Source organism: Pelecanus crispus, chromosome 3, assembly GCF_030463565.1.
Source record: "Pelecanus crispus isolate bPelCri1 chromosome 3, bPelCri1.pri, whole genome shotgun sequence".
Classification (NCBI taxonomy): domain Eukaryota; kingdom Metazoa; phylum Chordata; class Aves; order Pelecaniformes; family Pelecanidae; genus Pelecanus; species Pelecanus crispus.
Window position 1 is genome coordinate 31,486,156 of NC_134645.1, and position 70,846 is coordinate 31,557,001.

Consider the following 70,846-nt stretch of genomic DNA (forward strand, 5'->3'; position numbering starts at 1 on the left):
AACATGGTTGCTTTCCTGGGGGAGGATTTGTTCCCTTCTGTAGCAGCTTTTTTCCTGCCTTCCTAGGTAAGTGCTGGTGTAACATGTATCTGATGTTCTTACCTTTGAATACATTGAAAGTCCCACCTTAAGACCAACTTTTATGGATAGCAGAAAGTAATACTCTGTGGTGTTAAGCAAGAATTCCACTAACTTAATAAGCTAAATACATTTCCAACTTCAATGCTTGATGGAGTTATCTTTCCACTAAAGTTCTGGTTTGGAAATGTCTGTAACAGCCATGATTAGATTTCCTCGAGTCTGGTTAGATTAAGAGTTTGTGTATTTTAAAAAGACCACTTTTTACTGCTGTATTTGACTTCCTGCACGAAAGTGTCTCTTTGTTTGTTTCATTGAGGTTCTGGGTTTTTTGGTTGGTGTGTTTGTGGGTTTTTTTTTTTTTTTGCAGTACCCCCCCGGCTCCATATGAGTAGGTGGAGATGGTTTTGCCTATCAGGAAGAAATTATATTCTTCCTGCTGTAACTCTTCTCAGACCTTGATTTACCTACTGCTGGATAAAAGTTCAGAAGGTTCAATACATTGTATTTGTTTGTAGAAGTGTCTAAACCCCAATTCTCTGATTCTTAGTTGTCATCTCTCTAAAATTGGGTTGGCAACACCTACTGATACAAAGTTTGTGGTCTTCAGCAGTCCAGAGCTTCATCCCATCTTATCATTTCCCTAAGATGTGATAGGTATGTGATATATATAACACAGATATGATAGTGTTATTTTAGGGCCTTAGAACACTTTTATATTCCAGACTCTAAACTGATGTTTATGTTTAGGTCTTGAAGTAAACTAGCTTTTTCTGAGAAGTCACAGGACTGTGGCTGCAAGATCTGATAGCCTTGAACGCTCTGTATTAGGTCTGTGTGTGATAATCAAGTGGGAATGGGTGGGACTGTAAATAGCCAAGAAGGAGAGGGAAATTTTCACACCTGTTTCTAGACTCAGTGGTTAAGTGCTGGTTAATAGTTAATGAAGACACTATTCTCAAAAGTGATGTTTAAAATAGAGATCTAGAAATCTGATGTATGGTATTTCATAAGGTACTCCTAAATAAAAAAGGAGCCAGAATTTGGTGCTGTCTCATATCATTACTGCTATGTGGTTGTGAACCTCTAATTTTTATGTAGTGACACAAAAAGGTGAAAGTTTGTGATAGAAGTTAGTGACTGTTTTGGAAAGGAATCTATTTGTTCTTGTTCTCAGATGTTTATTTAAAAAAAAAGTTGCACTACAGGGGGAAGACTGAGGGCAGAGGGAATGTAAGATAGATGTATTTTTGTACACAGCTCGCCTTCCTTCTGTATGAAAACCTTTCATGCATTTAGTGGTGTTTTATACTTGGCTTTTCAGATCAATTAGGTTTATTACCGTCTGCTCTCCTGAAATGTAAAGCACCAAGTTGCTTCTTTCAAGTGAAGATGTTCCATTGCAGAACTTATTTTGAATTCTAATTTTTTTTTCCTAAGGCAAATTATCAGTATTTTTCCCACCCCCCCCTCCATCTGTAGACATAGAGAAATAAAACCAGCAGTTATCTCCACAGAGGAAAATGGAAAAGGCAGTGATGTAAAGAATTGCCAAGTACCAGAATTTGTTTGCAGGCATTGATTTTTTTTTTTTTTTTTTTTTTTTTTTTTTTAATGTCAGGGTTCTAGCTTTAGAGAATGGAGTAGCCTTTTCTTATTCTTTTATATTTGACATCTGTAACTTCAAAATTGTTCCTAAAATAGGAAGAATTCATTCACTTCTGAGACCAGAAATCAGAATCTGCTGGGAAGAAAAGGACAAAAATTGAGAAATAAATTGGTTGTGCACCTTTAAGAGGACTCATTTAAGCAATTATTTCTGTTATATAGCTTCAAAAGGGAAAAGACATAGTGGTGAAGTTCTATCTGTGTTTTGCAAGGGGTTCTGCTGCTCAGTTCGTGTGAGATATTACTTTAATCCCTCTTTGTCTCTGGTTCCTCTGAAAGATTAAGAATGCCTTCTCATCACTGCAAAAAGCTTTATCAGCCACAAAAGACTCAGGGTGATGCAAAAAAAAAAAAATTCCATTGAGACAAAAATGCGGGGGTGGACCTTAGTTCCCTTGAGACTGCACAAGAATTCCTGGAACTCAAGAGATACAAATGTATTTACATACAAACTGACCCCAACAATGCAGGCTTGGTTGCAAAAAGAGCTTAAGAACTGCTGGAAAATAAAGCTCTTGTTAGAGGTCCTCGGTTTGGGGAAGTTGAAAGGTTAGCAGGCGTGCTCTGAGCAGAGATGAGATCCTGCAAGGCAGCGATGGCCGTAGTCCAAAAGCGAGCGGGACTGCTCGGGCCCAGCTGGAGCAGAGCTGCAACCCAAGCTGGTGAAATCGCACTGAGCGAGGGATGCCGTGCAGACAGCCCGGAAAACATTACCTGGGCCAGGCCTTTCCCCGCTGCAGAGGAAGATCTGACATCGCTTACCTGAACACCTTGGGGAGGGGCGCGTCCACGTACTCTTGTGCAATGTGCAGCTAGGAATGAAGCAACAGTAGGTGGATCCTGTTAAGAAGGATGGCATATTTACCGGGAAGCCGGTATCAGCGGGACAGGCAAAAGTCGGTTTTGCATTGGACGTGGAGTGGATACAAGTAGGGGGCAAGTCAGGGGCTGGGAGGAATTTCAGAGCTGCGCGGGGGGTTTCTTTTTTCACCTGCCTCCAGGGCCTGGCGCTCCCTGGGCCCCAAGCAGGCTGCAGCTGCGAGGGGCAGACAGCTGGGCTGCTGACACAGCCAGAGCCCCTTGCTCAGCCCTGGAGGCCTTGCGAGCGGGACGCCGGGCCCCTTGCAGCTGCCGGGGCAGGCCGCACAGGCAAGGTGAAGCCGTCGGTTTCCCTCCTTGCACCTCTTTTTGTGCTGTTGAAACAGTCGTGAGTCAGTCTTCGCGTGCAGTTGTCACGTTGGTACCTTTGACCCGGCAGCTGGGCGGCTGAGCGTAGCTTTGTCTGCTCGTGTTTCCGTTCACCTTTTCTCTGTACTGCGCTCCCTCTGCACTGATCGTCTGCAGTGGTTTGAACGATGGCTGCAAAGGGGGATTATCTTTCATTTAAGAAGATGGAAACTCATCGCTTAAATTTCATCTATCGTTCGTCCTATCCTCAAAGCTCCAGACATTCAGTTATTAAACACAGGGAGAGCATGAGCGTCCTTCTTAAAGTCTTAAAATCCAATCAGGAAGGTATTTTGAAGACTGAAGTTTGGACTACATCTAGCAAGGGGAAAGAGCTGTCACTCAGCGCAGATCTGTTTATAAATACCGCTCTCCAGAAGACAACTGACAATTGTAATGGGGCTAATTCTTCTAGCCGCATTGGCATAACACCATCAGGGCTGTCTGGCACTGCACAGGATATTTCTTCCATGAAAGAAAACTGATCCTAAGCAAGACGGTTTTAGTGTGAGTTATGTTCCTTAAAGTGCTATTACAGCAAGTAAAACAAGTGGCACCATTTCTCAGTGTTTTAAAATAAGCTACCCTGAAATCAATATGGATTTATTCCTTGTCTCTTCCCACAGTGTCCAGAAGGATCTTTCCATTCCTCTTTCAGATAAAAATGTATCTTCATTTAATGCATATTATGTATTGCACCTGCTGTAAAACACAATGTACCTGTGATTGACCGTCTCGAACCGATCAATCCCTGCCCACAGGCAATTCTTGCTGACTCAGTGGTGATGAATAGCGCCCCTTATGGATCCAGAGCTATTGGTGATGCTAGACTTAACACATTCTACTTTTCACTAAATGATGGTTTAACCTCCCTTTCTGTATGAAAGTGTGATTTCTATTCATATTTGGTTTTCATTCATAATGCGAGTAATGCCTGACATTTTTGGTTCATGTACATGAAGTCTTGTCTTATTTGTGTAAGATGTCCAAAGGCTGCATACAGCAGCTTGGATTTTTCAGGGCTTTATGGTTTGTAGTTTAAAATCAGAAGTCAAATTTGGTTGTAGTGGGAGTTAGTTTAGCTGGAGCTGTATGAGAAGATGATGACCTTACTCGTGTTTTTTCCATACCAGAAGCAAATGCTTTCCAAAGCACTTCAGCTGGGGGGGCAGAGGGTAAGTTCTGTTTATTTTCAGTGGCATCTCCATGGTTCTGAACCTCTTATCCAGAGCTTCATGGGCTGTAACCAGCTAATTAAAAAGCAGGGTTTAGGTCAGCTACTTCTGGTTTCCGTGTGGGATAAATGCGTGTTTTGGAGCAACTTAAGGAGGAATGGCTTTTAGGACAGCAGTTTCTTTGAGCAGAGACTTTGGGGCAATTTTGGTCCAGAAATGGAAGCTTCACCAAGAAATGGCTCTGGAGCAAAACAAAATGTTTTGAGCATCAAAGTGTCACCGGATTCTGGGTTCTCCTGAAGACCATAGCTACTATTTCAAAGAGCCTTATCCCCAAGAAACAGCTCAGCCAGCCCAACAGCAGCACATTTGGCCTTGTTAGAGGAAACTTACTGTCTGAACAGCAGGTACTCAGCTGGCTCACTTAAATAAGAACAAGTATAACAGAGCAGGGAGTCCTTTCTTACTGCTTATTGCTATTGCAATAATCTGATGCGCATTTGCTTGTTAACAGAAATGTTAAAACTATGTCTGATTATCTGACTGACTTTTGCACTGCTGACTGTAGTACCGTACCAAATTGCCCATTAGCCAATAGCAGAGTGTATCGGAAAGGAGCCTGGATTCACTGAAGGCAGTTATCAAACCCGAATCTCAGGCTCGTGGGAGAGTTGCTCCCTGCAGGAGGAGATGTAGAGACTGTCGCTAGCCCACAAACGCTTCATTAGTATTAAACCATGCACTGCAGGCAGTAGGAGTGGCTGCGCTTTGCTAAAAACAAATTATTATTTTGAAAAAGGGGAGGGGAATTGATGGGAGGCTTTGCAGCTGGCACATAGCTGAGTTTTATATTCTTTCATGTTGTCATAGTATTTCACTGAATGTTTGTATCTAAGTGTAGATGAGTAGGTGATGACCAACAGCTGCTGATAGCTGTGGCCTTAAGGTTTGAGAAGTGTGACATTGGAATTCAGAATAACCTTTGCTATATAACAGGCATTTAATTATAATTTCTAAGCTTCTAAAGTCTGCACCTTTTATGTCCAGATTTTTTTCCTCTTTCAGGCAGTAGCTAATCAAACCCATTTTTGTGCTGGATTTAGTGTCTCGGTGCCTATCTTCTATACTAAGTAAAACTGACAGTGTGGACAGATTGCATTTGTAGTAGGCTGAAGTGCACTTACTTGGTGTACAGAGCAGGGCAAGGATGTGCTTGCTTCCTGCCTGTGTTCATTATCATTTTTTCAGATGGCTGAGAACTGTCAGGCATATTTAAAGACAGAAAGGTTCTACAGGCGGTTGTGTTTTTGTCCAGCTCTCACTGGTGACTGAGCCGGGATGAGCTGCTGTAACGTAAGATCGCTAACAGAGTCCTGATGTGCCTCCTTTCATCGAGGCTGGGCCCCTTCAAGCAGATCTGCTCCAGAAGGGAGAGAGAGAAAACGCTTCAAGCCTTCTACACGCATCTGAAAATCGGTTTGGCAGGTATCGTATAGCAAACTTCCTTCCCGCTTACTTTATCTGCGTTGTGACTGAGCAATCCCTGGGGAAGTATTCAGTTATAGCAGTATATGGCAGTGCTCCCTAGCACCACAGCAGATGTCTGCATGTGCATTAAAGATGAGAGAGGATGATCTCCAGCTCGGAAATGTAAGGCCACACAGGGGACAGAAGGAAGGCAAAAACAAATGGCCAGAGATCAAGACTTGTGCAAGAGGGAGCACAGCGGTGCCTGTAAAAAGCTGTTATTGAAGAGGCGAGCTGATTCCTCCTGAATAAGCAACCTTTTGTAATACACTGAACCTGAAACAAGTTTGGGGATGGTCGTCTTTGAGAAGAGGCTATTTTAGACTAAGTGAATGATTCTGTATTTTCTTCCTGTCTATTCAAAACACGCTGGTCTGAACCACACAGTATTTTGCAAATGAGAACACAATTTTTTGACTACTGAAAGCATTTACAAGTAAACGTAGAACTAGCGCTCACTACTAATCTGGAAGCAGTTAGCTGACTTAAAGAATTCAGGTACAGCTTGAAGGTCTAAGGCAGCACTGCAGTTCAACCTTACAGGGAGAGCTGCGAGCTACTGTGCCTGCCTCTGCTGGCACCCAGGTGCAGAAGCACAGAAGGCAGAGGACAGGTAGCAAGAGGTCTCATCTCTGCTCAGAAAACTGATCCAAGCTGTTTCACAGCTACTCTGCCCTAATGATTTTCTGTCATGGCGTTATCAGGTGGCTTTGAGCGCTAAGATTCAAATGTACCCAGCAGAAGCGTTGACTTGCCTTCTGTGAAACAAACTAGTTGGTGTTCTTGAGTCTAAAGCCCTGTGGGATGGAGCAGGGCTCTGCTGGAGTGACTGTTATTTAACAGCTTCCATTTCACTTCATGTTGTGAAATAATACTGATCCATGCATGTGTTATTGGTGGATTACATTTCTCTGTGCTTGCAGGGGTAGGGAAGTATATCAGAAGCGACTGGAGAACAAAACCATGCTGAAATCAGTCATCTGGATAGAGTCTAAGAGTGTTTGAAGCTCAACTGCACACACACTAGGGACTGTTGCTGGCAAAAACATACAGCCCTTCAAATTCAATTTTCTTTGAGCAGTTTGCCTTCAATCTGACCTTTTTAACAGATGCAGTACAGACTCGATAGGTTCTGAATTGACGCTTCTCTTTGCTGTGACCAAGCAAAATCTCAGTTATTAAAAAAATTTAAAAGAAACACACATGTATTTAAAATTTTAATGCAATTGAATTAATGAAATTTTATTATTTAGTAAGAGGTATTTACAATACCCTGCAGAAGCAGTGCAAAGCCACACTGTCTTGAGCCTATCCAGGGCTATGATTTTAGTTAAGAGTACAAATTCAGTGCAGAGGTAGCTTGGGCTGTGATTACTCCGACCCAACCCCTCCTTCTGGCCCAAGCCACAGGCACCTTGTGTGTTTCAGCTGCTCCTCACACATTGCTGTCGCAGGAGCCTGGCGCAGGGGAGCTGAGCTTCCTCACAGCCAGGAAGCTGCTTAACAGCCCAGGCTCGAAGAGAAAGGCAGCCAGCAGTAGCCAGCTGGCTAGTTTAAAGGTACTGTAGATCATCAATGCTGATTAACCAATACACTGATGCAAGTTAGGTCTTGCTAGGCTGTTCCCCATTGTTTATGTGGGGAACCTCACACCTACACCAACTCAAGTTTTGCTGCTGCCATGAAAAAAAAAGCCTTTCATAATAATTAAACTGTTACTAGTTTTTCAGTTTCAAAGCAAGAGTCAGGAATACTACAGAACAGATTTTAGAAGTCCGTGCCTGGAAGAGAAGATAACCAAGTAATCTTCATGCTACTTTCTTAGCCTAGCTGAACAAAAAATCCCAATCCAAAATCAGCAGGCCCCCCCCAGCAGTATCTCGTTGAGATATACTGCATTTTTCTTGCTGTCCTCCCTCACATCTGGTCAAGAATAAGATCTAATTACATGGATTACAGTAGGCTTAGTAAGGCCTGTACATGTGCTAAGCTATAAGCAATTACCCTGCTGTTTGTGAGGAGAGTCATTCTCCTTTCTTTCTCCAAAGTTGCTCTTTCTCTACTTTCCCAACAAATTGCAGGATATCTTCAGCAAGAAGTTCAGGTTCCTCCAAAGCTGCAAAGTGGCCACCTCGAGGCATGAAATGGAAGGAAACTATGTTGGTGTATTTCTTCTGGGCCCAAGCCTGGGGTGTGTGCATGACTTCATTAGGGAAGGAGGCAATGCCAGTAGGTACTTGTACTGTAAGCCTGCAAGAGGAGGGAGAATAATTTTAGTCTTTCAAATACTTGACAAGAAATGGAAGGTCCCAAGGAAATGTTGTTCTTAAACAGTTGGGCACACTGTTGTTAGGCAATTAAAATTTGACTTCCAGATCCCTGTTCGGGGCGGGGGGGGGGGGGGGGAGTTTTTTTGCATACACTGATATTAAGGCAATTTTGCAAGGGAGCCAGGGCATGAGAGTTAGAAGCAAGGAAATTGAGAAGAGAGCCCTAGGAGGTGGTGGGTATCAAGTTTCCTCATGCTGCATTCAGGGCTCAAGAGTCATGTAGTGAGGGGAAAGCACATAGTCTGACAAGGGCTGGAGAGATTTACAGTGAAGATTACAGCTAGAACATGTTAAGCCTGGCAGGACAACTGGAGGGTAGGCAGGGGAAGAATTATCTTGAACTGCTGCAATGGGGGAGGAGAGGCGAGGAATAATAGAGGGTAAATCTAGAATAGTTCAGAGGAAACATTTCTGAATGTGAGACTGTACCCTGTAAAGTAGCTCTGGCTTTTAACTGGCACAAATGCACTCTACAGAACGCTTTGCACATTAGCAAGTGTAAGGAAGCAACTGGATTTGAGGGGAAGACCACCTTACAAAGTGTAACGATCCACACTTGTTATAAACAGAGCAACATTTTCTAGGTTTAAATATCCCATACACATAGCTGCATTGTCAGAAGTGGCAGGCTTTAAAATTCAGATACAAAAATTATCAGGCACATAACCACTGGAAGCCTGAAAACAGGGTGCCTAATTTTACATAGGTCTTTGAGACTCCTTCTTCTAGGCACACAGAAGCTCATATAGCTCATCTCATGTAGGCAGAACTGGAGCAGGATACTGCCCACAGTGTAGCCACAACAGCTTCAAGAACAGAGTCAGCTTCCTGGGAGCATCATTTCACAGCTAAATAAATACCATGGCAGTGAGCTGTGATTGTGAACACCTCAGGGCAGGTTTAAGCCTTCGCTAATACTCAAGCTGACACAAGTATACGCAATGAAGCTGCTGTCTTAAGTGTCTGCACAGCAGGAACAGCAGTCTTAATAACTTTCAAATTATGCAGTTTGTCAGTATACTGAAGTTGTTTCCAAAGGTAGGACTTAAATCTTTTGCAGAAGTGGGCAAACTGGCTCCAGAAAAGTACCAGAACTACAAAACAAATCAACTATAAACAAAACTGACTGCATGACTCAGTCACAGGCTAATTCAATAACTAAAGTAAAATTTGGAAGTACTTGCATGAGCTTTTCCCTAGTTGCGTACACCATGAACGGGAGGTCCTCAAGCAGTGCCTCCAGTCAGATGTCCTTACAGAGGGTTCACGATTCTTACCCGATTACTGTGTTTTCCAAGCGCTCCACAGTACATCAACTAACAGACCTGTCTTGCAGAGGAAGGAACACTGTGATACAGCGTTGATTTTCCTCAACATTCAGAAACTTGCAGCAGCCATAAGACATCAGCAACCTGTCTGCAGCCATAAAATTAAGTTTAGGGCACAATACTGAAATAAAAAAACCCACTTACCTTTCATGTTTTTGTGTGCCTATCCCCTTCTGCAAATTTTCTTTGTAGAAACGCATAGAGGAGACTATACAGCCTGACACCCAGTAGATCATGATATTGGTGAGCAGATCATCCAGGTTAAACTTCCTGAATAGGTAAGCCCAGAGATTGCTTAGTTAGAACTGAATACCATTTTGCATTACTTTAGCAGGGACTTGACTATGGTTTGGTTTTAAGAAAAAAAAGTTACAGGAAAAAATAGTTCACTTGGTTAAGAAAAGAGTTAAAAGGTGAAGTGAGTTACTCCCCCTCTGTCTGTCAGTGACCAATTAAGCATGTTAAAGGCTTTCAGACACAAACTGGAAGTGACTTTTAAACTTCTACACAGAAGACAGACTCTAACAAGCACCTTATGCTCCAGCACAGCTCTCTATATTGTCCATAGACTGGGAGGGTAGGAGCAGAAGAGGGCACGGAACAGCTTGTGCCATTTAGTGTTCATAATTTGAAATGCCACCACGAGCCTTCAATAGAGCCATCACACGAACACGTGCTGTTTACAGTGCATATTTCATGTCAAATTATTAGCTGTATGCAGTGCAAACATTCTATTCAAATCCATTGTCACTGGACCTTTTTATAACATGCCCCTTTGCTCCACTCCTGTCCGGTGTCTCAGCAATTTTCAAAGGGGACTTCATCTCAGATTTCTGCTGCACACTAAGAATGATCCTTTATTAGCAAGTGGTAGATAGATGAAGCAACACTGATCAATTTAAAGCAAATTCATAGAGAGTTAAGTATTTAGTATTAAAATGAATCATGAGTTCTGTATCCCAGCATCTTAATGAAGGTTAAACTTCTGTTTTCTGTCCTAATGAGATTTGTCCACCTAAGTCAGTTTTTAATCCCCAGAAGCTGCAGGGTGTATCTCTTTTCTAGATCAAAGTGGGAAGGGAACATCAGCCTTCACAGCCCGTTTGCTTCGTTGCATGCTGGAGTACAGCAGTGCACCATCTGTGGTCACTACAGGCTCCCTATGAGATGTGAGGCAGTCAATTCAGACAAACTTCTTTAGCTGTGACTCTGGGCTTAGTCACCTCATCCAAAATGGCGTAAGAAGAAACACTTACCTCTCTATTCCTCCATCCTCTAAATTATGGAATTCTATATCAGTCCATGTAGAAAACTTCTCCAAGATGTATGCGGCCAGTCCTACAGGAGAGTCATTCAAACCACAGCCTGAAAAGGAGGAGGAAAATTTAACTACAATTGCGATATCCGACTACTGAACTCAGACTGTTATAGAAGCAGCCCATTATAATACAGGGTAGATAACTTTACTAAGCTGTTCCAGCAGCTGTGTTCTCAAATAAATAAATAAAGTAGTAGAACAAGTTGGAGCCATTTATTGTTGAATCATAAACTGATAGTATCTGCAAACCAACAGGCTCTGCATTAGCTCACACTGTATGTTTTTTGACCTGATGTAACAGTATTGGATTTCTGCTGGCTTTTTTTTTTTTTTTTCTTCTTGTAAGCTAATAAGATTAAGCTCTATGTGCCAAGTAGGGTTTGCTTCCATTAATGTGGAAGTTGTCATGTATTAAACAGCATTACAGGGCCAAACGCCACATGCCTACACATGACCAGGAGAATTTGCACCATTATCTAACAGCAAAAACATTTTAAGGATTTATTAGAAAGTCATTAAGGAAGAGCAAGGCTTTACTAAAAGGTCCATCTTCTGAACTAGCAATAGCCAACTGCCTTCATGTAGAATGAGGCTTAATATACTTTTTATAGTTTGTTTTGCTTGGACAGAAAAAACCACGCCTGCACCTGGAACTTTGCTAATACCTCCTAGTGCTGTGAAATACAAGAACTATAAACTGTCCCAGCTGCTCAGAAAAACCTTAGAAAAAGCTTTTCCTGAGGAACAGCGATCTATTTGAAGTTCCACCCATGCAACCCAACCTTCCTGAAAGATGCCTAGCACTACAGCTAGCACAATTTCATCAGTAATTGCTATTTAAACATGATAGTTGAGTTTCAGTTATCAAACAACAAGCACTGATAACTGAAATACCAAGTGCTTGAAAAAGTTATATTGAGCATGCTTTCCAGTTCTGCAGAACTAGACAAGCAATAGCCTGTTCTCATATACTTACTGTGAACAAAGAGTGCATCAGTTTACATACAGGAAAAATTGACATCAATCCTAACAGTACTTTGAATACAGGCGCTTCTTATTTCAGTCAGCTGAAAATGAACCCACGCTCCATGCAGGTTTCCCAGAGAATAAGCGTAAAATCAAATCCATGCAAGCCACTTTGATCAAAAGCCAGCTCTGAAGCAATCAAGAGTACAGTATTAGCAAGCACAGTATATATCAAGAGCCACAGACAACTTCCTTGCTTAGGACAGCTCACAAGGTAGCCCTGTACGACCAGAAGTCTCAGGAAGACTGTGGTAGCCTCCTCGGCTGTGCTTCTTCCAGCTACCTTACGCTCCCTTCTTCAGAGTTTCTTTGTCCCTGTGGGAACCTGCCACCTGCCATGCTTCTCTCTTCTTTGTCCTCAAAATTGCAGGAATGCTCCAGCTCCCAAAACATGAACTTGCTGCTGGTTCCCAGTCTGCGCAGTCCGCTCTGACAGACCACGTTACTGGTGGGGACAAGAATCAGCCAGAAAACCGCAGCAGGAGGAGCATGACTAGGCATCTTTCAGCTACCAGCTTCCTCATTTTTTCTTAAAGCACAAAAGGAATTAGAGACTAGTAATTTTTAGAAACCAAAACTCAAAGGAAGCAAAATTATTTAAAATCCATAAAATTATCATTTTGCCTACACATTTTAAGAATATACCTACTTCTGTAGGTAAGCTTATGGAAAACCATTGCAAAACAGATTCCTTGGCTATGTTTTTAATAAAATCCACAAATGAATTGCTGCTGCACTAAACTAAGATATATTCAGTATTCTTCACTCAGTTGTCCAATTCAGTTGCAAAAGATGTTTTTAAAAAAGAAACACTTAATACTCAGATACTTAAAGCAGTTAAGCAATCTGAGCGGCTAGGTCATCTAGAAACAACATTCATAGGTACACTTTTTTTTTTCCCCTTGAAAGTCTGCAAGTGATTCAGAACAATGAGTGAGAACTAAATTTGATTTTATTTTTCAGGTATTACTTATCCCTATAAATAAGCTACATTGTGTGCTGAGACAGCTAAAAGCTTCTTGTAGTTTACATCATTTGAATGTGATCCATTCTCTGTGAATAAACTATCTTTTGCTCTCAGCATAGCTGCATTTGAAATAGCATTACAGTCCCCAGCGATAGCAGAAGTGGAAAAGTATTAAATAAACTATTTTATGTATGAAAACTGAAAATGAGGTCAGTGGCACTTAGAGCATGCTCAGTTTTGATGTGCAGATTTACCGCTTCCGCATGCAAAGGTAAGTGTAATACTATATACCCATATGTAACCTTTTCTGACTTGGATACAGAAAAGGATCCCACCTTTTAAAACGTCTAGCCTTCCTACTTCAATTTCCCTGAAAAAAACCTGATTCTCTGCATATTTTAAGCAGTACATTTTGTTTCTATGAAAGTACAACTAAAATGAACAGACGAAGTATTCTGAGCTCAGAAGGGTTTTTTGTTTGTTTTACCAACAGTATCAGGCTTTGTAGCCTGCATGTGAGCGTAGCCAGACTCCAACAAGATCCTGTAGAGCATTTTTTTCAAGAAGGGAAACATCCGCCTAACATCTTCATCCTGGAAACCGAAGAGCCCTGGAAGATAGCGGCCCAGCAGAAAGGAGAGCAGGTGAGTGAATCCCATGTTTGTAACTGAGACTAGATTTAAATGGAGACCTTTCATATGGCTAAAAATAAAAACAGAAAAAGCCCCCACAAATTAACAAAAATGAAGTGTGATTCAAAGTTGTGACATTTAAAATGTTATTAACAAACACGGATGTACGTAAATTCTGACCTGCTAATTATATAATGACCTTAGCTGTACTTTGTAGTGTGGCTTTTCACACAAAAATGACAAGTCAAAGGGGCAACTGTCAGTAACCAGCACACACTCCTGGACACTGAGCCACAAATCCTCTTTTTTTACAAGTACTTATCCCATTCCAGACCCCAGTGGGGCCATTACAAAACTACTGCATGGCTGTTTGAAAGAACAGGTATACACTATAAACTAAGGTATGTAATTCTGGATCACTGCTTAACACTGGGCACTGTAGAGAGAAACTGCAGAGTGCTCAGATGAGGACTTGGACAGGAACTCTCCAGTGCACAAGTAATAACTATTTAAAGAATAAAACAGCTTTGCATGCCAATCATACAGCACTGTACCAAAGAGGTACTCACTTGGGAGCTATCTGGGCCAGGTTGGTGCAGATGAGCCAGCCCCAGTCACCACCTTGTGCGTAGAACTCATTGAATCCCAGTCTGAGCATCAATTCATAAAAAACAGAAGCGGCACTTACAGAATTAAAGTCTGCATTTAAAAAAAAAAAAAAAAAAAAGAATACTGTTGCATTAATTCCAGCTCCACTTCTGACTGTGCAGTGTTTATTCTCCCCATAAAGGCAATGTTCAAGTTCCTAAAAAGCTACAAGTCCATTTTTCCTTGTCTGTCTGACAGACTATGTGGAAACCCTTGTCCAGGGAAGGTCTAGAGAGCAAGCAGAAACCATAAGGAGAAAATCCATCCTTCACTGCAGAGTAGTGTTCTCCTAACCCCACCAGCTGCCCACACACTTGCCCGACTGAGGGGTTGCCAGACTCCCTTTAAACTGCAGTCATACTCCATCTGAGCCCTCTCAGAGGCACTCAGCATTGCCCAGGCAGTGTTTCCATTTTGTCTGCTGTGCGCACAGTCTCATCTTAATGGTAGTTGGAAACCTTAAGTTTCTACTAGTAATGCACTTCTTCACTAAATGCTGACCATGTAAATCACAACCAGGGAAGCAGAGAAAAGCAAACCCAACCTTCCCCCCATCATTCACCTGCACACGTAATTAAACACTAAACTCAGTATCACTTTAAATACTACCTCACCGCAATTTGTTGCAGCTTGTGTTTGTATAATTCAGAGCACAAGCTGAATAAACAGATATTTGGCTGCAATCTACCATGTAGATAGATGGATTGATTTGCTGTTGCTTCTCACCTACCTGTATAATGCTGTTGAATATAGATTCGAAACACCCAAAAGGAACAGTAACAAATTCAGTTTACTCTTCCTGCTCACCCACACACAATTCATTGACTCAGTTACAATTCATGAGTTGTCGCTTCATAACTTTTTATAGCCCTTTGTAAATTATCGATATATTGCTCCTGAAACTAATCAACGGTGTCACCTGAAGTTACCCTCTTATCTCCCTCTTCCCACATGACACACAGGATCTTTGTTTCTAGACTGGGAAAACAAGAAGAGCCAGGAGTTACTGTTCTGCTAATAGGGGCTATCTCACCGTAAGACTAGGCTTGTGTCGGTTCAGTTTCTTCTCATACATCATACCTTTTTTGTGGGGTGCTTCTGAGAAACCATAACCAGGGATAGATGGGCAAATGACTTCAAAAATGTGTTCATCACTGAGGCCATGGCTGGCAGGATCCGTCAGGAGAGGGATGATTTTGTAAAACTCGTAAAACGAGCCAGGCCAACCATGAACCATTAATAATGGTTTTGCAGACTGGCCTTCAGGCAAACGAGGAGGCTTTACGTGAACAAAATGGATATCAATGCCTGTAAAAATAAAATAATTAATTAACATGCCCAAATTTACCATGACACTGAAACTAATCACAGAACAGATTATGAATAAATCTTTTCTGAAGTCTTTTTTTTGGTGAGCATGCAAACACACTCTACTTCTCTGGATCCATTTATCCAAGGACCTTAAAGTACTTTATAACGGGCAATTAAGCAGCACAGCAGCCAAATGAGGTCGGCATATTTCTGTTTTAAAATAAATTGGCAAATTAAGACATACAAGTGAAGCAATCTACTAAACGGTAACACAATGACTCACACAGATTAAAGGCAGAAGAGATGATTACAGCATTTAGTCCGAGTGCCCTTAAGTTTTACCCAAATGTCCCTAAATGGCACTAGACAGGCTTCAGCCTACCACAGATTTTTCTTCCTGAAAGGCATGCAATTGCAACTTGAAGGCATCAGCAGATAGGGAATCCGTCATAACTAGCAGCTGTTTGTTTGAGAGCGATAATCACTTTCCTTGTTTTGTGCATGCCTGACTTTCTATTTGAACATGTCTGGCTTCTGTCTCCAGCCATTGATCCTAATGTTACAGCAAAAGGAATTTAAAAAGCCTTCAGTAACTATTCTCTGTCTGTGGAGGCCTCCTGTAATCAAGTCACACATCTTAACTGCTGATAAACCAATCATGCTGGATCAAGTATTTGAAAACGTGCCTTGCTAAAAGAGAGTTAAAGTGTTCAATTTTGTAGTTCTTTTCTACCTTTTGTCCAAAGGTTTCAGTATCTCTTTAAGTGAGTAAACCAAAACAGGAAACTCTGTTCTAGTACCAGTCTCCTCGCTGTTCAGTAAAAAGGTAAAAATCGCAGTCCTACTTCCTTTATGATCCTTACAATAGGTAAGCAGTAGGCTTCACACAGCATTGCACTAGTTTACTCCAGGTGAACTGCTTTTCCTCAAACCCATTCAGGGCTTTGCTTTCCAGGAAACAATAATTTGCTCTTAGTAGAGCCTGGATGCCTCACTTCTTGATGCATTTAAGCGCCTTTTGCTCACATCAACTCCAGCTCACCAGCAAGCCCACCCCATTTCACTGACTGAGATTTCCCCATCCTTAACAATTCTGTGGATTTCTGTATTCTCTGAAAAACTTTCAAGTGATGACAGAAGCTAGGAATCTGATATACAGCATGTTTGATCTTGTCTTTTCATGGCTCATCTCTGTAATCATTCCTAATGTTGAAATTTCTCTTCCTATTGCTATACATAGTGCATTGTCCTTAGCTTCTCTTCCCTTTCTTATCTCAGATGATACATCTTTTTATTTTCTTTTTTAAGGGAAGACTTTTTGCTTTTATCTTTTTCAGCACTAACCATGTTTTATACACTTAAATGAAATCTTTATGTTCTAACCACTACTAACAACCGTTTATTGTCGCAAACCCATTTTAAATATTAACGGTGAACTGCCCCATTTGAAATAATGTACAATTATGGGTGCATATAAAAACTTAATAGCACAATCTCAAGCTTGAATTTTGCCATCATGTGAGACAATTGCCTGCTGTGCTCTAAATCTACAACTGCACCCCCAAATGACCCAAGCACAACCCTAATTCAAGCATTTAAAACGTCCAGTTTGACCAAGCTCCAGCACCAGCAGACCTTAGCTGAATGGCCTCTTTCAAAAGGTGCCTGTGCTTTGAATGAAAAGACAAACCATTCATTCACACCTGGCAGCACATCAACCCCAAGGGAAAGGCATTCTGCATTCCCAGACCTATGAATGCTTGAAATGGTGCAGCAGAGTGCATCTGCCCTGCCAAGCAGGGACAACCTGAGCAGCCAGCACGCCCAGCTGAGGAGGGCTGCCAGACTGATGGCATCACCCTGACAGCAGCAGCTGGGGAACTACATGGAGCAAGGGGAGGCATCTGTGGGTACTTCTGCGTGATTGCGTGCAAGTCAGGGAACGCATGCACATCTTAAGATCCAGTTCTGTTTCCAGATGCCTGTGCTTGGCTCCTGTTAACACCAGCTGACAATCCATCCATGCACAAAGGAATTCCATTTGTCATTCCTTGTCCTAAAGGCTTCAGTTACGATGAAGGAGTTTCTCGCTGCTTCAGCAGCAATGCCAGTGATCCACACCACAGCAGCCAGGGAGGGAAGGCCCACGCGACACAACCATAGCATTCTTACCACCGAGATCCCTTGTAGACAAGATTATGTATTACTGTTTGTTTATTTTGCAAGAGAAAAAGCTACACACCTTGAATCTTAGTTTTGAATTGTGGGTATTTGTTGAGGACTTCAACTTGTTTCTTCCAGTTGAACTGGTTTTTCCAGTAGGAGACAACCTTCCTGAGATACACTGAGTTAGTCCCATAATGGAAGCAACTGTTCTCCAGTGGCTCAGTGAATCGAGCCTGGTCAAGCCTCCTAAATAAGTCCTAGAGAGAAAAAGAAAGAAGAGACATTACAGGCACTTGTGTCTGCCATCTTGGGCTCTGCTGTGCATGGTTTCTAGTTATTCCCAAGTGAAATTAGAACAATGAAAATAACATCTCTGATGACACCTGTGCGTTTTGCTGATGCTCCATCAGCTGTTCCAATTCTTTTTCTCCTCCAGATGGCCTTCTTCCTCTTCCATTTACAGCTGTTCTTAATACTCTTTCATGTTTGTTTTGCAGGGCTGGCAAACCTGTTTGCCAGGCTGATAACCACAAAGGACAATACACTCTTCCGACAGCACTGTGGCTTCACAGCGTAACTCTTGTTGCCTTTCCACAGTACTTTGCTCTCCAGGTTACCTGTGAACCCAGCCTCACGATCAGTGCATGGATCTGGCCCAAACCTTTTGCTCTTCTTCCCAAACCAAGGGGCTAGGTGTCTTCACTGGGAAACCCTCTGAGGGATTTTGCATGGCCACAAAGTTGGTGAAACTAGGCTGGAGTGAAAGTTTCCCAATCTAGAGTAACTATTAAAGTGACCTTCCTACTGCACTTCAGGGTTATAGGGCATGCTGACAATACTGCAAAATCAGTCCAAAAATCACTCAGCAGGGAAGGACAGCCAAGAGCCCCTTCCTACTGCGAACAGAACCACAGAATAGTTGAGGGTAGAAGGTAGGTCTAGAAATCTAATCCTGCTCAAACCTCTGTGGGGTTTAAACCCAAACAGGATTTTCTAATACAGCAATACAGGTAGCTCTCATTCTGACGAAGATGAGTTAGGTGTATGCACTGGCTCATGCCTCACACTGAACAGATAGTCTCAGTCTAGGCAAAATGTTAGTATGTAAGCTCACTGTTTTTGGCATTTAACTCGTGTGCAGAAAGCATGGATTTTTAAATGAAGTTTCTAATGTCTTTACATACATGCTTTTTGACCATGCTTGACACCTTTTAAAAATGTTTTAGTAATGTACGCTAGCATAACTTTAACTCCTAGTTTATGTGAGAATATATTTAGAAAGAGTTTTCTACCAATGGATTACGCTGCCATGGCTATCGTAATACAGAATTGCGTGTTTCAAAAACATCTGTAAGTTAGAAATTATCTGGCTTTGTGTCTGCAGTGTAAGGGGAAAACATATTGGAGATCAGTGTCCACTGATATTACTAAGAAGGGCAAAGTATTAAAAAACCCAGGCCTTACTGAGAAAATAGGAATCCATTACAAACAAATAAAATAAGCGATTCCATAAGTACTGTTTGAACCACTACTATGCACAGATCTATGAAATTGTGCAACCCCTGATTTAAACACACACAATCAAAATCTCGCTATCTAACAAATTCTGCAACGTATGTGTTTACTGTAATTACCACTGTGGTATTAGTGTTGACCAAAGTAGATCGTTAATTACAGAAGAATCAGCGTCCAACACAGCTGCAAACAAAGCAGTCAGGAAAATGAGATATTCATAATTGCTTTTGAAAGGAAAAAAAAAAACCAAAAACCAGACATTGTTCTTATTCTGGTCTACACAATCAAACTGAGGAAGGTGCACAAACAGAACACAGAGTTGAGTAATCTGTAATGTGATTTTTATGTTTAATAGGCTTTACAGAGGAGGTTTATTTACTAGCAGTCTTGCAACAGCCAGCTGAGAACAAAATTTTGTAGCAGGATGTGAAATCTGCCTACCCATACCTGTCTTCTGAAGTACTGAAAAATCTCTTCCCCCAAGTCCTGGACATCATTGCTCATTCTCATAAATGTAACTATTTAAAATGTTACATAAAAATGTAACAATTTAAAAACTACTTCCAAACAAGTTCTGCATTTATTTGGCCATTTCTTACTTCCCTCTCCCCAGTATAGAGATTTGCTTACACTCAGCTCTTCTTCTGTGGTTTCCACCTTAAATGGCCGAACAGTTGTATCTTCTTCAGTGTCAGGCTTTTGTCCCTTGCCCCACCATCCCTCTTTGAAGGGTAACGTCTCTTCTTTCTTCTTGGAAAGTAAGAAGTAGATGATGACTGTCCCCAGAACCAGGAATACTTCGAGCAGCATAATGCCTGCAAGAGAAGAACAGAACTCTGGTAAGCCTAATCAGATAGTTCAGAGACATGCGACGTACTTTGGAAAGACTATAGAGGTTTACCCGCTTTTAAAGATAGGATGCTATCTACATGATGTTCTGTCACTCACAGGACATCAGCGCTTCTGTAAAATTTCAGAAATAGGATGTTTTAACCTACGCAGCTTAAATGGGGAGGAATTAAGTGTTTTACATAAAAGACATTTAGTAAAACCACAACTCAAAGCAAGTCACATGGCTCGGTAATTAAATAGTCTTCTGATTAAACACACCACATTAGCTTCCTCAGTGGCTGCTGATTGCTGCTAAACTTCAACAGTAAAGGAGGTGACTGTGTATATAATTCAAGTTTAATGCTTCCTCTTCCTCTGAAGCTCTAGATTTCCCGCAAATTCCAAAGCAGAACATCTCTTCAGCAAGGCTCACGTATCTGTTGTTATAGATTTGGAAGGGAAAAAACCCAAGACATATACAAAGAATAAAAAGTGAAGAGCATGAGGGGAGCCACTTTGTACCTCCCAGTCAGCCTGGGGGAGTGGGGCAGGGATATATGTCCATAACCCATGAAGAGCAGTGCAAAGGGTAGAAGGACTTTCCCTTTCTTTTTCCCCCTGAACTGTTTTAAAGAGAAAACAAAAGACCACATGCATGCTGTCCTGGCTCTAAAACACCCTTCCTCAAGTGATAAAATTCTGTTGAAGTGAAGAACAACCTGATTTCACAGCATACATGCTGTCGTGGTTTCGCCCCAGCCAGCAACTAAGCAGCACGCAGCTGCTTGCTCACTCCCCCTACCCCGATGGGATGGGGGAGAGAATCAGCAGAGTAAGAGTGAGATACACTCCTGGGTTGAGATAAGAACAGTTTAATAATTGAAATAAAGTAAAATAGTAATGATAATAATAACAATATCATAATGATAATAACAATAATAATATACAAAGCAAGTGATGCACAATGCATTTGCTCACCACCCGCCGACCAATACCCAGACAGCTCCCCAGCAGCAATCGCTGCTCCCCAGCCAACCCCCCCCAGTTTATATACTGAGCATGACGTCATATGGTATGGAATAGCCCTTTGGTCAGTTTGGATCAACTATTCTGGCTGTGCCCCCTCCCAGTTTCTTGTGCACCTGGCAGAGCATGGGAAGCTGAAAAGTCCTTGACTAGCATAAGCAGTGCTCAGCAACAACTAAAAACATCAGCATGTTATCAACATTCTTCTCCTACTAAATCCAAAACACAGCACTATGCCTGCTACTAGGAAGAAAATTAACTCTATCCCAGCCGAAACCAGGATACCTGCATAACCCGACTGCAGTGCTGTTGTGCTTTAGTCAAACAGAACACCTTAACAAAAAGAAATCCATTTTGAATATATTTGAACTGTTTCATGCTGCAAGTAGAAAAAAAATAGTTTCGCAGACTCTTTAATAATTAATGTTTTCAAGCATCCCTTTAAGTATGGGAAATGTTTGTAAGGTGGTTTGGGAAACAGTACTGTCATAATTTTAACGCATAATTTTAAAGAATGTCGTGTTTCAAACACTCATTTGCTGGGGAATTGATAAGACGTGAAGTATTTCAGAACTTCTATAGGACAAGCATTGTTTGTGACACAGAACAGTCTTCATTCTCTCCAGAGCTGGAAAGTTTTGTTGGGTTTGCTGCTGCAGAGTAATTTGATGCTCTGAAAATGCTCAGTCAACAGAACAGACCAAATTTATTCCTGGATCAAACCAGGAATTGTAACACAAATTAATGGAAGTTCGCATGATTATAACAGGAGTAAAACTGACCTGTCTTCTAAGTGCCTTTATGTGACAAGACAGACTTTAGTCAACTTCTTGAGTTTAATCTTCTAATGGCTGACAATAAATAAATAGAACTGTCAAAAAAATCACCCACTGAGACATTTGTAGAAAAGTCAGGCACTGTGCAGATAGGACAGCAAGCTACAAAAAATATATTGCCTACATGTGCAAGTGCTACAGCCTTGAAAAGTGACCTGAAAGTCCTTAATCCTCAGAGGCTGAAGAAACAGAAATGATAGGCACTGAAAGACCTTGATCTGTTTATTCGTTTCACTTGTCCTTCCATAATTTCTGTTGTTTGAGGAGGTGCTAGTTTTTCCTCACCGTGTTTTCTGGAGCACAAGACAACAATCTTTTCCCACCTCCAGCATACTCAGGCCAAAACTTACTGTAAAATTAAAAAGTTTGTCCAATTTCAGCTTGCCTCAACATATAAACCAATGCAGTCTAGGAGCCTCCAGAGCAGAATTAAATTTTACTGCAAAGCAGAACTGGAGGGGCTTTTAGAAACCTGAAAGCACTTTACATAGAAATAATACCTACCACAGTATTTAAGAGCATTTCTATTACTAAGTCTTCACAGAGAAGAACAGCAACTTCCATGAAATCACAGCACAACTCCGGCCATGTCTAGACTACAAAGGTTCACCAGCATAACTATGTAAACACCACATACGAAAATTCAAACTCTCAGCCAACTTCAATATGTTTACAAAGCCCCATGACAAACAGCCAAGAGAAAAGAGAGCTGCTGTCAGTGCCAGCCCCATTTTTCAGGCAAGCAGGCAAGCTGGCCGGGGTACCTAGAAAGACAGCATAAGCCAGGAGAAAGAGTCCTCTGTTACCAGCACCATGGCCTCTGCCAACACAGTGACACAGGCACAGCACCTAATACAGAACTGCTTTACCTAGGAACAGAATCCCAGCCCATTCTCTACAAGAAACTTGGCTGTCCTAAGTCACTGGAGTACCTAGAGCTACAAAAATATTTCTGCTTCCCCCATCTGCTCTCAAGGAAACTTGAGAAATGAGAATTTTTGCAGCAGAAGACATGGGAGGGATTGTGTGCAAACATGTATTTTGCATTCACGCTGAAGCGTGTGTACAAAGAACTCGCTATTTGAAAAGATAGCCATTTTTGCAATTAATTCCAAACAGACTTTAGTATGAGCTTGTTTACAATCCAGCAGTAAGTGCCAAAATCAATTTCAGTTTCACAGAAGTTCTGTCTTCTATTGCAGAGAATGGGGCCAGTGACAAATTGATTTGCATGAGATGTCATTTTGACTTGGAGGAAGCCGCTTCTGATACTGGTTAGATTATTTTTTGCTAACAGAGAGAGATCCCAGGTTGCTCTCTTATATTCAATCTCAGTTCCCTTGAAAGTGCCTGTAAAATTCCCAGTTACAATGAACACTGGGGCCTAGAGCTCCAACTATGCTACATTTTGTTCTGAGTGCACAGGAGGAAGAGAAATGGCAAAGTGCGTCAGCAGGGTTTTAACTTGCACCAGTTCATAGCACACTCAAAGGGATTGTTTTGCGAGTGATGAGTTACTGGAACGCAGCATGCTCCTACTGACCTCTCCAGCCTGTGCTGAGAGGAGACCACTTAGAGCAGACGCACTCAATGATTTCCCAAGTTTGCTGTTCAAGCTAGTTCTCTAAAACTCCTGTGTGTTATTTGAACAGCATAAAGCAGCCTCAGTCGTGATGCATCTGCATGCAAATTTCCTCCGCTAATCACTACTGAGCTGTTGTGAGATGGAAGTTACTAGCCCCTTACACTTCTTCCATAATACAGCATACAGCACTGTGAATGCGGAAAGAGAAACAGGTACAATAAAACTTTCCTATAGTTGCAGTTTTCAGAGATGTAAACAACAAAGCACTAATGGTTTTATTCTCTGAAGTCTCTTGATGGAACAATGCTGGCATGGTTGCCTTTAAAAATGACTACTTCAAAAGGAGTTCATGTTTGGGTTTTGCTTTTTCCTCTTCATGCGACCAAAGGCAAGACCTTAGAAGGACATCTTTCCATTTATTCCACAGTCAAGTACTTAGGCTCCAAGACTTTGCTGTACCCCAGGGTGAATATTGTTTGTAGACAGCACTTAAATACCTTAGACAGTACTTTTTATCCTAAAGAGTCTAAGGAAGAATGTTTTTGTTTTGCTACTTTAAAAACATGTTTTGAAAGAAAAATGTTGAAGTGTGATACATCCAGTAAATAGCCCAAAACTAGGTCCTCTTGAAGAAGGCCAGGTGCATCTCAAGAAACACGTTGTTTGCAAGAAAATCCCAAAACTTTCTTACAGTATCTTACTGCTCCTTGTTGAAAACAGTCTTGGCTTTCAGCGTTGTTGCATTTTGATTGGCACCGTCCTCTGTTCGTGCATTAACAGCAGAGCGAGTAGCTCCACAGGAACAGAGCAATTATAATTTACATCAAAGCTATGTCTCATGCCCTGTCTTCATCAGTATCCAGTAACAGATGCCCTGGAGAACAGTGCTCTCTATTTTTTAGAGGTGTCATCTATGAAATAGCTTAATGGTAAAAACCCCATCTTGTTCTACTAGTAATCATTCACCTTTTCCTTGCAGCATTAGAATCCATCTGAAACATGTTACCGGAGAAATAAGCAACTGGAAAGACTTTCAACCTAACATCTGAAAACCCGTTTTGGCCCAAACGCTGTGCAACCCAGCTACTATGGCTTGAATGATGCACAATACTCATAGCTCCGCATGGTGCTATTAAACCCTATCAGTGTGAAACAGCTAACGCATGGGTGAAGCAAAAGCTCTAAGAGACCATGCTGCTTTCAGACACTTGCCAGAGGAGATTGTGGTTTAGAGTTAATGACATTTTCTCTCCAAGGCTGGTTTACTAGCAGACTGCAAGGTAGCTCAGAGCACTTAGCACGCCTGTCAGATACAAGGTTTATTGATTAATAATTACTCTGCAGGAGAAATAACAGCTCAGTTTAGAAGTGATGTTTCCGTTTATTTTTGTTCTGTTACATAAACTCCCCCATTAGGTTCTACTGAATAGGCACCCCTCTGCCGCAGCGTCTTTGTTTACAGATCAGTTCACCCAAAGAGCAGCAATTGCAGGTTACTCTTCCCAACAGATCTGAAGGAAAAACAACCCACTGAAGGACTTCAGAAACTCATGGCACGTGTAACAGGGTCCCCTAGCACTGACAGCCTAAAAGGGCCTAAGACATGGCACAGTCCCAGAAGCTTCACCCTCAATCTGCCTCCTGCCATCTCTGGGCATCACATTTTTGTCATTATGTAACACCAGAAACCAACAGAAAACCATGAAGTGAAGACATTTGTATAAGAAAAGCTTCCTATTTATGCAGTTTATGGAGCATTATGACAAGCTTCAAAATAGCTTAGCAACGCAGGAATTGCTTTGCATACAACTGATTAACCATCTCCCAGGTGAGCATAAAATGATACATCAACATTGTAGAAAAGGAGAGGTAGGCATCGCATGAAATGAAGTGTCCTACGCAAGGAAGTAAATCAAAGACAGGAAATACAAATCCAACAGAGTTTATGGTTTGTCTCGATAAGAAATTTAGCATTTACATTTTTTATTGCCATAGGGAGGCGGCACACAATGCTATCTCCAAAACAGCAGGAAAAGATGATATCATTCTGTTCCACAATCTTTTTCTAGACTGTTTTCTGACTGCAATCAGGAATTAGCCAGTACAGCAGGAACCTTGATTAGAAGACCACAGCCAAGGAAAGAGGTCACCTCCCCAAAGAAGGAGAAACCACAATCTCTCTCCCAGAAGAGGGCTGGGGGTATGCCTCCATCGCCACTGGGGAAGGCCCCACGCCTGCAGCAGTGAGGCACTGCTGCCTTGCAGCTGCTCACCTGCTTTGCCCCTTGGACAACAGTAACAATCAACGGAGCGCCAGTTTAAGGCTCTGGGGGCACCCGTATGCATCACCCACAACTTTTTACTTATGGCAGTTAGTCCCTGATGCACTTCATTCCAGGGGAATAGCCAAGTGCCTTATACAACATATTCCCACCTAATTTTTCCTACAGTACTATGACAGTCAAGTGGTATCATCTATTCAGTACTACACTGAAATCCGACGGGCACTGAGACCCAAGCCTAGCTAAACATAAAAAGAAAAACAGTATGGGACTAAGTTCACCGTTATCCACTTTGCCTCACCCAGAGGTGCTATATTTATTGAACCACTGGCTGGTCAAAGCTCATCTCACAATCATGATTTAAAATACTGCATGCCACATGTTTAAGAGGAAGATCCTCAATTTACAAGAACACATATTTAAGCAACATTACTTCCTTTTTCCAGTCGGTGCCCAACACATTCTTATGCGCTGCTTAAAGACGTGTCTTATCTCAATTTTCCTTATTTTGCTTCTATTATGCTTGAACAATCCCACTTCCTTCAAAGAGTCTGAAAAAAGCCTGGGGGCTGCATAAACGCAAGCTTTATGACAGAATTCAACCTGGGATCTGTGTGACGCCCATCATTGCGACCTAATGACTGTGTGCACGATTCAGGGGAAAGGAGATCTACTCTCCATCTGCAAAAATTTCTATTTAGGATTCTACAGACAGAAAAGCTGATAAAGGATTCTTAAATCGGCACTGTTCAGTCACGATAATTAAGGGTGAAAGAACTGTTTAAACTTTCATAATAATGCATTTGATAGCTACAACATTAAGGTTAGATCATGCAAAGATTTTATCCTATTTATCCTAACCAGTCTTCACCCTATTTTAGGTTAATGGTTGGACTGGATGATGTTAAAGGTCTTTTCCAACCTAAACGATTCTATGATTCTATTTAATGACCCTCAAATTCCAACAACAGTGGGTTTTTGCATGCATGCAGAGAAGCAACAGAAGCCTGGCATACAACTTGGGGGTGAACACAGCTGAAAGCTGGGTCTCCTAGACAGAGCTCCCTCAAATTACACATTACAGTTAAAAAATGGAAGGATATCATGCCAGTAAAGTTTTTAAAACAGTTCTTAGCCACTGTCCAGCCAACTAAATGATACCGTCTAATAAAATAGACTCCAAAGAACATCGAGCTTTATGTCAACATTTAATTTCTAATGTCTGAAAAGAAATTATGAATAGCACATAGTTCTGTGTTGCCTTCCACCAGAGTTTCTAGCAATAATGAGGTTAACCTCCTGATCCTATGTCAGTATCTGCATTTTACGGAGGCGGTGAAAAAAAGTGCAGATGAACCAAAACCAGTTAGATATTACAGATAAGGAAATGAGATCGAGGTAATTGTTCCTCAGGCTGTAAGAGAAATTCAGGCTCTATTTTTAGCTTCACCAAATCCTCTAGTACTAAAGAGTAAAAGGTTACCTTCCTCCCCTGCCATGGTATTATTGCCAATGTTTTGCCCGGTCTGATCTCTAGATAAGACTCAGATTCATCCCATACTGCTTGGTGATACGGCACAGCATGTGTCTTTCTGTTTACTGTGGGATTTTCCATTAGTCCAATTATCTTAAGATTCTACCATGAAATCAGAGAGGGAAAGATTTTCTTTAACTAGCAGCTTTACAAGCTTTTTGTATTAGCAGTTAGAAAACTGTGTTACTAAAACCTTTAATTATTAACATATGCAGAATTGATGCATGGTGCCTTGGGGGGGGGGCAGGGCGGGGAAGAGTGCAAACAGTTTGAAATCTTGCACTCCAAAGTATGTAAGAACAAAGTACATTACAATCTTTCAGTTAAAAGAAGGTGTGGAGATGGGAATTATGACTATGAAGATTGCCAGAGGAAATTTCTGGCAAACTGCAAGACAGTAAGATGAGGTGCATGCTGTAAATTTAAATTAGGATCACGACTCCAAGTAGTAAGGGCAGCATGAACAAAAACATGTATGAGAGTGTAGAACAAAACAAAACAAAAAAATTATAAATTCTGACTATGGAAACAGAAAGAGATAGAAACTTGTTTTCTCTCTATGAAGACTTCATTCTCAAAGAGAAAAGGAACTTTGAATGATGAGAGATGAGGGGAACAGATGGTAGTCATCATTTTCTGTCAAATAACTGCAACACCAAAAGGATGTGCCAGAGTAAACATGTAACAAGAACAATTCTTGCTTCTTCATCTCTCGTTTAATAACAACTAAATATTAAGTTCTCTTTGGATTTAAGGACTTCATCTAGAAAAATGCACTACCTGTACCCACCAGATTAGAGCAATGAACACTCATGATGAAGCAGCCAAGAGGAATAGATCCTTCAACAGAGCTTTATTTTTGATTCATAATACATAGCCATTTAACCTGACAGAAAGACTCATCTTCTATTAGACAGCAAAGCATAGCCAGGGCACAGGTGCAGTGGGCAGCCAGGGCATACAGAACAAGCTGGTAGAGCAATAGCTAACTGTCTTCATTGCAGAGTTCAAAAGAAAAAAAAAAAAAAATCTACTGCTGGGTGCGAGAAATATGAAAAGAACTGCTTAAGGTAGAGAACACACACACAAAAAAGTTTGCTAAGCCTTTACTTGTCTTGTGGATTACACCTCATCATCTTCAACAGAGATGTTTCAAATAAAAGTTGGAGGAACATCAGAGAACAGCTCACTTTTCAGAGAATAAACCTAGAAAACAGCTCCTGTTCTTGACCCCAGTAGGATCCCTCCTTGAACATGATCACAGATAATTTCCTCATTCTGACAAATGCATTAGACGTCAGCGTCATACACTATTGAAAAAAAAACTAACAAACCATGGCTACTATGATTCCCACAATTCCCAGCCCTGCCAATCAGAAAAATATTTTTGATATAAATATATATCAAAGTTGATAATGCGGCTTTAAAAAAAAAAAGAAAAAACAGAACCGAAACAAACATAAAACCCAGGGTATATTCAAACCATTCTGTTAGCCATCCTGCTATGTCTATCATGAGCAAGATATTAAAGCAAATGCCATTTTAGAAGTTGATTTTTGTGCTTTATTATTTATGTAAATACCCATTTACACACACAATGATGCTTTTAATTAAAATTAATGTGTTCAGAGGAAGAATCCAGGACTTTTTCAGTAGTTGTATTCAGAAGGGAAAAAAGTATTTTCAGCATTAATTACAAGCAGACCAAAGCTCTTCAGAGAGAAGACACTCTACTTTCCAAGTGACTTTTCTTTAGGGACTTACACAGTAATTAGAGATCTATTTGCCACATTTGGAACTTGCACATGAAAGAAGCCTGCCCTGGTTCTGGGATTGTGTGTTGCATGAAGAAAATACTCTTGCAGGCTCAACGAAGCAGTGCACACTATCCACAAAGTATAAGGCTTTACCTCTGCTTGTCACAAAATTTGACTACTCCAACTATAATACAAGAAGTGTGCATAAGAATATGTAAGATAATCAATTCATTTTGCCTAGAGCTATAAGCTGTACTTCACCTACCACCCCCATCCCCACTTTGCCACTTCTTCACTGGCAAATTACTTGACAAACTATTACTGAAGAAACAAAAATTTCTGGGACTGTTACCATTCAGGAAGTATTACCCCAAACCTTTTTATTTACCCGCTGTAATTACTTAGAAAAAATTGGCTATGTATATTCTACTAAGAAGTCTGAACTTGTTTCACAGTGCTTACCATACTAAAACATTGCAGTTCTAGGTCTAAAAATACTAGGTAAGTCTGAAAACTTTGCTGAAACCCTAGATAAACAAACAGGCTGAAAACACGGTATTACCCTATGGAATGACCAAATACAAGAAGTATAGTAGATCAAGGGTGGGGGAAAGGCCTTTTGAAACACCTAATAATCTACCACCTATTTTGGGTAATTCATACAGACAAATTGCATGTGGATTTAGGCTGCGCTGGTTATTACCATCTGTGTTCTATTTCAAATTGTTTACTTCAACATCACGATTGCCCCTATGGAAAAAAAAAACAGAATTCAGAGGAAATAACAAACAAACAGAGTTTGAGCAAATCACACACAAGTTTTTAGATGTGAATTCAGACTGGAAAAGATGTAGAATAAAGAGTCATGAACTTGACACTGTGCCAGAACCTTCCCCGCAAAGACTTCAGCTCTGACAAAGATCTAATCCTTGTACTTGGACAACTTCAACTGTGGACTGATTTTCAAAGCTGCCTAATTGCCTTTGGTGCCTACCTCCCATCGATTTGCAGTAAGCATTAGCAATTTGTGCACTCAAGCCTCAGTTTTAGCTTACTTCAGACAGGAGTAATATCCGTTTCAGAGGAGATGCACGGCATCTCAAAAGAATAGTGCCAATCAAAATATTAACCCTGCATTTGCAGCTGTGGAAGTAAATTTGAGACAGTGGCTTCTAAGACTGATCCTATCTTGTAAGTATACCTACAATAACTAGGCAAGTTTTCTTATTTTAGATAAAGCTATGCTATGAAAATAAGGGAAAAGAAAGAAGCCTACTTAAACAGAATTGGAAAATTGAGCAACATACTTGATTATGATATGTTTTAACTACAGGGCAAAGTCAAAATCCCAACTGAATTCTGACAAACTGAGCCAAACCTGAGCGAGTGCGTCATTTGCTTAGTCTTTGCAGATTGCTCAGTTATGCAACAAAATACAGTCATTAAACTTAAAAGGTTTTCTTCTCATCCCTAAAATGTTTGTTCAGCAAAGGGAACTATGTATATGGTACTCAGTCAAATAATTTTCAGCTTTGGCCAACGATCCACAACCCCTCCCCCCCCCCAAAAAACGTTCAACTTCATATCCCCAGTTCGTATCCCCACTTAGAGATGAGTAAAAAAACCAAATCAAAACCAGACTAAACCATTTATATGCCAATAGTTCAAGCCACTTATTCGAACTAAACCAGGAAACCCGGCCAGATTCCCAATGAACACTAAAATAAAATTGTTGTTTCATACATATTGTCAGCAGTAAGGCCAACTTGTCAGGAAACTTAAGCTGGACAAACAACCCTGCCTCAGGCAAGCTGTCAGGGAATGTCACACCTACCCTCCCCCCACAAAAGCCGATTAGGGCCTTCCTGCTCCCGAAATCAACCCCAAAAGCCCCACGCGGCCCACTGCTATTATTCAGACTCTAATAATACCCATTGTTAATAGTATTTCGATACTGCCAGCTGGCAGAGGGGCACACGCTCTTTAAAATTAATGGTATTTAAGGCACGTAGGCGCAGAGCCCGCTGTAAACGGTCCCTGTTCCCCCCCCCCCCTCTCTCTCTCGGCGTCCGACGGCTGCGGGCTTCGGCGGGAGACGCCGCACATGCGTCACCTGTAACAGTCCTTTCGCCTACTGGACCGGGAGCTCAGGCCGGTGCCCTCGCTTCGCCCCCGCTTCCCTCAGCCGCGCACCGCCGCGGCTACGAGGGCGCCGGCACCGTTCCGCAGGCACCCCTGCCCCGCCGCGGCAGGGAACTTCACCGAGGCTCCCCGCCCGCGGCGCGGGACTGCCCGCAGCTCCGGCCGCCGGGTAACGGCCGTAACGGCCGCCGGGTAACGGCCGCGCCCCCCCGCCCCGGCGGGCGGCAGCAGACCGGCACCTCGCCCGGCCCGGCCGCTGCTGAAAGGCGCGTTAAGGGCTGCCGTCGTCTTGCCGGGCGGCGGCGGAGCGGCTGCGGTAAGGCACGACCCCGCCGCTGAGGGGGTTAGCGCCTCTCCCCCTGAGGCGAGGGGGCCAGCCCGCGGGCTCCCCCTCGCACCCCGCCCGGCGCTGTTACCTGCCGCGGCCGGAGCGGGGACCGGGGCCGCGTACGCCTCGCCTCGCCGCGCTGCGCTCGCCGCCGGGGCCGTCCGCCGGTACGTCGGGAGAGAGGCACGGGCGGCCGGCGCCCCGCAGCCCGCTGGGAAATGTAGTTCCTGCCGCGGGAGCGGGGAGCGCCGGGCCGCGGCTGCGGCCCTCTCCGGCTCGCCGCAAACTGCGCGGTACGGCCGGCCGGCTCCGCGGCCACCACAGCTGCAGGCGAGCGAGCACACGGCCGCCAGAGCTGCAGCCGCCTGGCGCCGGCCCCAGGCAAGGGGCGTTAGCGCCTGCGGCCCCCGGCAGCGCCGGTCTCTCCCCGCCCGCAGAGCTCTGGCACGCCGGTGTTCAGCACCGACCAAAAACTGGGCAGTGGGGAGCAACGGGGCTCACCTGGGCTCCGAAGCACAGGTGGTCACAGAGTGTTATGGGCTTCAGCCCAACAAACGCTAATTCACTGTCATAATGCCAACATTAGGGCACAGCCAGGCAGCAACTATCGAGTGGCACCACGGGTGAGCTTCCTACGTGGCTTCTCGGGCCAATCTCGCCAGCGCTCGCTGCACTGTAGTAGGGCTGACTTAAGAGAAACACCATCGAACTGCTCCACCTCCCCAGCTACTGTCCTGTGCAGCACAGCTACGTGCCTAACAGAAGGAACACGCTGAGAATGCACGTAGTAGGGGTACCTTTTTTCCCTGAACCTGCGTTCTCCGAGGCCTGTCTTCCAAACTTGGTCAGGGAGATCACAGTAAGCCTCAGGTCAAGCTGTGCCAACTAATCACATCAGTAAGAACATAACAAGCAAATTCTTTATCAGCCCTTTGAGGTTTTTCCATTCAATCTCAGTTTTCATCCATCACTTCACTCCCAAGTTCCAATCTCCCTTTTTTCATCACCTCCACGCCATCACAATTCTCTTGTTTGGATTATTGAAGAGAAGTCTTAAGAGTCAGACTTGTGATCACACACAAGGATTCCTTTCATAGCTTTCAGCCTCTTCTACCCAATCATCCCAGTCTGCTCAAGCACTCCTTTGCCCAAAGAGTATTTGGCGCAGTTCTCATGCTCTCTTGCTATGAGCAGCAACAGCAGTTAAATTAAAAAAGCGATCTATTTTAAAGCAACAGGTGCCTAAACTGTTCTGTAAGTAAGGCTTGTCTTTTTTTGTTGTTTTCTTCTTCCACACTAACCATGCTAGCTGAGAGTTCTGCCCCTCTGGGGCATCTATCCTCACCAACAGCTCCATGCTACTTTTCTTGAGACTCTGGAAGCGTTAATAGCAACCCATCTTTCTTCTGTAGGACTACAGGGATTTCACAAACATACAAATAAGACTGTGTTGAATTTCTAGTGAAACATAACAACTTTCATAGGATGACAGATAAAAATGCAACTGTATTATGTCCCACTGTCATAACACTTTATTACAGTTACCAATAGATACTAAAAAAAATGGCATTTCTTCTATCCCCTATTTGTTATAAAAATGCCAACCCAAACCTCTAGTTAGCCAGTAATTCCAGCCTCTACAACTTGTTAAAGAAGTAGTTTCATACTTTATCCCGGCTGTCCCATATTGTTAAAACAGGTGTCTTACAGCCATCCGGGAAGGCAGCCTACCTCTGTAGTCCCTTCCAGTTCTTCCTTTCATGAAGCTGACAGGGTAGTTCAAAGTTCCTACCGCAGAGGTATCACTCTTGCATATATGTCTTCCTGCAGGTGCTAACCATCTTAAATTGCCAATTCATTAATATTATTTTCTCTCTGTGCTTTAACAGTACTAAACACACGATGCTCCTGGTTCATCAGTGGGGCCCTTAGGCCCTATGGCAGCAGCAGCAGCAGCAAACAGCAATGAGCAAAGACATTACCTCAAACATACAGAGGATGGAAGAAGATTACATCAGGTTTAGCTCTTTACATGCATTCCTCCTAACTGGAACTGTTTTGGCTGTTTATTGTGAAAACTGTACAACTCCCAGAGCCTGTCAAAGGAAAATGCAGATGCAAATACCACTAAAGCGAACAAACAAGAGAAACTGAAAACATGAGCAATTCCACAGTCTGGCATTCCTTAAAGTTATTTTTGCCGTGGATTCTCGATCTGAAGTAGAGGAGCATTACACAGCCTTATATCCACCTTTAAAGCAGCTGGTGTTTGTTACAGCAAACAGAAATTGCGGAGAGGATATCGCTATGATAGAAACTTAAGGGACTACTAGTGTGAGGGCAACTGCAGAGAGTTCTGACAAAGATTCATGTAAGCACAGAGAAACTGACAACAGATGTGGTTGGAGAACAGTTTTTACCTTACAATACAAGGAATCGTTTTAAAAAAGGGACAGATATTAATGAGAAATTATTACAGAGAATTGCTGATATCTAACCATTATGAGCTGTAGGCTGGTAGGCAGTCATCAGTCGAAATAATGTCAAGCAGTATGCAATTTGCATTACAGGAAAGTAAATTAATTGCAGCAGTCTAGGTAGATACTCCAACGCAAGAGTTTGAGCCGAAGGAACTTCTCATTCGCTAAAGCCTAAGTGCTCTTTTTGATATGCAGAAAAAATATTTTCATATACTACTGTTGAATAAGGAAGTTGGTCATGCAGTTTATTGCTCATGCTTCTGTGACACCTACACACGTACTCTTCGCAAATGTGACAATGCAGATTCTCCCCCTACCAAAGCTCAGATTTGAGAACAAAATCCTTTATTACACCTACAAGCAGAAGAAAGTAAAGATGCAGCTGTATAACAATCCTCTTCCCCCACGCCAACCAAAAAGTCACCATGACCAACCAGATAGAGGAAAATAAGAGGAACACATCTTAAAAATCTAAAGAGAAAGAGTAAGTTTAAAACAAATGAAAAAAGAAGAAAGGAATGAAGAGTCAGAAAAGAAGGAAGCTTAATACAGAAGTTAAAAGAATGAAGAAGAAAAACACTCTTTGATCATGAAATCAAAATAGTCCATTCTCACCACCACTGAAATGCTATCCAGTAGGTGCTTCAGTATTTGCAGGCGTTTCAAGGGTTGGCCACCTGGATGTATGCTGGAGGCGCCTTAAGAATTTATTGGCTTGGAGCTACTGCACACTGGACAGTTACTACTGCAGTCACAAACCCCTTTCAACATGATGATGCCTTCTTAAACCCCTGCCCCAACATCAGCACTTGAAGAATGTTAAGAACTACAACACAGTTTTATAAATCTTCACCTTGTATCATGTGTTCAGTTCTGGTTACTCCATTTGAGAGGCTACCAGAGTGTTACAGGCCTTTGGGGAGAATATCATCTACAATCTTTGGTTCCACACTTTCTGTACCATCCATATGAACTAGAATGATACAGAAACAAATTCAGACATATCTAGTTTTTAGGCAAATATTGTATGGCATGTACATTACAGAGCGTTTAATGGGACAGACAGGAGGTTTTTACAAGCAAGTCAGGGAAATACAAGGTGCAAATTATTTAGGCTGTGGTTCCATGGCAGCCTAAACCAATCTAACTGCTGGCTCTTTCACTCCCATCATTCTCCTCACCCCTCTTGGGAGCTCCCAACCGCTTCATTTAACCACCTCTAGCACTCACTTGACCTGTTGTGAAGCCATCTCAGCACACTAACCAGGCAGAACCCCAAACCAGCAGCCCTCCAGAACATCAAGGAGTTTTCTGATACATTGGTAGATTGAAATGGTTCGGCTGAGGCTCTGAGGCACACTAGAACCAGTGCCACAGGGGCAACAGGGATGAGCAGCCAGCTCTTGTATTGACCTAGGCTGGTGTGGAAGCCCAGTCTTTGCACATTTATTAGATGATCAACAGGGAATATTGCTGCAATGGTTAAGCAGCTATTTGCAAAGAAGCTGTTTGCTCTGTTAAAAACATGGTTGGTTATTTGCATGTTTAAATACAGTCACGTGCACGTGTTATGTGGGTCTGCTGCGTGACCAACACAGAGAAGGTTTGCCTCTGGGTACAAACGAATGATCCCCTGGTGAATCTTGTTTATTTGTTTGGTTACTGCCCTCAGCCATATGGTAGCACTGCCACAGCAAGTGTGCTTAAAAAAATTAAAAAAAAAAAACCACAAAAAACCCCCAACTGTCAGTCACTCACTGAAAAGGTCACCTTCCCTCCTGCCCCCAAATTTAAAAGGTATCTTTTTATGGCAATCTAAAGACAGCCATTGCCTTTCACACGGAGGTGTCTGAGGCATTCATCCATCCTCCTGCCTGCTGACTCCTTAAAGGAGCACATGCCTTTGGGAGGTAACATCTTTAAGCCACACACACAGTTTGCCAGAGCTCATTTGTCAGCGCCCCGAGGCAAGCCTTTCATCTTTTAGCCACATAATGATAGCAGAACTGTATTATAGATGGCTGTATTTACATGCATAAGTGATCCAGTTAAAATACGTACTTTTGCTAGCCAATGCGAACAGCAAGTTCTCATTTGCTCACTAACCAGCCAGCAAAGCCATTCAGCAGGTGTCCAGAAAACTCAACCCCTCTCCAAGAAACCAGTCTTTGAAATCTTGCTGTAAACACATGCCTATACTCAGGAAGATTCTGCTCAGTAGAAGCCAAACGCAGATCAGTCCTTTTATGAACAGATACCACTTCTTCTAGACAAAAAATGAACCCAACATGCAAACGCAACTCCAAAGGAAATGAAAACCCCAATGTCTCCCAGACCTCTCAGTATGACTGATGTTTTAAGTTCTAACAAAACGCCTAAGGATCACCACAAAAAAGGGGACGGAAAAATGCGAGCACAAAATCAAAACTTGCTACAAAAACAAAGCAAAATATCCTCAGAGCTCAGAGCTGGTCTTGATTTAAACAGAAAACACTTTCATAAATACCAACATTACAGTTTAAGAGAAACGCTGTACTCTTAGTTTTATAGCAGCACCTAGGAACTGTCTGTGTGAGGAGCACTGATGGGTTGAGCACCCTGGTTCTTGCCAGAAGACTGGGCATTTTCACACGAGAGCACTCAGAGATGCCACTAATGACTTTAGATGGTTTTAGAATGGCAGAAAGTAATTGCGTTCCGATTAAGGGACTCCAAGAACACACCTACCTACCTACCTATAACCATGTTTTTATTGGCTCAGTTCCCACAGACTTGTTTTACATGGTCCAGTTGAAGCCCACATTCCCTGGAGAGCATTTACTCTGTTAGAACAGTTTGCAGGACCTACACAAACTTGCATAACAAGCAGAGGTTAGCGAACGACCATGGTTTGTATTCTGCTGAGTAACTAATCTGCTTCTAAAATACTGTGGCATCATTCTCATCTCAAAAATAACATTTCTACAGACTAAAAAGCCCACATCTGCTGTCAGTGCGTAGTTAATTCAAAGGAGATAATTCAGCCCAGCATAAAGGTGGGGAGGTTTATCTGGAAGTCACTCTAAAGGGTCTAATTATTGTAAAAGTAACAAGAGATGAAAGGCATGTTTTTATGTCATCCCCAGCAACAAAGACAGTTCAACTCTTGCTTGTTTTTAAATACCAGTCCTTGAACTCTCAGAGCCTTTGTAAAAGAATCTTTATAAACAAACAGTTGTGTTATCTTGAGTCCCGCAGCATCTACCTTTAAAGTGGTATCAGCTTTTCAGAATAGACGCTCCCAAGTCTTGAAAAGCAAATCACTATTAACTTAAGCAAAAACTAGACGTGGTTCTTCATAGACTAGTTTCCTTTAAAAAAAAAAAAAAGTTAGCAGATACCTTTTTTAAAGGATCCTCACAAGACGACTCCTTAGATATGCTTGACCAAAACAGCTTTGTTTCAGTCAATTAGATTTAAGTTACCTCAGCACAGAGCATTGTACAAAGAATAATACTGTTTTCAGCTAAGCTCCTACTCCCTAAAGTCACCCACTAATGCTCACAGAGTCTTGAAGGAAATCGGACTTGTGCAGAATCTCCAGTCTAGATGTTATACAGAAAAACCCCACCTATTTGCTATATATTAATTTTTCCACTTTAAATCTCAAACTTAATTTAGAATGTGGTTACAGTATCATTTCTGCATTACAATTTTATCTTCTCCCAAGTCAGGAACAGAAGTCAAAAAGCCCAGGTGCATTGGGGGACAACAGTGTGTTACCATCCCTAAGTGAGAGGATTTGTTCTCCCTATTGCAAGAGGGCTAACACACCTTCCAGATTACGTCATCCTTTAAGATCAACCTATGGTAATAAGTGATCATCTACCTCTTACTGACTGCTTCTGGCAGAAACGAGGGTTTCTTTACATTTATTACAGGAAAATGTTGAATATTACCCACTTTTATACTGCAGGAAGGAACTTACTGAGATGAAATATAATTGACAAGTTTAAACATTTTTAAAAGCATCTGCTTGGCTTCAGTTCCATTTCCGATTTTGACAGACTCAGGCACTAAAGCATCCACTTTTGCAGAATAAATCTGTCACTCTTAAAAGTGTTAGGTCAGGGCTTCAGTGGAAATAAAGGCCTCTTTCATACGGATCTCTAAAACAAAGACCTGTGACCAAAATTCTCACTTCTACAGATAATTTAAGGATCTTCCTGTAGTCCAGAACACACTTACAGAATGGACTACATACAGAGAAGCTCGGGTTAAAACCCCTAAAGGAAAACAGAAGTGATGTAGTTGTGGGTAAGACAGAGCTCAGACACAAAGTCAGCTTAAGTCCGGTGCACAAAGGAAGAACTGAAATCAAGACACTCGGAGAATCTAGGAAGTGAGAACACCGGAAAAACAGAATAAATTCCATGAGTAAACTAATCCAATTTCTTTGTACAATAACAAGACCCATATTCTTTATTAAACTGTTCTCACAAAACAGAAGAGTTACTGAAGATAACTAACATGCAGTAACAAAACTAGCTATAGCAAGGAAAAACATCCTTTTTTTTAAAAATCATTCCACTTCTGCAAAGAAGGTTACCCGTCTGTAAGTGCCGAGGCTGCCTTTCCACTCCAGAGCTGCCTGCTTGCAGCCTGTAATTGGCACAAACTCCGAGCTGGTGATCAGCACTTGCTGACGCGCTGGGCTGCCCAATTCAGTGCTTCACACGGAATGCATTCAATCACCCCTTTGGTGCAGCAGACGTATTAAGCTGATTTTTTCAACACATACCAGTGGACACATTCAAGTAGTTGGCAATGTAATGGACTAACTCACTGGAAGTTTATTAGGGAAGTGATCAGCGTACACATGCACACATGCACACTCCCCACAAGAGTATAAGCAAGAATACGCAGAGCTTTGAGTTCACAGCTTTTCTACCAGCCCATGAACACAGTATTGAAGTTGCCGAAAATTCCAGGACAAAGTCTAGAAGCACCCGTCTTTTTCTAAAGAAGTTTCCAAAAGCTTTTTTTTTTTAAGCAGTAGCTTTATCAGTATTCTTGTGTATTGTGACTGCACAGAACCACTGTAGTTTTTCTGTCACTACAGGGAGAACAAGCTTAACAACACGTGCTCTTACAAAAGTAGCATTAATATTTCCTTATGGTTTTACAGAAATATTTTCTGAATTTAGAAAACTAGAAATCCATTTCCCTGCCTCTTTTTTTTTTTTTTTCTTGACAACTGCTACTCTAATATATAGTACTGTAATTGCCCTGCTCTCAAACCTGCTCAAGTATATCGCTTAAGCCTTTCAGCGGCTTGGTACACCAAGTCTGTCTACAGTCTTCTCGCTCTCTCTACTTTTATCCTCCATGCACGAGCAAATACCACTCAAGCCTTTCTGTACCTCAGCTCACAGAAGACATCTACATGCCAAACCAATTTACAAGATGTCCAAAAATTACACTAAAATAGCTGCACAGCCTTTTCACCTGCCAATTTAACAGCTTAAATCTTCACTTGTATGACTTTGTATAGCAACCATTCACAGTGCAGAACAGTGTTTTAGACTTTTTGTCTAACTACTTAATATACTGTATTGCAAATACTAAGATAAGTTGGAGCATCAAGGAACATTTTCAGCATTACAGTATCTTATCAAAGTTTAACTATGAACAAAGGTTAGCATTCTCTCTGGATTTATTCGTATTTCAAAAGCCAATACAAAAAGAAAAATGTTACATATGTACCAGTCACCCTGTAGAGTAGCATTTGAGGAGCCACTGGGAATTTAGCATTGCACTATTTTCCAACAATATGCAACATGATACATTCAGCTGAAAGGGTACTCTAATGCAATATTCAAGCCTGGGTTTTTTTTCCGAGCCCTTGGCAAACATGGGAACTCCACTGCTTCCGAGTAGCTCAATTATTTTTATGTAAGTGACAACAGGTAGCTATTTAAGTAGATTGTTTTGTTATATAAAAATGCCACTACAGACAAGTCTTTGTATTGCTCTGCTCTACTTTTGTGCTAACCAGTCCTGGAAAAGCCTAGTTATACCAATAGCATAATTACATTGAAAAAATCCATCCTGTTTTAAGTATGCAAGATCTAGTCAAAGCAAGTACCAATTTCAGCTACTGGGTTTTCAAGCAAAAAGTGTTTGCAAAAGACAATTAAGGCTTCCATCACCCTACCAGAGGTAACAGTGAGAACCAAGTCTAAGCCACAGGAGCATTGGTCCATTTTTGACAGTGGTATTTAAGTATTAAGCTGGTTTTCATCCATTTATTCCGTTGGCTGACATCCACCTGCCACATGCAGCATTTGAAAATGCACAGTTAGCAAGCTGCTAAAATAAGGAATCTGGATAGTGTTTGGTTGCATTTTTCTATTAACATAATAGGCAAGAGCTTCTAGAATTTATCTTGCTGATATACTTCAACTTTGCCTGAAGCAAGGATGGGAAAAGGTTCCCCCTGCTAGTATAAAATAGTTCAAGTACTGGAAAAAAGCCACACGCATTTTTTAATAGCAATATTTGCATAAGCAGAAAAGAAACTCCCAGCTCCTCATCATCTCTAGCAATATTCAAGCAAAGTTTTAAGTTTTAAAATACAGATATTTAATTATTTAGCCAATATAACAGTTCTACAAACTGCATCACAGATAATGTTGCACAGCTTATGACCAAGATCAATACTAAAAGCTAAAATCTTGCTTGTGACAGTGCTAATACAAATTGGCAATTTTAACATTTCAGTTCAGAAAACATCCATTCTTCTAAACCCCACTGATGTATATCATTTATGTAAATATTTATTAGATCCAGTCATCGTGCTACAGTATTAGTCAGGTTAATAAACCTTCTCGCTGTGAAAACACACCAGCATAAGGTATGAACACAATGAAAACTATACAAAATCTAACTTTCCAGAAATATGCTTGCAGCCCATCAAATTCAGACTAAAGAACTGTAGATTTAAAATATTTACTTGTCTTCTTAGCATACCCAATGTGTAAGAATAGTTTCTTGTTCGATTCCCAAAAATAAATATAAGCTTTCAACTGAAAGCATTTATTTTCCTAGTTTTCCAAAGCTGAGTCTAGGGCAGGGGGGAAATGCTTCAGGTTTGTCATCAGTCCACTTCGGTACATAAAAGCATCTCCTGTCCCAGTATTCGTTCAAATCCAAGAGATATTTTCTTCCAGTGAAATATGACCGGAGCACTCATTTTATTTTCAGCAATTCAGTCTGTTTCCATGGCAGCACTGCGGGATTCCTTAGCCACCATGAGTCGCATTAGCTGACTGTGGAATTTCTCGATCTTCTTTACGTCTTGTGCCTGGTCTGTTCTATACAGCAAACACTGTAAGAGAAAGTTGCTTAATATCAGATTTCACTGAACTGTTTATATCCTGTTTACTGTTGCAACAAATTTGTGCTTGGAACACACAAAACAAGGTAAGTACTTAAATGTTCATTTGTGGCATGTTGTTACCATGAGCCAGCACCAACACATACCTACCCTGTTTTAAAATACACACACGCATCTACGTTTACATTTAAGTTTCTCTGACAGGCTCATACCTTCCATTTTGAAAACAGGGAAGCTCGTGATTTATCCTAGTTTCTTCTCTCTCAAAGAAGGTGCTAAAACTTGGGTTTTAAAGCCGTCTTTAAAGACACCCTTGTTTGTGTTGTCTAAAAATAGAAGCAGATTTTAAACCTGGAAATTACTTTCCTATTCTCTATATTCTGAAGGCAAGTTTATTTTGCCTTTCACAGTCCTTAATGTTACACTGCCAGTGACATAAAATCAGTTCAGTATTTCCCACTGAAGAGGATCCCCTCCCCCAAGCAAAAGCTGTTTCTAAGACAGTCCTAAATAAGGAACATAACATCTGATTAAGATCAAAAGGAAATCCTTCATGTGACAAGCCTGTAAATGCAAAAGGAACAAGAGTAATATGCCAGTGATTTATCACAGAAAGACTGCTTAGGTTTTTCTGCAAACTAAGTAACTCCTTACACCCGTACAGCATGAGTATGACTGCCCCAGCTGATTTAACAATGAAAAAAAAAACCCAGATGCTCCATTCTTCAGTGCTGTCAACACGGCAACTTTTACCAGCATTAAATTCCTACTTTAATTCGGAGACAAACAGTAGAAAAAACACTTTATTTTTTCCTTCAGCTATCTTAGTTCTACAGAGTTAGCAGCAAGGAAAACTTCCCTTCCCACCTTCAGAAAAAAAAAAAAAAAAAACAAAACCACAAACCCAAACCAACCCCCTGTTCCCCGACCAGTGTAACAGCTTCCCGTGGCTGGAAGCAGGTAAGAAGGCCTGTGACTGAAAACAGTCCAAGTTCATGAATCACCTGATGCCAACCTTCCCCCATAGAAGATTTCAATGTCATTACCCTTCACTTCCCCCTGTTATCAGTGCCCCATACTCAACACCTCACCCACAAGAAGCCCTGTTATCATGTCAAGAAGTGTCATTACTGGAGTTTCACATCTCTCCCATGTATTGGAAACACCAATGCCAGGCTACTTTTCCTGGGAAGAAGAAATCTGTTTTTTCCAAATCTGAAGATAAGAGAAGGGGAGCCTACCATTTCTTACTCTGGACTGCAGAACAACAACAACTCAGCTATTACATCACCAGCACCAAGAACCTGTGGCTGGTGTGCACGTCAGCAGGCATACACTGATGCATGCTGACGCATTTCTATCTGCTGCCCACCATCTCACATCCTAGCCCCACGTGTGTTTCTAAGCATCCTCCCAGGCTATTTAGTACAAGGGCAACCAGTAAGCACAGTTGCTCCACCTCCTTGTACAGCAACCCTTGGAAGGTCGCTGCAGAACTCCATGTTGTGCATTATGCACCACAGTTTTTACTGAATGCGCAACTGACACCCTAACAGTATTTCAGAAGTCGGGATCTCTGAACTGCAAGCGAATCTTGGTCATCCAGTCTGAGAGCACTCCACTGCCTCATAATCACAAATAAGGAGCTTAACCTACAGTTAGAAGCTGCCACCACTCTGAACAACTTAAAAGGACCACGCTCACATTAGTAAACACATCTGCGTGAAGATGCTCCTGAAATACTTCAGCAGAAGCTACCAATGTAGTTCCGTGAAGCATTTTCACACAGACAGAGGGTCCAAGATTTTTGTAGTGCTCATTTTCCTTGTTTTCATAGAATCCCCAAATAATTATGTTGACACCCATAAAGAACACTGAAGTGTTAGAACTCTCCACGGACTGTGCAGTTGAACCACAGGTTAATGTCAGTCACAGACACAGCAACTATGGAAGACTGGGCATAAGAAGTTTTCAGAAAACTGCCAGGCACTCCCAAGGCAATGGCTAAGAGCTCACAAGCTGACTGACAGCAAAAGCCAAATCTGTGAGAGGTACAATAAGCCCTGAAAGGGGAATATATCCTGTACTTACAGCTACATCGTCCGTTACTTTGATACAGAGGTTCCCATCACAATGTCGGTATTTGAGAACAACCCGCACCTGAAATGACAAACATTTTATTAATTAGCACCTACAGCTAACAAGTCTCAGAATGTATCTGAAGGAAATCCACCCAAATTCAGACTGCTTTTTATTAGAATTATGTACTGCTTTGCATTTTCACCACCTCTGTTGTGGTCCTCAGCTCTGCTGGTCACTAACCCTACAGCCAGGATGGTCTGGAAGTTGAACCATCACATTTCCCTGCCTAATGTATTAAACTGCTATTATAATAGCATCAGGAGCTTAACGTTGGGCATGTTCAAACCTGCTATAAATACAGCAACAACAGCACCTCAGTGACAGATAAGATAAACTATCAGAGTCATGTCAATACAAGACACCCCCTTGCTATATACCACACTTCAGAAAAACTAAATGGAAATTTCTGTTTACAGACTTGAAACACTTAAAGAAGTTCTACATGAAGACTTGAAAGCTATTAACCTAGTGGGGTAAGCTCAACATTACTGCTTTTTCTTCTATGGTACCTAAACTATTATCTTAAAAAGTTGTATTTCCAGTCACTACAGTTAATTCAACAGCTGCACTGAAGCCTACAGACAGATTTGAAGTGTTCTGATGTTTTGCAAGTGGAAAGGGACAGTACAAGAATAACACTTTTAGAGTAACTAAAATCAGAAGACTGAAGAGAGTTCTTGCAAATTAAATTGCTTTCAAGACTCAATAAGGCTAAATTTGAAGTCTGAAAGCAAGCATTCAACTTCTCACTAAACCAATTACTAAAGTAGTCACCTGCCCTGAGTTTTAACCTGTCCACAGTCTTCCAGACTCTCAAATCACCAAAGTTCTCAAAATCATGGTGATAAAAATCAACATCCTCAGCAACTGTCTGAATGTTAAATGCTTCCTCCTGAATGCAGAGCTAGCCACAGAGACTTTATATCTATTTTTTGTAGTCTCAGCTAGCATCAGTAACCAAAAACAGAGGTGTCCTTTTGAGAACATTCTGAACTCACACTATAAACAGGTCTTTGTTGTACAGAGCGACCTGTGCTAATGGTCAACAACCTCCTTGACTACAAAATAACATTTTGAAATTCCTGCTCTGAGATGGATCTTGTCAGATTTACCCTTCTGGTTTAACAAACTGTCATCTTCCCACCACAACAGCTGCATAACAGTACATCTCTCGACTGAGCGCGCCCAAAAGCACAAGAGAAGCTGCCACAAGCAGCAGGCATGGACTCAGCAGATAACGTGCTCCCACAAAAGGCAAGACCACTCACTACCTAGCCTCACCAGCCCACAAAGAACACAAGGCCATCTCCCACAACTCTTGTTATGCCTTCAGTTTCCTGACAAGCCCAGTTCCATACAAAAGCTTTTCGGGCTAGTTCTCTGGCGAACTAAAAGGCGGGTACTTGTGCCACGACCCTGGGGCCTAGGGTCACAGCACTTCTCCCTAAATAGACACGTTTATTGCCATGGATGGGAAGAGATTGCCTTTGGATGTCCCTTAAGAAAAGGGCAAGAGCAACTCCTGGCTGCAGTGACACCCCTCCCAAACGCTTTCATTTAAATGGATATTACAGAGCACAGCGGGCAAAACAGAACAATTTATTTTATTATCAGTAGATAGGTGTGCTGGTTTTGGCTAGGGTAGAGTTAGTTTTCTTCATAGAAGCTAGTATGGGGCTATGTTTTGGATTTGTGCTGGAAACAGTGTTCATAACACAGGGATGTTTTAGTTACTGCTGCACAGTGCTTACAGAGAGTGAAGGTCTTTTCTGCCCCTCAGACTGTCCTACCAGCAAGCAGGCTGGGGGTGCACAAGAAGGTGGGTGAGGACACAGCTGGGGCAGAAGAAGGAAGGGGGGGACATTCGGAGTGATGGCGTTTGTCTTCCCAAGTAACCATTACATGTGATTGAGCCCTGCTTTCCTGGAGATGGCTGAACACCTGCCTGCCCATGGGAAGTAGTGAATCAATTCCTTGGTTTGCTTCGCTTGTATGCGCAGCTTTTGATTTACCTATTAAACTGTCTTCATCTCAACCCAGAGTTTTCTCACTTTCAGCCTTCCAATTCTCTCCCCCATCCCACTGGGGTGGGGGGGGCAGCAGGGAGTGAGCCAGCAGCTGTGTGGGGCTCAGTTGCCAGTTGGGGTTAAACCACAACAACAGGTGACAATTGCATATGAAGTGTTCAACCATGCTAGCTAAAGACACATGTTAAACACTATTTCTGAAGGTTTTTCTGTGTCTTCTACTTTTGTTGAGGAAAGGCATGCCTTTCTTACCAAAGTTCTCTCAGGCATACGAGTTCCACACTACCTTTTGTGCTACTTCTTAGCTAAAATACAATGCTTATTCTGAAGACCAAAGTTGCTTTTAATGTTTGCACAACCTATACTCCTGAAAAAGTTACCAGAAATAAAAATCAGTCATATACCAATAAGTTAATTCCTAGAGCAAATATTCTTTAGGAAGCTAATACTTTACAGTCGGAAGTGACACTGCAGGCAGCAATGCAATGTAAGAGCTGATGAATACTTCCTTTTAATATTTTCGAGAGACAAATTCAAACGATATGACCTCGTATGCTGTAAACTCATAAAATAAACCAACTCTCAGCATACTCTTCGTTCAACAGAACTCTTTTAATGCCCGTTTCTAACACACAGGTACACTGCGAATAAGCACAACATCTCTGAAGTTGGGTTCTCGAGGTTCATACGGGCCGTCGATAACACACCTGAACACCGTCCCCGTGTACGTTTTTGGGCTGTTAAATGAGAACTCCCCCCTGTTCCGTGGAAAGGGAAGGTCAGGTGCGATATCAGCGAGTACCCCCCTTCATTGCTGCTGCTTCTTGTCCCCCCACCGTGCAGCCCGCTTGGACTACACCTCCACAAACCCCTCCGGCCTGCGCGCAGCCAGGGCCGCCTTCGGGAGCGCTGCTCCCGGCGGGCGCGGCGCAGCTGCAGTCCCTGCGGGACGCCGCAGCGGGCTCCAGGCCCCGGCTGGGACACGCATCCTCCCCGGGAAGCCGCACCGCCCGGCGAGGGCGGCCCGCCGGGGCTCAAGGGACCGCCTGCCTCCTCAGGCGGGCAGAGGACACCAAGCGAGAGCGCCGAAGACACCGAGCCGTCCCCGCTCGCCGCCTCAGCCCAGAGCCGCACCTCCCCCGGGCCTACCGCGGGCGGCGGAGGCCCCGCCCGCCCGCCCGCCCGTCCCTCCGTCCGCCCGCGGAGCCTCTCGGCCCGGCCCCGACCCCACCTTCATGGGGTCGGCGAGGTAGAGCTTCTCGGCGGCGCGCGTGAACTCCTCCCAGGCCTGGTAGTGCGGCATGGCGGGGCCGGCCCGGCTCGCTGCTCCGCTCCTCCCGCCGGCGGCAAGATGGCGCCGAAGGCGGGGGCAGCCTCACGGCAAGCCGGCACCCCCCATTGGTCGGCGGGAAATTGTCGCCCAATCGGGAAGCGGATGACTCAGAGATTCGGTCCCCCCCGCCGGCGCAGAGAGGGCAGCCCGGAGGGCGGCGCCGTTGCCACAGCGACCCCGCCAGGCGCGGCGGGACGCCGGCAGGCACCTCCCCGCCCACCGCGGAGGCGAAGGCTCCCATTGGCGGCCGCGCCGTCGCGTCAGAGCGGCGCGGGCTGGCAGCCCGCCGGGCGGGCGTCGCAAGTTCGAGCCCCGCGTCCGGCGGGGGGGGGCGTGGAGCCCGCCCGGGGCTGGGCGCTCGGCGGGGGCGGCACCTGCGGGGCTCTACCAGGCCGGGTGCGGGCCGCATCCGCCTCGGTCTCCCGGTCTGAGGCCCCACGGGGAGGTTTGGGGGCGCGGGTGGGCCAGCGTGGGGGCGAGGGGCCCTGGCTGGCCAGGAGGGCGCGGCGGGAGGTGAGGCCGAGGGCGAAGGGCAGCCCCGGCCAGGCGGGCGAGCGGGCCCAGAGCGTGATGTGGGCTCGGCTCGCTTTTACCACAGGATCTAGTCCAGTTTTTCCCAGGCTGGAAGGTGCTTTGTGAAGCTGGAGGGTGGCCCCATGTTGAACGGGAAGGACATTTGGGAGCAGCTCGCTGGCTTTGCTGGGCCGCCGGGGCAGCCGCGGTGGTTTCGGAGGGGTGCTGGGGCTCCGCTAGGCCCTGGCAGTAAAGCTGCTGGTTTCAGGAGACCGAAAGTTATGAAATTATAAAGATCTTGGGGAACCTCGCTTTTCAAATGTGTGTGTGTGTGCGCGTGCGCGCGCACGTGTAAAGCATTTACATAAAACTGACTAAAATTAATTTCAAAATAGAGATGAGGGTGGAAAAAAAAAATTCCACAATTTCTCCTGCCACATGTTAAAATACCATTTTCTTTAGTGACCTGTGATTTTTGTTCCTTGATTGCACAAGGACCGTAGCCAGCCACAGTGCTAAGCTCTGACTATGTTACACGGCTTGTGTAACTGCTGCAATTATAATAAACACGTAAAAATTGCAGTCCTCTGTTCTCTATTTCATGGGGACGCACTGAAAACCCAGAAGCTCCTGATAGTGACTCACAACATTAAGTTCGTTTGACTGAACTGAGCAAACCACAACATTGTGACCAAACAAATAAACTAGAAAGTTTCGGGCAGATCTGCATGTAAGGGGACAAATCATGCAGGCCGCTCCAGTCTCCACTAGCAACATGGGGAAATACGAGCTGTAGGTTTTTTAACCGCAAAAGACACAATAGGTGCAAGGGAGAATGAAGAAACATGGCATAGAAATAAAAGGGTGGATGGGAGGCAAGGGGAGAAAAACTAGAATGAATTTCCCTGAGTCAGTAAAGCAGAAAATAATTGTTACTGTGGGGATCAACAGTGAAAAAGTCTGCAGTGATTAGACTGCCAAACTTTAATAAATTGCAACTTGTGGGTGTTATGTGGTCTAAATAATTCTGTTAAAGGGCTTTGCACCAATGAGTTGAGGCTATGAATAGAGGAAAGACTTAAGACTTTTTTCTTTCTTTCCAGAACTGCTCACAGAGTTTAGATGGTGCTGTGTCTGAGAACCCAGCTTCAGAAACGCAAGAGTTGTCTTTCAGAGAGGCTGATCATCAACAGCTCTGATTAAAGGTGATAGAGGTACTGACAGAGCCTAAAGCAATTATCCCAAACACAGAACCTAACCTGGAGGGAGTGCTTCTCCACTGTCTTAGGTTTTGGGTAGCTATTTATAACAGCAGAGTAGGAATTGCTTTTGGTAGCATTTTACAGACACGTAGGGGATGTAAATCCATGAAAATGAAAGGTGTGGGGAGTGCAAACCCTGTAATATGCATAACATTTTGCAGAACCATTGCTTACCAAATTTGGATCCAGGTTTTCAAGTGGGACACAGATATTTTCTTTCTGAAGGAGAAGTCCCAATTTTGGGCTGTCCTTTCAGAAGCACCTTAGCGTTGCTTTTCAGAGGATTTTTGTTTTGACTCAAATGTTTGGGATCCTTTATGTGTTCTTTGACACAAGAGTTGTCTTGAGAGCTTGCCAATGGCCAGTCAATAGTGCTGTAATACACAATTTCTTCAGTTAAGCTAATGCAACAGAGCAAGATTAGAAAACAGACCCATTTTGGTACTTATTTTTCCTTAACCAGATGATTTCTGTGATCCGGTTCAGTATATAACTTCTAAATCTATTATATATGCACAACTTTGAAGGTAACAAACTGCAGTAGTCGGGGCAAGGAACAGAGAGAGGGATTTCATAATTGTCCTTACCTCTGAAGAAAATGTGATGTATCACTATGACAGTTATAAACAGCCTGATACACAATTCCACATAGCCTGTTCCTGGCTGCAGATCTTCAGGATTTCCTCTTCCCTGCCACTGCCACCACCTATGGCCCCACGGTTGTGCTGCCACAGCTGTTTGTAACTCTGTGCAGGGGTTCAAACCAATGCTTGGATTAAAAGCAGCACTGGTTTTAGTAACACTTTTTTTTAACTGAGATCAGTTCATTTTTCCAGTTTACTGTGTGGCCGTATGTACTGTTGTGCTGACACAGCTGTTGAAAATGTACCTTTTTTGGTGTCGAGACAGGATATGGGAATTCCTACTGTTTTTGCTGGCTTGCCACCAAAAATGGGGGGGTGTATGTGAAAGCACCCCCTTCCAGCTCCCCTGAAAGCAAGGCCAGTTGCTGAAATCTCAGCAATTAAAAAGAGAGGCTATTTCTGAGCCTCAGGGAATGTCTGATACCTATAGTTAGCGTGCTGCTTCACTCTGTTCTCCTCTGGAGAACAGAACATTTTCTTGACATGTTTGAAAAGCAACTTAGACCACTGCAGTTATTCAGCTGTAAGTTGTATTTGATGTATGTCCAAAACTGTATTTTTCAAGTGAGTTCCAGTGAATGCAGTAATAGTAGAAATCTTTCAATGGGCTTTTTGTTTAGTGAAATAAAATGAACAGTTGTTTATCACTGTGTGGAGTGTTTGGTATCCAGCCAATGATAATTTAGTAGTTAGTAAGAATTCTGCTAAAACATACATATTTATCTTGCTTTCTTTTCTTGAGTTCCTGCTTTCTTCCATGCAAGAAATCATTCCAGCGGTCTTAATGGCCATTCCATCACTTGTAAGTGAAATCTGGAATGCTATAAAACCTCATTTACCCTTTCCTCAGTCTCTCCTTGTATATCCTTGCTATATTCCCTAGACCACCTTAGATAATGACTTTTTTAGCTTGGATTTAAGGCTGTAAAAAGCTATGAAGCAATAATGTAAGTACTTGTGTGATGAAGATTTTTCATGCGGTTTTTCCTCAGGCCTTTCCCCCTTAGCCAACCTGCATGTACATGATTAATGATCTCTCTTTGATCAAGCTTATACATGCATTGCCACTGCAAGTTCTGCTTCGTATAGTTACGTTCAGGCATCTGGATTCCACATGGTGATTTCTTTAGTTTTTTATCTAGTGTCTTCCCTTGCATAAATGACAAACTGAAAGAAAACAGTAGAAAAAGACCTTGCACTCTATCTTAAAATATCATCCACAGAGGAGATCTTAAGTTCTTGCAACTCCTACAAAGTTCATGGAAGTTGCAGCTGCTCAGCATCACTCAAGGTTAGATGTTTGGTTTCCTGTTCTTCACATTAATGCTTTTCCTCAATCTAAAGCAGGTGCCATATCCTTATTTGCAAATGTATTTTTCTTTCCTGGATAAGGAATTCAGACAAGAGTATTAAATTTGTTAAAATAGTTATCTGTCACCATGACATACTACTGGTGGGTAAAACAAGCTGGTCTCTCCAGCTAAAAGCGGCTTTGTATAGAACACTGTGCTATCATGCTAAATTATGGATTTGATGGGAAACAATAGGACAAACTCTTATCTCAGTTATGCTGCTGTAAATCTGGGGTCTTTCCATTTATTTCAGTGGATTTTTTTTTTTTTATCTGTACAGTTTAATTAAGAGCCAACTTTGGTGCTGAGATGATAATCCTGTTCTTGGACCAGGAGCAACATAAAGTCAGCGCAGTTATACAGGTCTAAAAGAGCGCTAATGAGGAGTTAGTTACAAGGCAGTTATTGCTGCCAGGAATGCTTAACGCTTAAAGAAGGAGATATAGTCGCTTCTTTCAAAATAGCTTCAACCCAGCCCTCAGTGAAGTTAAGGAGAAGGCATGGGCATGGTGATTATACATTCCATTCTTGTGTGTATAGTCTAAAACAGCTTGGGATTTGTACTGATGCAAACTTTAATTACAGGGGGTTGGGTTTTTTTGAAAGGGCATTTATGTGCATAAGGATGCAGCTAGATCTTGAGTGCAGTGAGATCTGAGGTCTTTGACATCTCACTGGCTTCTGAATCTCAGTACCCATGAGAACTGAGTCTGCAGTCAGAAGCAGTTTGTGCTTCTGGATGCGTTATAACATGCCAAACCGAGCCACAGGTTTTCTCTCCACAGCTCTTGAAGGAGCACAAAACATACTGCTCCTTTCTATGGGTTTTGCCAGGCTGAGCCATATATAGTTAATTACATCAATGCTAATTTTCTATTTCTTTTGCACACAAGCATCTTATCAAGTGATTCAGACTTATACTGTCCTAACAGGGTGATTAAATGTTGGTGTGACTTGATTGTTAAAATATACTTCATGACAATTAAGGCTGTCTGTGGACAGCAGGATTTGGGGCCCTGTCCCGGTGCCTGTCCCAGCCAAGTCACAACTTCCAAGTCAGGGTGAGACCTGGGTGCCTGTTGCTCTCCTCCCCCTTTTCCCCAGTGCCCTTGCTCCTGTGAAAGGGAACACACTCCAAACATGTCCCTGATCGGGGCCACTGGGGAGCCCACAGCCGTGGGCACACCGTGATCCACGCTGGCCATACATTTTAGCTATAACCTTCCCCAAGGCAGCATTGTTTCCTAGTTTGCTTTAACCATTAGAAAAAAAAAAATGCTGTCATTTAATATGGTCTAATCTAATCTTACTGTATGTTAGGGAGTTTATCTATGTGCATGTCAATAGCCGTTACACGAGCAAGAGAGCTGCCCCTACATATGGCCGTGTTGCCAGCCTGGCCTTAATAGAAACTGCCCTTTCATTTTTTGGATGCTGTTCTGACAGTGTTCTTGTTAAGCTGTTTGCTTTTGATAGCTAGAAAGATGCATCCCTTCCTGTTAAGTGGTCAGTTTAGTCCCTTCAGCATAATAACATATTCAAATTAATGTGCTGTCATGCAAGAGACATATGTTAGAGAGCAGACTCTATGCTGTCACAACATTGACTGTTGAGATTTGAGAATGAAATAGCAGTCCTCGTGATGGCCTTCAGGGAAAAGAAGAACACATCTGGTAGCCAGCTCATGAACCGGCATTCGAAGCACTCTGGAAGCAGACAGACACTCTTAGCATTAACTGCTCATAGATTTTGTATCACCATTACGTGAAGTTTCTGAGCATGCTTAAGATGGGTTTAGATCATCTGCTGGCACACACTGGAAGCACATTGATTTCTTACATTAATCTTTAAATAGAAAAGCTTTTTAGTTGATAGGCATGACTTAAGGCTGGTTTACCTGTGCTATTCATGCTGCCATGGCTGACGTAATTGAAAAGTACAAACCACCAGAACGGGCAAGTGAGATTAGATGCTTATAGCGATATCTTCCCAAGTCCTCTGGAGCAGTGCAACTGCCTCTGGGGCGGAAGGGCTTTCGGTACTTTTAACTACGTTGACTTCTAATTCTAAACTACATGTTTCAGCCTAGATCAGATGGCAATTACCTCCTTCTCAGTTCAGCCTACAGAAAGGAAGACATGAGCAGTTCCTAGTCTGCTGTAATGCTAAAGCTTGAACCTTCCTGCAGGTGAACCCTGCCAACTTCTTGCTGAAGCGAGAGTAATGTGCTTCCCCTTCCCCCTGTGCTGTTGTGGGAGCAGCAACATGCAGCTGGTGGGAAACAGTAACTTTTGCTGTCTGCAAAGTAAATTCATGCCTGTCCCTGAAGTTGCGCAGCCCCATTCGAGTGGACTCTTCATTTAGCTGTGTCAGTAAAAGAGGCTGGTAGTCCCAGCCACTTGTCATTGCCTTTTGCCAGAAATTAATGCCCTCTCATGATGTGTTTGCAGAGAAGCTTGTATGAGTGCCCCTTAACCCACTTCAATCAAACTGGGATAGGAAAAACCTCCTACTTAATCCATTTAAGCTAAGCCTGGCTCAGGTTGACCAAAGTAGGTTAGGGGGTGTCCACATGAGCCACTCTGCAGGCAGATCTGAAGAGGTGGTAATTTCCACAAGAAGAAGTAGGACGGGCTGAGCAGGGGGAGTGGATCTGAATCAGCAACTTCTCCCATCCCCTCAGCTGCAGGCAGAAGAGGACGCCAGCCGCTACCCCGTGCTGCGCACACACGCAGGCGTGTTGGGCAGCTCAGCTGGCAGGCAGAACTTGGGAAGCCACAGCGGTGCAGCTGTTTTCCCATATAGCCCTTCCCGTAGTTACGACAGTAGAAAAACTTCATGGAGAGCAGCTGTTGCCGAGAACGCACAGCAGGCTAACGCCTCTGCAGGCTCCTCAAGCTCTCCTGGTCGAGCGTTTGTCCCTGGTCAAGAGTTGGTGCAGGTAGAGGTCCAAATTGTGGTCAAATTAGTGTCAAAGTGGATTCTCGGCATTTGCATTGCCAGTTCCTGAAACAACTGCAAACACACACGTTCCTTTGATGGTTACAGTATGGCAGCTTTCTATAAAACATGTCCGATGCGGAGCTTGTGTAGCCATCGGGCTCGTAGGCCCACGTAAAGGATATATAAGAGCTGGGACCTGTGCTGGGAAGGGCTTCCTTTCTTCCAACGTGGTGCTGCTGTTACGATCTTTGTCATGGAGGTTGCAAATATTTACCTGGCCCCTTGGTTGGCGTGAGTCTGCAGAGAAATTTTAACCTCAAATCTGTAAGTTTAGTGTTTTCATAAGATTTGGAGTACATTAACAATATGAAAGGAGATCTAGGTAGTGTGTAGGAGTGGGGGCAGGGAGGATATCTGTATAAACCACATGCCAGGGCTGTGACTTTATGTGGAAGGGAAACTACTAACAAGATTTGAAATGTGCGCTAACAATTGCATTCTTGTTGAGGTGTTTTTCTCTCTCCATTAGCAACTTCTACTGATCTCATTATTTTTTTTGTGTGCTTATGAAGTAAGTCAAAGGTTGAAATGATCTTGCTACTTCAGGAACAAATGACAAAGTTCCCCCTTCTTTCAGATGAGATGGAAGTTTAGAGGTTGTGCAGATGCCAGAAACGCATATGCAAGGGATGTGAACAAAGGAGGAAAAATTCACTGGTTTAGGGCCTGGAGAAAGATGAAGGGCCTTCAGGCAATTCCCAGCCTGATGCTGACCCTCCTTCCTTGTCTTCCTGCCTCTTCCCCACTCCTGGCTGGGAGGGAGAGGAACTGGGAACGCTAGTTGCATGTTTTCTGAGGAATCTCTGTACCAGATCTCTATTTATACGGATTCAGCCAATCTGTGTCCCCCTTATGCAGCACAAAGAGACGAGGCAGGGCAGTGCGTCTGCTCATACATATTTCAAATCCTTTTTTTTTTTCTTAGGGTTGTTTTCACTTTTATTTTAAAACAGTTAGGGTAAATCTGGCTGCCCTAAAGCTAGCTCCTCTTCTATATAGTTTACTCTTGTTGATTTAAAAACAAGAATCATGAGAAAGATTTGCCAGCGTAGCATTTGCTGTGCAAAATTTACATGCAGCTGCTTTGAACTAAATTCCCAGCAGAAGTGAAAGGATTTTGAGGCTTCTAGATCTTAGCAGACTACTGTTTTTTGCAGACAGAAATCTGTATGATATGTGCTTCTCCAGAGATCCCTCCCAGCCAGCTAGGACTGTACTATCCTTCTCCTACCCCACTGAGACATCAGCTTTTGGGGAGGGGATCCTTCTGGACCTAGAAAGTTAATTAGCTTTGCTTGCAAATGTCTGCCACTGAAGTGACTGATTACTTTTTGGAGGGAAGGAAAACTCGTCTCTGGAGTTGAAAACAGCAAAAAAATGCAAATTTGTGTAAATCTTGATGCTTATTTCTCTTCTGTGGGGCAACACGCTTCTCCATATGTGGGGAAAATTTTCCAGCAATTCTATTTCAGTTTCTGGAGTTGTAGGTTGAATCATAAATCCAGTCTTATAGACTGAGAATATGATCAGGAGTGTTTGAAGGCTGTTTGCAAATCAAATGCTGGTAATTTTAAGTAAGATAGTCTTGCCCTGCCTGACTCCAGCCTGACCAGTTTCACAGAAGCTGAGAATCTGTTGACATTGATAGTTTTTTTGGGTAATGAAACCATGATCTAATCTGGGGCCAGAGTGGTAAACAAGTGGTTTGCTGTTTAGACATGTAAGGTAACTAACGCAATTAAGGTAATGCAGGACACTTACAGGTGAGGCAAAGAGCTCTCCTGCGTTGACACAGGAACCTCCTCACTCCTCGGTGGCAATGCTAACTTCAGCATGTGGATGCTTTTCTCCTTAGGAGCAGGATCAATTTGATGCCCCATAAATCTTACTAGGTATTCTGTTCATTCCTCAGAGAAGTATCATGAGGGTTAATTATTTCTCTGCTCTGACTCAGACAGTGATTTCGTGCCAGAGGATTCTGGCAGTAAGTATAATCCTAGTGATACCCTCAGTGAGGAAACCATTGTTAACGATGTTGATGAGGAAGCGCTAATGGAAACTGAACCGGAGCCTGATATAGAAATTGAGAGACCTAAGGCAAACAAAGGAAAGAGGTTGGAAACCTGACTGTTTTCAGCCTTCTGCAGCAGATCTTACAAAAAAATAACTCTTTGTCTTCCTCCCGCTCCCCCTCATCCAAACACAGGCTGCAGAACGGCTCTCCTGAGGCTGAGCTGTGCTAGAGGGAGGGAGGAGATGCGCTGCTGAAGTGCTGGTGCCGATCATCGTTCCCTCGGGAAGACGTGCAGCAAGGAGCAGGTTTCAAATAGAGTGTCTCTTCGGCAAAACTGGGTTGCCAGATGGGGGTTGAGGCCCTCGCTCTGCCCAGGCTCCAGCAAGGCATTGCTCCAGAGCTAGTCGGCACTGTGAATTATAAATACATTGGCCATGTTACTCTATTTAGGACTGGTGCTCTGGAGTTAGGCATTGCATGAATGAAACATATTTTCTATACTGTTTTTCTCTATCAGTATTTTATAAACTCATGATGAGAGATAAGTGATACCTACCTGCTGTGTAACTGTGCTGTGAGGGGCAAAAGGGCTCCCTGTGCCAGCACACAAAGCTAAGCACAACTTAGCCCTTAAAAAGTTTCCCTTGTCCCAAAGAGATTATTTTCCTCTCCTACTCTCGTGTGGTTTCCAAGGCCCAGTTTAAACACATACAATGACATAGGATAGATAGCTATTTTCCATACATGGCATTGGTTGTTCAGCAGGAAGCATTCATTGCTTTAAGACAGTACTGAAAGGGATTCTGTTCTGCACTCCAAAAGAGAAGCAGGCAGGATTATCTGGGGGCACATCTTTCTTCTATTAGTCGAATGGTGAAACCAGACATCTCAGTTGTTTCAGTCTGTGACCTTACCCTGAGCTTCCTGACAGATCTCACAGCTTTTCAGTTGTCCCTAGTTTATATGCAGGATTCTTCAGTCCCCCTGGCAATCTGCATTCTTTCTCGAGCTTTCTCCTGGTATCTTGGGCCCTTGGGAGATCACAGCCTCGCCTTGGTTTCTATGTGGCTGCATAGCTAACCACTCCAGTAATTCACTGCCTTAGTCTGGATCCCTCCGCTGAACAGGCTTAAAGGTATTCATGGCCTTCTCCGATGTTTCTTGACGCTATTCAACCTATACACTGTTCTTTCAACTTGCATTCTTCCTGGATGCCTCCAGAAGCAGAACAGCAGGCTCCAACATTTCCTGACACTGTGGCCCTTTATAGCAACCAGCAGTTTACACATTTGTCATTCAACTCACAATCTGCTTCACTGTTTCTGGCATCTTACGGTTGCTCTCTCATTCCCTAACACGCTATAGCCTTCTTCAGGCTCAGCAGCTGCTCCAAGAAGGTTCCTAAGGCTGGGGAGCTTTTTGCTGAAAACATTTGTCAGATTCTCCCTCATGCTCTCTAGCAATGATTTTTTTTTTCTATTTCGTGATATAATATGGTTTTCCTTGGCATATTTCTAATTGCTTCTGCATTCACCTTTATTGGTCCCTGATGTCCAGCAGCATGTGTTATTCCCCATAAAATCTGGACACTGTGACTTTATTATTTCGATCATCCTTGTAGCTATACCCAGCAGTTGTTGCCCTTCTTGATGCGATTGCATTCACTAACATTCCCTTGCGTTAGCTGACTGTCTTTTGTGTCCCCAGCAATTCTCAGCCTTCTCTGGTTTTCATCGTCATTCTGAGGCTTGCATCTCGTAGCACTGTGAGGCTTTCTCAGACAGCTCTGTTGTGATGATGTCTCCTCTGGTTTTCTGTATCACCCTGGGACCTTTCTTCACATACGTATCTTATTCAACTTCCCTTATGTCCCACAGCACTACACAGGCTTTTCCTACATCCTCAGCAACTTTCATGGTACTCTGATGTCCCCTGGCTGTTATCTGGTTCTCTTTGATCTTTCCCAGCTGAATCGCAGCACTCTCTTAATATCCCTCTCTATATCCTCTATGATCTTCACAGGCACCTCTGGCTCGCTAATGGTTATTTCCATCTTCTTTTTTAAGTTTGACTCAAAACATTTTCGCTCATCTACAAACGTTCACAACAATCATGCAGCCAAAAAGGACTTTCTGGTAAAGTAGCAGTTTAAGCGTTCACTTTGTTTCTCTGACAACATTTTTTAAAAGAAAATACATAGCTGTCTTAATGAATTTTGAGAACAGGAGATTGTTACAGCATTTGCAAAAATATATATGAGCAGTCTGACGCTCTTTTACTAAGTGACTAAAGTAAGGTAAGGATTATACCGTGGTGAGCTTGCCCCATGTGAAAGGACCCTGCAGAAAATAAGACTAGCAATGCTCTCGAAAATTTGATCCATAATAGCAGTGCCTTTGCCTCTCTTTGATAAATGCATATCACTGTTCAATGCAAATTCACCTAGTAATATTTGTAAAGTACTTGAAATATTTGAGTGATGGGTACTGTGGAAATTTAGACTGTTGCTATGCTTACATTAGACACCTTTACCCATCATGATTAGTAAGAAAATCCTGAGATGGAAATGATAAAGCAACTTTTACTTGACTGCTAGCTGGCCTCAAAACCTGTTTGAGGTTCGAAGTTTTCAAACAGAAAAAAGAAACATGCTGAAGTTTACGAAGCTGTTGAATTGGCTTCATTCTAATATCACCTCTTTTGAAAATATACGAGCATGAAATAATACAACTTACATTTCTTATTAGCTATTCATGTCATAGCATCATCATCATCAGACTCATCTCAGCTGGTATAATATAACCCAACTGCATCCATTCTATGTGGATATCATTACAGAGTGAATATTTCTTCTTCATAAAAATTCCAACGCTCAAGCATGTTTGTATACTTTGACTCTCTCCTTGTCCCCAGTGCTTTGACTGCAGTAAGAATCCTAAAATAAGTTTGTTTCTGTCATTTGTCTTGTGCAAGCATGTGCACCCGTTCCTCGTTTCCACTTACAAAGATTACAAAAAAATCCACGTGATATAAATCATACAGTAGTGCATTACAGTTTTATTTAGTTCCTTAGTCAACCATGCTTTTAGTTATACCCAGCAGTAGACACCACATTTAACTGTGCAAGGGCTACATGCTTATGTGCTTACTTTATTTCCTTTACTGCTGAAGTTCTAAAGCAGTCAACAGGACTTTAAATACAGATTTATTACTGCTTACGTACCACTGAACTGCAGGGGAGGGAGGATAAAAATGTTACCGAGTACAGTGGGGTCAATTTCTTTTTGCATGAAAGGACTGTTTAGCAGAAGAGGAAGAAGCTGAACCTGGTGCCAGCTATTTTTGCACTAGCCAAGTCCTGTCATCAAAACTGCACCAGGGCTGTGCTAACTTAACTCTGCAGTAGGGCAAGGTTAACTTAAACTTCCAGATGTACGCTTCCACAGGCCCCTGGTCCTTCCCTTCCCCACTACTCGCTTCGCTCCCCGCAGCCCCTGCTGGGACAAGTGCAGAAGCCATCTCAGCCAGGTGGACATCATCAGGTGAAGTCTGTGATGGTTGTGACTGCTCTGGAGAACCTAATTCAGCAAGTGATCCAAGTTCAGTCGTGGCCTAATTGGGTATAATTTTTTTTTTAACATGAAAGCTGAGCTGGACCTGGCAGCTTTTAAAATCTGGAAGATTTGAGGGGAAAGGAGAAACAAAAAATATTTAATATAGTCTATATTACTTCTGCATCAGACATGTTTCTTTTATTTTTTTTCCTTAGTAGGAATTTCCCTGGTGTGAAGGGTTTCCCTGTGGGTGCAGAGCGGGCATGACCACCTTCTTTCCAGATATAGGCTATCATCATGGAGGCTGGAGAATAATGATAGAATAATTTGGACTCGAGTGGACCTCCGGAGGTAATTTGGTCCAACCTTCCTTCCAGGCAAGACCAAATAGATGAGGCTGCTCTCTGATAATCCTTCTGTGATAGATGGCCCATGGTGAAAATAAAGCCTTTAAGTTTAGATTAGAAAAGCATTTCTTAAACTTCTTGTGACCATAGCCCTCTCCTGCATCATTTGTCTTCCCAAGATCTTCCTGAGTGCAGCACTTCTGCCCAGACTAGGGAACTGCTAACTACTGCTAACTGATAGCAACAGCTCAAATTCCTCCAAGGTGAAGGAGTGAGAACTGATTATAATTTACTCACTTGAAGTGTGAAGATCCATTTCTTTGCCTTGGAAGAACTGCACTGCAGTGAGCAGTTAGATGAGCTTGCATAAGTACTTGCAGCCAGTTCTCATGCCCATATCCTGCAGAAAATGAGCAGCATCTAGTAAGTAGATTAATTGCTGTTGTCTACCTTCTTTTTTACTATACACTTTTTTCTTCCTGTAATTTACCTAAATTTATGGTTCATACTTCTTAGTTAAGAAGGAAAATATTTTTTCTCTCTCTTAAATGTTTCAGACTCCTTGTGATTCTGTTTGAATCCTTTTTCATTGGAAAGGATACTCTGAGCTGTCTTTGGCCTAGCACTGGGTAAGTATCAGAATCAGACAACTGCTGGTTAACAAGCAGATTGAACACAGGCATTGCAAAATTAAGTTTTCTATTGCTTTTGCTTTGTAGTTTGCCTTACAGTTGATATAGCGGCATTACCTCTAGCAATGCTCATTCTCTCTTTAACCTCTGTATTGATATTTCTCCCAATAAGTGAGAAATCTATTTTTGTGAGCATCTTGTGACAACCGGCTCAAGTGACATAAGCCACTGAACAGCTATTGAACAAATCTAGGCTACATTCAGAATAGTAAATTAAAGGGAGACATCTCCACATTCAAATAGCAGCAACAGATTAATCTGGACCAAATTTTTGTCCTTCAACTTCTACTTTGTGCGACATCTGTCCACTTAAAATAGTGTTGAAATGAAAAAGGAAGGAAGCTGTGAAGGTACTTTCAGTCCCCCTGCGGAAGGTGTTGGTTCACCCCTAATGCATAATGCACAGCCTCTCTGAAATATACATCCCATCAGTTCTCAGCATCTGCAATGTTATAAAGCAGTTCAGAAAAGAAAGGGAAGAATAACTTCTCCAAATGCAGCTAGAGAGAGAAGTTTGAGAGAGTCCTGGATATAATTACCTGAGCTGGAGTCCAGCCAGGAGAATGCTGAGCTAAGGAACAGTAAAGTCCTGACTCTGCACAAGGGATCCAGACAAATTTAAAAGAAACTGCAATAACAGAAGTGGGATTTGAGCATCTGGGAAGACGTTTGAGAGAGTGAATGAATACAAACTAAGGCGTCTAGGGAGTCTGATAGGAAACAAAAGGAGCAAAATCAAGAACAGAGGAGTATAATGGTAATATATGTAGCACTGACTATCATACTTGGTCAGTGCTACCTGGTAAAACTGTATCTTGTACATGATCTAAGAGAACTAACTTCTCTGAGTTCACTTAATCCTCTACCCAAGCCAAACTACATGAACGAGGATGAAAATAAGACAAGTTATCTCTGTTGTGTTCTTAAATAGCGATGAATAAGAACTGAGTCAGACCTGATAAATACTGTAAATCTTTAACATAACACCAGGTTAATTAGCCACCATTAAAGGAAAGCTTGCACAGGAAGAAGGATTTCTCTCTGTTTGGCTGCTCCCCAGCTAAGGAGACCTGGTCTCAGCCTGGAAGGATTTTACCTTTAATCCCAAATTCCTGAAAGGGTAGTTATTCTAACACTTGGCCGCTGTTTCTTGCCAGCACCAGTATCAAACAAGCATTTCAATTTTCCTTCACTCATAGTTTTTTACAAAGTCATCACAACTCCAGAATCAGCAAACTGATATACCCAACGGAAGGATGATAAGGGGTCTGCTATCAATACCTTTCACTTAAGGTCCTATTCTGTATTCCTTTGTATTTGCTGGGAACTAAAAGTGTACTCAGGCAGCTACCATTGATCAGACCATGCACAAAGCTTTTTGGTGCTTTGAACAGTTCTTGTTCAGGCACTCTAAATGGTTTATAAGGTTTGTCAAAGAGAAGTGGTTTTAAAAGGAATGCAAATGAAAAAGCGGAGAGCTGGTGGATGAGACCAGGGAAGGTGGTCCAGAAGGCAATGTTAAAAAAAGAAAAAAAAAGAAAAAAAAAAAAAAAAAAAAGAGGGGCTGGAGTGAAGGTAGAACGTGAGGAAATCCAAGTGGGGTAGCGTCGGAGATTTGAAGCTGCATTCTTCCCACTGGCAGGTTTTTCCTTACTTTCCCTTAGCTCTTTCTTTTCTCACATTCCTATTCCCCCAGCTCATTTGTTTTATGCCAAGAGGCTTATTTGTCTTTCCTGGCTTATTTGTAGTGCATCTGGTTTTAGGCATCCTGATAAATCAGTTCCTCTGAAGACTGTGATCTAAAAATGAATGTTGGGATGGATTTTGAGCTAATTTAAACTGATATACATCCAATGAAGTGAAGTTTAGCCATGTAAAATTCCACTGCTTGAGCGAACGCATAAACAATGAACATTATTCCCCTTCAGTGTGTCAGAGAAAGAAATCGTCTGCTCCTTCCAAAGAGATTATTTTAAATTTGAAACACATACCTATAAATGTCTGTATTTTGCAGTTTTGAAAATCTAAGCATGGAAATGTATTATGTTAACACATAGCACACTTCAAGAGATTGTCTTCTACTGAGCACATTACTTTTGAGAAGTGGTAAACCTTTCATTAGTTTTATCTGCCTGAATGTATTGGTTTAATTGTGTTTTATTTGTTTCTATAATATCATGTGTGCTTACTGTGCTTTAGCAGGCAAATGTAAGCTGGGGTCAGAGTGCAAGCTCAGACAACAGTCTGCAATTTTCAGCGCCCTGCAGGATTCAGCATTTCATTAGTATTTTTTTGTTTTATTTTATTATTAAACACAGAACGAGAACACCATAGAACTGATTCATCTTGGTCACTGTTCTCATATGACTGGCTTGAAATCTAAAAAATATGTTTTAGAGACAGCTTTGCTTCTGATCTTAGGGAAAGCACTGATGGGAATTAGTTAGGCACTGCTACTTAAAAAAAAAGGCAGATAATTAGAATCCAAATTTTAATCATGCTGCCTTTGAAAGCAAAACAAAATCAGTAACAATCTGAAATCATGTCCCTTGCCACTTTTCACTTTAGTCAGAAGATGCCCAGTTCCCACTAACACCAAGAGCGTTACTCCCTGTTGAGAGATGAGCTGTGGTGAATTTTGCTCCAGCAGCTACAGAAGTCGCTGCCCCAGGCTTCCCACCCTGCTGCTTTGCTGGAGGTTATTGCCACCCAAGCAACGCTGGCAGAAAAAAGTATGTCACGTCTCAGTTTCTTCATGGAAAGCCTGGTTGTCTACTTACATTCATCTCGACTGGATTTTAAACTGGATTTGCACCAATTCACCCATGGTGGTGGAAGCACAGGCTTCCCGCCGTGCACTTGGCCGTCAGGTGGAAACCTCCATTAGAAGGACAGGGCAGCTGAGGGTGGTGGCTCTTGACGCTACCACGGCAATACTTATCTGTCAGCAGTGGGAGGGATGACAGCTCACCGGTGTATGACAACTGCGTGGCAACAGTAAGTTAGGCAAGAAAGAGATTAGGGACTTGAACAGCAAAATAAAAACACACGTATAGAAATAAGAGAAGGGCAAAATGCTTTAAGATCCAAACATGAATTCACATGGTGAGTAAAATGATAATTTATTGGAGACCTACAACTCGACATCTTCCTTTTCTAACAAATATATTTTTCTCACTTCAGGCTACAGTCTGTGTTCTGTTGATTTGCTTCATTAAAAAGGAAAACCCAACCCCAAAGATAGCCACTGGATGAGCTGGGGGCTTGGCAGTAGGAAATGGAGACTTTCAGCTGTATGTCAGTAGTTGCAGTGCTGTATGGATGGGTCTTGGTTGTGTTACCAGCTAATGCTGCTTAGTATCTTCTGCGAAATGGCTCACTGATGTCAGACCAGGTCCTAGTGACAGCTAATGCTGTTTTGCAGGTGGGCAGTCAGAGCAGAAAGGACAGAAAATGAGCAACCAGTGGACACTGAGTTATAAAATTGCTTTCAAAATGGCAAAAGATAAGTCAAGTGGGACAAATAATGGGGATAAGCAGAAAAAGGTTTGTGCTTTTATTGTCATATGCATGAGGCCCAAGTGCCACCACACCAGCGATGCTTAGGCCTTTTGTTATCTCTGAAGATACAAGAATTACACTCAGAATAAAAATGCAAGGACACTGTAGCCTCCATTGGATCTACCACCTGTCGTTAGGGTAAAAAGCTATCATCAGCTTCGAACGTTTGGAGTTCAAAGATACAGGCATGCCAGCCCTAACTAATGGATATTAGTTATTGTCCTTTAGTCCAACCAGAGACCCAACGTTTGGACATCTTGTTTCTTAATTCATTATTCACCTTAACCCTGACTACAAGCAAAATACATTTGTCCAGCAAACTGTGTGCAATCGCTCTGGGAACTGCTGAGCTCCTGCCTTTTTGGTGTGCTGTTGAAAATCAAATTATATAGCTTTAGCAACAGAACTGTAATTAGGGTCAATGGAAAACTGTGGGTAGGATAATATTGTGGATTCTGCAATTTTTGTCATGTTGCTCCATAATGTGCCAGAACCCAGTAGTTTTATTGCTCCGCAGTGCATTAACACTGTCAGTGAAACAACCCCTACTTCCTGACATGGAACGGGCCCTTCCGTGAGCATGTTGCCAAGGCTGGCCTCAACTTACAGTAATCCGCAAATGGGGCCCAACCACGTTCCTCCTGAAGGCGATGGCAAAGCTCCGGTTAACTTCTATAGGAGCTGGGCAGGCCTAGGCAGAGAAAATAGGGATGGATAAGGAAGATGATAGAGCAGGGCTGAGGAGAAAAGAAGTTAGGCTATCCTGTTTCATTATACTCTCTCTAGTTATCACTCGATCTCGTACTGATATCACCAGGAGGTTTGTTCATAGATTAGAATTATGCTGTAACTAAAATTTAATCAGTACTTATTTTCCAGTTTTCCATCACACTAAGAAAATCTCTCCTCTAGGCTACCGCTGCTTCTGCCTCTGGGCTCCTTTTCCTCCTCAGATTTTCTTCTGCTTAACCCTCGTTCCCCCTGCACATCTTTCTTCCAGCCATTTCCAGATCTTGCCTCTTGGGGGTTTCATTCTCTCCCCTTGCACTGTTCCAAACCCCAAAATAATCAGCTGTGGGCAGGCTAATGACTGCCTGTGATGTGCTGTTGCTGGTCCTTTCAGCCAGGAGAATACACCTCTTGAGAGCATTCTTTCAGGATGTCAGCAAACTCAGGCAAATGTTACAAGACTGATATCATAGTTGGGAGGCTGCCCAGAATCAGTTTTTATCAAAAAAAAAAAAAAAAAAAAGTTTTAACTCTTGTGACTATAGAGGTGGTCTGAAGACGTAATACAGGTTCAAATAATTACAAAGATAATGCAATATTCAGGCTTATGCTTCATTCCTTGTGACAGAAGAGGGAAATAAAAATGAAGAAGGAAAAAAAAAGGTGAGCTAATTGTGGGAAAGAAGCACAGAAACAGAGGAGGTGGAAAGGAAAACAAGGATGGAGAAATATAGAATGCTCTCGTTTTTATTGAAAAAGTGTGAAACAAACAAAAAAGAAATAAGGACTGAAATAAAAATAAAAGGAGGAAGAGAAGGAAGACTAGTGAGATAAGCTGGGGGTTGGTTGAGTTCAATTTGAGCACTGCAGTGAAAAGTTCCAGCTATTGAATTACAGTCCAGATTCTTTAGATTGCAAAGTTGTCCATGAAGAGACTGACTCTCCTCTGTGCTTATACAACACCCACTGGCTTAGGGACTACCACCACACGAATACTTACTAATGCTAATAATAAAAGGCTGAAGTCATTCTTGTGCACCAGATGACTTGGAGGAACCTCTGCATGAGGTGGCAGAAATAAAGACACTATAAAAATGGAAGTGGTCAAAGTAGATGAGCAATAGTTGCAAGGTCAACATCAAGTATTTCCTATTTTCTGAATGCATTGACATTACAAGTTCCTGTAAGACTAGTTTATATGTGTGTATACACACACACACACACACATATGTATAGCTAAAAGAATTTCTTAGCTTTTTAAGGAAGGAAAGTTGATGTCCTTTCACATGTTACCACATTTAGTTCCCTTTGTTTTATTGGAAGGGCTGGAATTCCAGATCCTCAGATGGAAGCAGAGGTCCTTGGACATCTCTGTGATACTGTGTAGAAGTGTATCGTCCTCTGTGTGGGCTGCAAGGAAACAAGGCATTCACTTTTTTTCGTGGATCTCAGTAGGAAAAGTAGAAAAATACTGCAAGGCAGAAACTCTGTGTTCTATTCCAGATTCTGGGAGGAACACAGCTAGGCACAGGGTCAGCTCTTAATACAACTTTGAAGTGTTCCGCTCCTAGTCCCTCTAGCTTTTCCTTCCTACAGTCCAGTTTTTTCCCCTCTTACCTTTACACCTCGTTGTCTCCATCCCTGTTTCTCAGTCTCCTTTCAGCTTTACATTTTAGCCCTCACCATTGCCACGTTCCAGATGTTGGGAACCCCTTCTCCTAGTCCTCGTCCTAGGCTCCCCTGCTTCCACATTCCATGGGTCAGTCCCTGGTACTCCAGGTACCCCTGGTACCTTGCCACAGGGCTGCTCCCCCTGCTCTCCCACCCAGCTCCCTGTCACACCACGCAAGTTTAATCTGAGCCTGTCCATCCTTGACTGAACGAGTGCAAAGCAATTTTCAGAGGTTTGGCCAAATTGGGAGGCTCGTGGTATGAACAGCAAAAGGTGCCTCTTTGGTATCAGCATTCGTGATCCTTTCCTCCTTCAAAATAAGGATGGGCTAGGATTTCTACAGAAAAGGATGTGAACGTTTTTAAGCAAAACAATATCCTTCTTTCTTACCTGGGTTACTCTGGCTAGAATTATCCAAAAGTATTCAGGTGAGGTGGATACCCAGCATGGTAACTTTCAGCCATCATAGTTCGTACTTGCTAATATTGTAATACCATAATTCAGCTAGAAAACAGTGACTTAAATGGAGAGTGTAAAAACCTCAGCTACAGGAAGCCTTATCTGTATTATCCATAATGTCACAAACTACTTTATAAAATAGCTACATCTACTTTGAAAATTGCAGCCAAAGACCTCAGTTCACCTTAGAAACATTTACAGTCTCTCAGCCTTCCTAGGAGGGGTAAATTATTACCGTGCAGGCAGAAATGGAAGCACAGAGGCATCGGAGGGCAGTTTTGGAGCACCACGGGGGAACGTGAGGGAGGAACAGATCCCGCGTTACCCCAAACTCTTGTCGTATGCTAAATATCATCATCCTCTCCCATGGTGTCAACTGATTTAAGGAATTAACAGTAACTGAAGCATAGTGTGTGCGTTGCAGGTGTGCCAAGAAAGGCGGTCATGAGTGAGCTCTTCTTGTGCTATACACTGGACGGACACAAACAGTTCTTTTACCAAAGGCATTTATGACCTAGAATGCTGCTTGCTGTTGTATCAGTTGTGCCAACAATTTATGCGTGATAGAGCCCAACCTACTCAAAGATCCTTATGACTTGCAGGATCATGGCTTAAGAAATGAAGTTCAATATTAACGCATGACAGTTTTTGCTGACTTCACCTCACCAGCTTATTTATCACTTAGCACATGACCATGGCTGTTACTGATTTACATATGAAACATAAGAGAGGTTTTTTTCTCGGATCCTGATATGCCAAGGCTACGCGTGTGTACATAAAACGTATGTAAAAGAGAGGAGCTCTGTTTTCCAAGTGTGAAAAGGAAATTGTTCTAACGTGAGACATACGTCATTGGCATCCCTCTCCCTTTGTTCCCAAACATGGTAAAGAGCCATAAAGCTGTTTGGGGACAATAATGTGACATCACATAAGAATGCAAAGTACTCATTTTTTTAATGCATATATGTATATAACAATCTCAGTGCAGGCATCCGAAGAATTAATGGTTATGAAATACTGAGCAACAGCAATGTATAAAAGGTAAATGACACATAGCAAAGGAATCTCCCTTCAAATCACATAGCACATGAAACCAGTCTGGTCTGTGACAACTACACCACTAGATTTTTTCCATGTTTATCCAAAGTAGCTTAGTAAGCATATCATGCATGCCATTCACTAAGTCTGTGTACCAAAATACAGAGTATGATGACCCTAAGCAATGTCTGCAGTGCTTGTAAGCTTGTCAGAAAGGGGGACTGGCTGATGTTGCTGCTGCTGTGAAGTGTTTATTTCAATTAATTTTTGTGAGAGAAGTGACAGAAATAGCTCCCATTCTACTACAGCTATTCAACTGTTATTTTGGTGGAATTATACCTGTGTAACTTTCTTACAAAAAGAGGTAGGAGTTGTGCACATGTTCTGTGAGCTAATGAGACTTCAGAAAAGGTTGTCAAGAATGGCACAAGGCATATCTATTATTTTCAATTCAGAACCAACCCATTTATCTTTTCTGTTTGCTAAAAAGGGCAATTTCAGGGTTTTTCTGGTGACTGGAAAAAAATGTAATGCTAGATGCAGGCTTCCTTCTGTCCCATATGTCTTAAGCGTACAAAGCTTTTTTTAGAGAATAGCTTTCTTTCAGGGCAAACCAGTTCTTACTAAAAATAATTCTTATGAGATCAGATAAAATGAGAGGAATGTTGCTGGCAGATCCTGGTGCCTTATTTACAAAAAAATAAGGCTAAATCAGCCTCATCCAGGCCTATAATACAAGGAGAGAGCTGAAGAACCTTCCCTGTTCCCCAGGGCCGTGGTTGATGGCCCGAGAGCTATTTTGGTGGTTGTGGTCGGAGGATGCAGGGGGCCTGTACAGACGCCTTCCCCGGGCTGCCCTAGCCCCTGGGACTGGCCCACAGAGACGGGCACAGCCACACGCTGGGGTTTTTGAAAAGGCACGGGGACAATCTGCACGCCCATCTGGGGATCTGCAACCGCAAGGCACAAGAACTTGTCTTAGATTAGTAGGACCTACTTAGATACACATCTGTTTAATTTTAACAATTCAGGTCTAGCTACAACAGAGCTAGAAATACAGCGAGGACTGGCTACATGCACGGAGGTGATTCTCCCTCCAGCAGGTCCGGAGGTTGCATCCAATATGAAAATAAAACTTAGATGGTGTTTTAGTGTTAATGTCCTCTTGACTTTGAACTTCACAGTTCTGTCTCCTCTTTCTTCATACCAACATATTCTCTCAAACCTTTAGTATGAAACAGTGCCAGACACCCATCCCCCCCCCCCCCCCAATTTCTGGTGGTGTGTGTTATTTTCAATCTTTTTAGCCTGTTACTGAGGTAGACTGCAAGCCCCTGAGGCAGGGACTTGCATCATCTATTAAAAAAAAGCTCAGTAATTATTTGTGATTCGTTTGTGGGACGGGATTGCAGCACTTGCGTACATTATTTAATAACAGATATGGACCACAACTGTTAAGCAGACAGAAAGATTCATATTGTCAAGGAGACTGAAGGTGATTTTGCAGATCGCACGTGTTGTCAAACACCTACATCAGTAGACAAATTTACTGCACGTGTACGTTCAAATCAAGCCAAAGCATACTAGTTGCCTCTTAGTTGCTTAAATATTTGTTCACACAAAGCATTGTGAATTGCTTATCCACACAGTTACTTGAACTGCATCAAACTAGCTTACATGTAATTGTGTGGTCTGGTTTTACATCTAGCTTTCTTTACTCTTCATTTAAGAGCAAAACTGAAAGGTCTGAGAGGGGTTGGCGTCTTTTTCTCCAAATAATGCATTTCCTTATAAAGAATTAATTGACTTACTGTGTTGAAAAACTGTCCCTCAATCAGGTTAATTTTATTTTCGAACTGGAAGAAGAATCTCAGCATCCAGTTGTTCATTTATAATTCAGCACTAAGCTAAAGAAACAAGAGCAGAAAATGCATAGGTGTAAATCATGCTAGCAGCCACAGAAAAACATAATGCCGAGCAGCCATTTTAGGTCTTTGGTTGCTTTATACCCTTTCCACATAATGAAGCCTGTTAAATGAATCCTTATGGGAATCATTCATGAGGTTTACGTTTTGTACATGAAATTCCAAGTATGAGAGATTAATTTTGCAAAGCAAATGGTCTGTATTCTCTAAAAATTAGTTCAAGGTACTTTTTTTTTTTGGACAGGCTTCTTGCTTTCTAGGTGTAACAATAGTATTATCCTTTTAATAAAATATAAACCCATTCTCTCTGGAAAAAAAAAAAAAAAAGAAATAGTTTTCAGTGGGATTATTTCAGTCACAAGGAATAAAGGTGGCAAACACAATTCCTGGTGTATTCTATTCAGAAGGATTCCCAGAGTGTCTATACATGAACCAGATCCTACCTTCTCCTCTATTACAGAAATGTCTGAGAGAAACAAACTGTTGCTGTATCATTTCAGTCTTCAAAGTGAAGCCCTAACAGTGAGTGGAGTAGAGGCTCTACCTGGTAAACGTGTGTAATTCTAGCCCACTTGTTTTCTAATGCTTTGTTGATGAAATTATCACTCTCTCTCTTCTTCCCAAAATTTGCTTGTGGATAGATGTATTATTTTTTTCAGTGAGAAATAATCCAGGAGTCCAATCAACCCAAAGGTTGTGCATTCATTATTTCTATTTAAGTCAATTAGAACGGTGCAGATGCCTCTTCTATTTGATGATTTGCTTCCAGAGAAAGATTAGAGAATTCATTAAGATACACAATCTAATTGAACCAAAATCGTAAGATTATGAGTAGAGATGTATCTAAAGTTGTGCATTTATATCTAACTATAGAGTGTATCATTTCAAGCTGCTCCACCAAAGTTTGAGTCTGAGGTTAGTTTTCAGACTGCAAGTCTAATTTAGTTTCAGAATGGAGAGTACAGCTTAAGATTCCCAACACCCAGAGACCTGGGTGGGGGCGTAGGGGGGGAAACATGTGATTTTGGTTTCAGTTAATTTTGGATTTATTTCTGTTTATGAGATCAGTTGTCTATTTCTAAAAGTGTTTTCATTTTGGCAGACTCCTTAGATGAAAGGCTTATTTCAAGACATTTCCTGTTGAGTAACTGATGCTGCTGCTGCTGCTGAGAGGTAAAGAAAGGCATATACAATGCTGAAGGGAACGTATGGTAGCGTCATGGTAATGACAGGCATGAAACTCTTTGGTTTGCCAAGATCTTTCCTTCCATCACAGGGGAGCTTAACAGGCAGTGCAGAGGGAGAACACAGTATGTATCATTATCAGATCTATCCCTCCAACCATTTGGGTGAGCTCTATCAGCCATGTAATCTGAACATGAATTATAAATTGTATTTCATGTGATCATAGGTTCTAACCCTTCCCTTTTCTTGTACAAAGATTCCCCGTCAGCTTTGCAAATGATCTATTTTTGGTGAGCACA

General features: G+C 42.4%; 2 protein-coding genes across 6 annotated transcripts; both read right to left on the bottom strand.

Annotated features, from left to right (window-relative positions):
• Nucleotides 1-6,914: 6,914 nt before the first annotated feature.
• Nucleotides 6,915-31,346, bottom strand: EPHX1 (epoxide hydrolase 1). 5 transcript variants are annotated; one of them, XM_075708493.1, is made up of 9 exons: nucleotides 31,326-31,346; nucleotides 19,547-19,731; nucleotides 17,478-17,658; nucleotides 15,005-15,232; nucleotides 13,846-13,975; nucleotides 13,132-13,346; nucleotides 10,590-10,698; nucleotides 9,478-9,603; nucleotides 6,915-7,925 (listed from the first exon to the last, which is right to left on the bottom strand). In XM_075708493.1, exons 2-9 carry the CDS (start codon nucleotides 19,724-19,726, stop codon nucleotides 7,700-7,702), a joined length of 1,395 nt encoding a protein of 464 aa, XP_075564608.1. In that variant the 5' UTR covers nucleotides 19,727-19,731; nucleotides 31,326-31,346; the 3' UTR covers nucleotides 6,915-7,699. The 5 variants fall into 5 exon arrangements, with proteins under 5 accessions (XP_075564608.1, XP_075564610.1, XP_075564609.1 ...); XM_075708495.1 differs by lacking the exon at nucleotides 31,326-31,346 and adding an exon at nucleotides 12,327-12,328 and having other exon boundaries at nucleotides 10,590-10,648; nucleotides 19,547-19,800; XM_075708494.1 differs by lacking the exon at nucleotides 31,326-31,346 and having other exon boundaries at nucleotides 19,574-19,800.
• An 8,950-nt stretch (nucleotides 31,347-40,296) lies between these two features.
• On the bottom strand, nucleotides 40,297-46,584 carry SRP9 (signal recognition particle 9). Its single transcript, XM_075707921.1, has 3 exons — nucleotides 46,496-46,584; nucleotides 43,187-43,255; nucleotides 40,297-41,086 (listed from the first exon to the last, which is right to left on the bottom strand). The coding sequence occupies exons 1-3, from the start codon at nucleotides 46,565-46,567 to the stop codon at nucleotides 40,967-40,969; spliced, it is 261 nt and encodes an 86-aa protein (XP_075564036.1). The 5' UTR covers nucleotides 46,568-46,584; the 3' UTR covers nucleotides 40,297-40,966.
• Between the last annotated feature and the right edge of the window lie 24,262 nt (nucleotides 46,585-70,846).

What these genes read in the sequence shown, in the direction of transcription:
- SRP9 (XM_075707921.1), bottom strand. Translation starts at nt 46,567, where the DNA reads ATGCCGCACTACCAGGCCTGGGAGGAGTTCACGCGCGCCGCCGAGAAG. An exon ending in ACCTCGCCGACCCCATGAAG is followed by an intron (nt 43,256 to 46,495) that starts GTGGGGTCGGGG and finishes TTGTCATTTCAG; the next exon opens with GTGCGGGTTGTTCTCAAATA. An exon ending in AAGTAACGGACGATGTAGCT is followed by an intron (nt 41,087 to 43,186) that starts GTAAGTACAGGA and finishes TTTCTCTTACAG; the next exon opens with TGTTTGCTGTATAGAACAGA.
- EPHX1 (XM_075708493.1), bottom strand. Translation starts at nt 19,726, where the DNA reads ATGCTGCTCGAAGTATTCCTGGTTCTGGGGACAGTCATCATCTACTTC. An exon ending in CTGGCCCAGATAGCTCCCAA is followed by an intron (nt 13,347 to 13,845) that starts GTGAGTACCTCT and finishes TTTTATTTTTAG; the next exon opens with CCATATGAAAGGTCTCCATT. An exon ending in TACAAAGCCTGATACTGTTG is followed by an intron (nt 10,699 to 13,131) that starts GTAAAACAAACA and finishes CCTCCTTTTCAG; the next exon opens with GCTGTGGTTTGAATGACTCT.